The sequence below is a fragment of the Salarias fasciatus genome, chromosome 8, assembly GCF_902148845.1.
Source record: "Salarias fasciatus chromosome 8, fSalaFa1.1, whole genome shotgun sequence".
In the NCBI taxonomy this organism is placed as follows: Eukaryota; Metazoa; Chordata; class Actinopteri; order Blenniiformes; family Blenniidae; genus Salarias; species Salarias fasciatus.
In genome coordinates this window covers 4,253,708-4,325,796 of record NC_043752.1, presented here as the reverse complement: position 1 = coordinate 4,325,796, position 72,089 = coordinate 4,253,708, and the positions used below count along the sequence as shown (strand labels likewise).

The window sequence follows — 72,089 nt, the reverse complement described above, 5'->3', positions numbered from 1 at the left end:
CCCCGGCCGGAGGGGTGTGGAGGGGACACGTGTGTCGTAGCCTTGCACACAAAGCAGGACGCCGTTCACCCAACTGTCAGTAAACTGAAAATATTTTCCTCTGTGTGACTAACCTGTGCAAAGAACTCTTCACATGTGGATGGACAGCTGGTAAGCGCTGCGAAATGTTCGGTCGTCGTTTAAATATCTCCGCTGTCTCAGCGGAGACATGTTTGTTACGTTCAGGAGCGCCTGGGAAATTCCGGCTTCAAACGCGCATTTTAAGTTTGTTTTTTTCTAAATGGAAGTGCAAGATTTGTGTTGATTATTAGATTTAAGTAAGAATTGATACTTATTTAAAATTTGGATGAAAGTTATGCTAAAATTTCACTGAAAAGGGTTATTGCTGCATTTCGTTGCTGCCTGTGTTTAAACTGTGTTAAATAAGTTAAATATTTAAAGTCTACCCTTTTCAAAAGTACTTGGTTCTTCATGGCCTAATCATCATAAGTTCTCATATTACTTTGAATGCAACCTTTGTAAAAGAAAAAAAAAACTTAAATACTAACGCTATTCCATAGGAGTAACTGAGCTGTATTTTGTGTTGTCCTTTTAACGGTTCACCTAAAGACTAAAGAGGGGCTAAGTAGGGGCTGTATCATGCAAAATTCACTTTTTGTATGTTTTAACCTTGTTATATAGTTATGTACTCACCAAAAACACCCCCAAAGCGTTTTTTTTTCCTTCGTGCCTGCGTGTTTGAGCTTTCCTTGTGTTTCTGCTGCTCAGAGAGGCAGCCCCTCCCGCACCCGTGAAAACGCTCAGCTTCCCACGTTGACGTCACACGGAGAAGATGGCTCCCCTGAGCCCCCCTCCCGCAGGCCCTCGGCAATCAGCGTTGCCACTTTTTATATCTCCGATTACTGAGATAAACTTTAACCATCGTCTGAAAGCAACAATCAAGCAAGAGCAAGAGTCTGAAGGGTCTGAAGGGTCTGCGCTTGGTGAGTTTCTAACAGGAAAAGACGTTTTCGCGTGTCTTTGTGTGTAGAGAAGCTAAAGCTAAAGAGCTAAAGCTAGCCAGCGTATTTGTTTTGAAGCGCTGATTAGTTGAAGTACGCTGTCAGTCAAAGTCCACAGGGGGAGAGGAGGGATTTTCAGTGAAACAGAGCGTTTTCTCTTTTGGGTTTCAGAAAATCTTTTATTTCACACAAAATGGCTTTTCCTTAGCGCCAAAAATAAACTATTACCGTGTTAATGCCATTTCTAGGGTTTGGACTAGCTAAAAAAGCATGATACAGCCCCTTTAAATAAACTGGCTAAGAAGAAATCTGATAAAGAGCCTAAAGAAACCTGGTAAAATCTGCTACAATACCTGAGGAAACCTAATGAATTCTAAAGAAAGCTTAAAGAAAATCAAAGGAACCTCAAGAAACTTAGGATCCAAAGAATTGCTAAATAAAGTAAAGAAACACAAATAAATCCCAGAGAACTAAAGAACTAGAAAGCTAAAGAGTATTATACAGTTCTAAAGGAACTTAAGAGGCTCAAGAAATCTGCAGTAACCTGCATCTGAAATCTGATGTGATGACAATAAAAGTCCTGTGGAACATTCCCAAGAAGAAAACGTTCTGTTCAAATCCGGAGCAGCACAACAATTTATAAGACTTGACAACTGCTGCAAGTAATGAAGCCTGTTAAGCCATTAAGCTGTGGCCGGTCCTTCATGAAATAGGCCGTGGATGGTTACATTGCTTGATTTTATGATTCAGGAGGTATGAGAAAGGACCACCAGCGAGCCCTGGAGAGACTGGAGCGGCATCAGGCTGCTCAGAGAAATTCAGCTTGGAATGTCCGTTCAGTGACCCATCCTGCGTCCAACCTCTCATTTTTAGGACGATGGATTTCCAAAGCTAACGAATAAAATCCTTTCAAACTTTGCACAGTGATTCAATATTACGGTATATGTACTAACAGTCTATTAGGTGGATAAAAAATTCACTGTGACTACAGATAAAACTCATTGCACACATGCTTTTTGATTTTCTGCTGGGTTAAACAGTCAGTCTAGTCTTTTGGTTTGGCCTCCACCACATGAGCAATGATTTGGGCTCCAACAGAGGTTTATTTTGTTTTTCTTCAGTTAATTTTCAGCCCTGTGTCGATCTGTGATTGAGTGTGGGCAACTGTGCTATTCATTTTGACTTTAAAGTTGCTGATTAGTTAAAAACTTTTTCTGAGTTTTAAAATATTAGTAGTGTTTAATTTTAGAGTGGCTAATTAGTAACAAGGGTAGTTAAATTATTAATGAGGTTTCATCAGTACCAGTTATTTAGTGTTACTGTGAATCATATTGTTTCTTCTTCCATTTATATTTATTTATGTGATATTTGTAATAAATTTGTTGTTGCTGTCGGCTCGTTGAGGTGTCTGATTCTTTTGGCATGTTGAGTGACCATAGATAAGAGGAGTTAATCCTAATACCAGTTAACAGAAGAGGTTTGAGCCTCTTTTAAAATCTTAACGGAGGCACCGTCACTGATATTAAAGTCATCCTTCTTTCACCTCAGGTTAAAGTGCCTGACTAAAGTCCTTGACTGTTTTGTATACTGCATGGCTCCCTGTGGCCGGGGTTACATTAGTGCCATCTTTACTCCCACCACTGGAGGGCGACACATGAGTTTCTCCTTTCCACATCTTCTCTTTTATTCACCATGGTTTAATAACTGGAGGAGAAACTGTGACCTGCTGAAATACCATTAGAATAAAATTCTTCATAGTGAGCTGTGGAGATCAAACCTCAGGGATTAAACCATGACTCATTGGGCTACGGGAATCAAACCTGCGACCCCACCGCCGCGAGGCCGCTGCGTTTGATCGGATCGTAAAACCGGAGTCAATTTATTCCACCTGGTACGTTCAGAGGAGCCAGAGGCCACGTTGTGTCAGAGCGAGGAGAAAGAGGAGGCGCAGAGGGAGCGGAGAGGAGCAGTGTTCATAAATCAGGAGGAGGGGGTAATGGAGTGAGGCGCTGGGTGGGCGGAGGGAGGAGGGGATGTTTGCTGCCTTGTTTCTTGTTAACCTCCGCGGTTCGGGCCCCGGGGGGAAGCCGGTCCACATTAAGCGGCCGAGCCGCCTGATCGGCCGCCGCTCCGCCCGCGGGCCGCGGGACGAGCGGCGGCCGGGTCGGGCGGCAGGTGATTAGCCGGCTCAGTGACGGGTGATTAGAGGGTCTGCCGGTGGTCTGCCGGAGCTGCAGGTGAGAGACTGATGAGCTGAGCAGGAAGTGGAATCTCATTCCCTCCGAGAGAAGAAAACTCTATCAGCTGCTCCATGTGGAGCCAGACGGCTGCAAAAAGGAAAAAAAAACTAAAAATAAAGTTTGTGGAGGAAAGACGATACTTTAATACTGTTTTCACATTTCGGTTCTCAACAGGAGTCATCTGTATGTACCGTACTTTCTTTCTCATACACTGATAAAAAGATGTTTCCCTGATTCAAAACGTGTGAAGCAATCAGGGCATTGACTCCTCCTAATCAGGGGTGTTACAGCAGTTTATGGAAAAACACTTTTAACACACCAACGGTATTTGGAAACACTGGAAATGCAACTCTGTCTCTGTGGAAACGGGTGGAAACGCAACTTTTCGGAAATGACCGTTTTCTGCTGAGTCGCTGTGAAGTTTGCTGAGTCACTGTGCCTGAGATCTGAACAAAAACCGGCCGTTTCTTCCCCCTTTTTTTTTGTTTCTCCTCCTTTCAAAGTCGTCTTCTCCGTCTCTCCTCCTTCCACTCGTCTCCAATCAATAGCGATTGAGCGAGAACAAAGCGGCGGTTCTCCGTCAATAGCCCGGTGATTTGAGCCGCTCGCCTGCATCGGCCCACCAAAGCTGTTTGTAAAGATGTCGGAGTGTTTGTGAGAGACGGAGAAAAGAACGGAGCCGCTCCGCGCTGACGGAGACAGAAATCTTTGAGTGTTTTACAAATCGACCTCATTTCAGCGGCTCGCCTTCACTCTGACGGTTGGAGAGACTTTTAACAGACCGCAGGACCAGAGGACTGGAACATCAGCATACGGTGAGCCGGAGTGTGTGAGAGGCAGCAGACAGCCTGTTCTGTGGGAAACGGAAACCAAACACTGCGGCAGAAAAGATTTCACGTATTTCAGCAGGTTTGACAAGTAAAGTTGAGTCATTCACTGCACAATACAATACGAGAGGCACATTCACAACACATTTTCACGTTCTGCCCAACACTGTGGCCATTTCCCAGCGTCCTTGTGCCGATTTGTGTTCATTTCTTTCAGGTCATGTCCTGTCGCTTGTACCTGTTGTCTTCTTCGAGGGCTGATGAAAAGTGAAGCTGAGAATTTAACACATTTTGCTTGAGTTTTCACACATTCTTTTGTTTTGTCTCACTATCAAATGCTCATTTTTGTGTTTTCTGTCTTATTCCGCTTTCCTTCCCTAACTTTTGGGTGTAATCTGAGTTCCCTGAACCGCAGGAACTCGGCTCAGGTCCAGCTCTAGTTCAGGTTTCACCTGTAGCACATTTCTATTTTCATCTTCAGCTCCGTGGTTCTGTTGCTCCGTCTCTAGCCCGACCTCCTCTCAGGGCTGCTGACACACTGTGGCTCCTGCATAAAGCGTCCGTTGACCCTAATACTCCCAGAATTCCTAATTGTGTTAAACATATTCCATCACGTGTGAGTTTTGAGTAAATTTTACTGCTTTGGCCTGAAGGTGCAGTTTGTGGGTTTGGTTTAGTACCAGTTCTGTCCATCAGGTGGCAGCAGTGAGTATGCTACGCTGAACTTTAATTAGTTTTTAGATGTAAAGTACCTGTTTGATCCTGTTGTAAGCTTCGAATGACTCATTGCAACACCATATGTGGCGATGTGATCGACAAGACTGAACTTTCTTTCTTTCAGAAAAGAGAGAAAAACATGGATTGTGCAGGGATAGGAGAGAATTCAGAGCTTATTTGTAGATCATTTCATCGAGTTTGAGCTTGTTTAGACGTCCAGGCTGAAGGTCGCGAACTCTTAATTAAAGTGGCTCGGCAGGAATCCACTCGTGGACGAGGCCGGTCCGGCTGTAATGAGGCCGGCTGGAGCTTCAGATGACGTGAGAGCGCAGCGGCAGAGCTCACGGCCGTTAACGTGTCCGTCACGAAGCCGCTCATTAACACCAGTTCAGATCTGGACCGGGAGACGCCGCGGACGTTTGTCCTCCTCTCCTGCCGTCAGTCACTCCGTCCGCCAGCGGCGAAATAACAACGCGCTCGGCTCTGCTGGACTTTTCACCTGCGGCTCGTTATTCACAGGATCTCAGCAGGAAGTTTTTCCACAAACAAACTGTCAGTGTTCAGCACAGAGGGGATGGAGGGACACGCCAGTCTGAAAGCATCATCCTTAAACCACTAAACCGCCTGCAAACAGTCCAGGAAAACAACCAATTTAAAGATGAGATCCACCCCAAGTGAAATATTCCCATCAAACCAGCTGGAAATGAGGCCAGGAGCAGCGGCTGGTTCAAACCAACCCTCATTTTAATGAAATATTTCATGTACAAACCTAAAAATCGACTGCAAACCAGTGCTAACATGTGCTTTGAAACATAGAAAAAATGTTTTCAACTAGTCCAAAACTGGCTCACAAGTTTATTTTTAGTTTAAAAATCCAGAATAAAGTGTACCTGCTTTCAAAAGGTCAAATAAGAACCACCAGAAAGCCAATCCACAGCCTTTGAAAAAAATTAATCTAACTAAATATGAGCCTGTATCCATTTCAGGAAGCAGCTTTGAACCGTCTGTCAAATGTCTTTCCAGATAAAACATCAGTCCCCAAAAGTCCAACGTCCAAGAGTCCGGTCCAGATCGCCTCAGAATCTGTCCAGATGTCAAGGAGTCAGATTTCAGCATCAGCCTCAAACCGGCTCAAACCAAAACATTTCATAACATCATGAAAGTCACATGTTGCAGCATCAACTCTCCAGAAACACACCATCCTCCCTCTCTCTGTGTGTGTGTGTGTGTGTGTGTGTGTGTGTGAGAGAGAGATATATATAATTACCCGGGTCGAGGTCGTTGGCTTGATCAGTCAGAACAAAGTAACATTGTTATAAATCATGTTAGTAATTTCCAGTCTATTTTAATAAGTGTTCTCTGTGACAGTCCTATTAGTCTCTCTCTGTTTCTCCCTCTCTCCCTCTCTCTCTCTCTGTTCTCCAGATTTTTATTATACTTTTCACCCCCTCCACCAGCACAGATGAAACTGCTTTACATGAGGGAAAAACTCATTTCTCTGGTTTCTCATTGGTCCTAGTCAAACTGTCAGCCAATCATAAATGTCCCCATAAAGAACAAGATGCTGAGAGAGAACCAATCAGCTGCTGGACGCTCTGATGTGACTTCATGCTTCTACTGTGGATCAAACAGGAGGCAGCTTTTAATGGTCTGTGGTTTTACCTAATTAAGGAATCAATTAGGTTTAAGTTAGTTTTAGACTGATTTTCACGCTGGTTTTACATTAAGAATTAAACCCTGCTGGTTCTGATTGAGTTTTAGACTTGATTTTAAATCTGGTTTGAGACTTGATGCCAAACCAGATCTCAGACTTTCTTTCAGGGCCCGTTCACATGTTCCACATTTCATTGGCAACGTTTTGAAAACGATGTCTGTTTACTTAGAAACCCAGAAACGCTGTTATTGATGTAGTTATGTAGTATTTGTTTTGGAAAACCACGCACAATATTAACAGCAATGGCAAGTACACAGACGTTCATATGGACAGACAACAAAGTTGGATGAATATTACGGTCACTGTCAAACCTGATTTCAGACTTTGGTTGGAGTGAGACCCATTAGCAAGCTTGATTTTTTTTTTTTTAATTTAAAACTGGTTTCAAACTTGACTACATTTGCTTTCAATCCTGGTTTCAGACCAAGCTTGAAACGGTGTGAGCAGAAAGCAGGCAGCAGGTAGAGGATGTACAGTTTTCACACCTTTGTGTGACTCTCCATTCAGCTCCATGAGTTATTTTTACAGTCGGTATTGTTTGTGTGAAGGAGCCGCTGTTTTCCGAGCCGTGCAGTGAAGCCGAACATGTCCAGACGAGGAGAAATGAGGCGGAAGATGGATGGAAGAGAGAGGGGGAAAATGAGCTGATGACAAAGATTAAAAGCAGGAGGTGGAGAGGAGGCGGAGAGCGTTTCCATTCAGTCCGGCGGGGATGTGATTAAGGTCGCTCTGAGTGATGCTTGTTGTAACCAAGGTAACGGAGGATGGATGGAGGGGAGAGAGAGGCAAGGTTGTGATTTTCCAAGAGGGGTCTTGTCACTCAGATCCATTGTAACATCACAATTACAAGTTGCTGCTCACAAAGCAGGAGAACTACTTTTAACCCTTCCATGCACGGTGGTCACTGCAGTGGACGCTAGTGTGCCATGCCATACGCTGCAACCTACTGGTCAACTTTTGTAAGTGCAAAACCAAATTCTTTAAAACAAGACAGAAGCTGACAGAAGAGCACATGTGCCGTTCAGGGGAGGAATATCCGTTGATCCCTTCTATTCTAGAACTCCCTTGCAGGTTAAAAAAATGGGAACATCAAGCAACAACTAAGGAGTAATATAAATGTTAAAATTATAATTTGTATATTATTGCTAAATGCAGAGGCAGAGGGCTCTGAGAGTTCTGCTCCATCCTCATCATCGCTGTTTACATCCCACCGCGGGCTAATGCTAAGCTAGTACTAGAGGAGCTCTGCTGTCTGATCAGCACTCGGATGAACTCCAACCCAGAGGCAGCTGCGACTGTGGCTGGAGACTCCAATCATGTGGAAGTAAAGGCAGTGCTTTCATAATTCCACAAGTTCGTACACTTTCCCACCAGAGACAATAAGATGCTGGATGAAGTCTACTGCAACATCGAAGGCGCACACAAGGCTGCAGCAGTTCCTCACCGGGGCATGTCGGATCACATCTCTGAGGAACTGTTTCCAGCTTATAAACCTGTGATCTGCAGGACCAAACCAACATCAAACAGTTAAGGTATGGACCGAGGAGGCGTCTTCAGCACTACAGGACCGTTTTGAACTCACTGACTGTGAGGTGTTTAAAGATGGCTCAGACCTGGAGGCATACACATCATCCATCCTGAGCTACTGCAGTTCTGTACTGATGCTGTTCTACCGAAGTTCATCAAGGTGTTTCCAAACCAGAAACCATGATGTGACGGTACAGTGCAGCCTGTGTTTGACCTGCTGGATGGTCAGGTGACAGACTGGCCTACAGCAGGGCCCGAGAGAGCTGAGGAAGGGCATCCAGCGGGCCAAACCAAGGTACAGGCAGCGCATTGAGGAGCACTTTACTGACAACAACCCATGGGAAATGTGAAGAGGCATCAGAACCATTACCGACTACAAGAACAGCAACCGGCAGATCTGCCACGACCCCACTCTGCCAGACACCTTGAACAGTTTTTTTTGTTTTTTTTTGTACACGTCAAGACACCAAGCAGCAGAGAGACTGTTCATCTTCCACAGCCTGGGGAGCAGCCCCAGCCCATCGTCCTGCAGCAGCACCTGGTGAGCTCCACTCTAAGGAGGATCGACGGCAACAAGGCCGCAGGACCAGATAAAGTGTCAGGTCGGGTCCTGAAGCTGTGTGCACATCACCCCTCTGGTGTTTTTGTGGACATTTTTAACCTGTTCCTGCAGCAAGCTTCAGTTCCTGCATGACTCAAGTCCTCCATCCCTTTGCTTGTGCCTTCAAAGTCTGCTGTCACCTGCTCCAGTGATTTCCACCCTGTAGCGCGGACCCCGGTAATCATGAAGTGTTTTGAGAGGATCGTCTTAAGTTACATCAAGGATGTCATCCCTGCTACTCTGGACAGACATCAGGGAGAACCGGTCGACAGAGGATGCAGTCTCATTAGCCCTGCACACGGCCCTGACTCATCTGGAGCGTCCCAACACTTATGTTAGGATGCTATTTGTGGTCTTCAGTTCGGCTTTTAATGCTGTAATCACAGACAAGCTGATGCTGAAGCTCCCAGCCTTCGACTGCCACCCTCTGGGTCAAAGACTTTCTTACCCTCAGGCCTCAAGTGGTGAGAATTGGGGACCAGACATCGTCCACACTGATCCTGAGCACAGCACACCGCAGGGTGGCGCTCAGCCCGGCCCTGTTCACACTGTTCGCAAATCACTGTTCCTCTGTTCACCCCACAAACATGGTTGTGAAGTCTGCAGACGACACCACCGGAGCGGGTCTCATATCGGACAATGATGAGACTCACTACAGAGAGGAGATCCAGCGCCTGATGGGATGGTGTGCACTTAACAACCTCTTTCTGAACACCAGCAAGACCAAGGTGGTCATTGTGGACTTTAGGAGATCCACGAGGACGGAACACACCCCTCTTTCAGCCGGTCACCTTGAAGATTTAATTTCACTGTGCACTGGTCACTTCTCATTCTATTTTAAACTTATTTATTCAGACCTTTTTTATGTTGTTTTGCCAGAGCTGCTGACCAAAGATTCATTGTGCTCTGCACAACGACAATCAAGATTCTTGATTCTTGAAAATATCTAAGTATTGACTTTGTGATTTGAGGAAACTGACTGATCAAGTGTTCGCTACAGTGGACATCATGCATCACTAACTATATTTTGACTCACAATTATAGTAACACTGCAACTTTATTTTTTGATAGGACTTCATCTGCAGTAACCTTTTGGCTGCAAATCAATGTAGTTTTTATTGCAGCAGTATGTTGTGGATATTAGTCCTATCCTGAGAGTAATGAGCCTTGTTGTTGTGTTTTGTGGAGGTCAGGTGCAGAGCAGGCTCGCAAAGTTATGAGATAGTCAAGCAAATAATATCTGATTGAAGTGAGGATGACGTGAGTGGCAGCGGTGATGAATGGCTGCCAGAAAAAAAGAGAATTAGCCAATGACAGCAGTCGTGAGAGTGAAGCTGAGGATGCAGAGGAAGCTGAAGGAATAAAGAACAAAAAAGAAAAATAGTAATAATAGTAGGCTGACGCGTAGTAATATGTAGGTTCGTTGTTATGGTTGGAATCGTTCAGACTGTATTATCTCGGCTTCAAAAAAGTTTTTCTCCTCAGCTCAATGCTTTTGCATTACATTGAACAGGTATGGAGTATGTTAAAAATGTTAATACAATATTGAAGATCAAACAAAAGACGTTTTTCAAGTATTTACAATATTGCAGTATGACCTGAATGGCGCTGAACTTCTTAATAAACAGAAGTGATGATTCCTTTTGGCATCACTAGGACCCGATCCAGACTATCTGATCCAGTTATCAAAACCGATCATGACTCCTCTCGGGGTTGGAATGGATCTGGACCTACAGATCCACATCAGGGCCGTCGTGAAGTCCAGTTCTCTCCTAAAATAAAGTCTCTGTTCTCAAGGAAACACCTTGTAACGGCGGCCATTGCTTCCATTACCAGTCAGGTTTGGGGTGAGTACGGCTTCAGATGGTTCCGCTCATCTTCTCACCACATCTCTACAGTTTTAGCATCAAGACCGGACTGGTCGACCTGCAAAACCGTGTGTTGTTAGAGGAATAGAGTGTTAATGTCTGGAGTGTGTTGCTGTTTTCGGTTTGTCGGGCTTCTCCTGTGAATTTCCGGCAGGGAGGTGAGACTGTTTGATTTTGCTCTTTGGTTTTCAGGATTCAAGTTGGACTCCCTGAAGAATATTGTGGTTCCGTTTGTTGTTTTTGTGCAGCGCTCCCTCTTGATTTAGGTTAATAATTACCCCTGATTTGTTCACCACCTTTATTGTAAATAAATTATTCATGTCACAGAGGAAAGAGTGTGTGTGTGGCTGCTTGAGGACTGGTTTTTTTGCCTCCTCTCAGATCAGCTGCTCCTCAGAGCAGAAAACCTGCCCGTGTCCATCAGACAGGTCTGTTTTTTTAAAACAAATCAGCTTTTCTCTCCGGCCTTCAACGCCACGTGAGCCACTTTGTTTTTATTATTCTACTTGTTTTCTTTTCTCTTTATCGCCCATGTTTCTTTAACAGTTTGTTTTATTTGTATCGTCCACAATGTGTAAACTGTGCACTTTCAGATCTGATTTGTTCGCAGCACTTTGGTCCACCGTGCTGTTTTTAAAGTGCTTTATAAATAAAGATGCTTTGAACAGTAATGAAGGTCCATTACTGTGTTCTGGTTAACTGGTCATCGCCGTCTTGATGTCTCCATCTTGATCTCAACGTGATTCAAAACATGTTGATGATTCTTTATTCAACCGATTAGGTCTCAATGAGATAAACTCGGTTAAAGTACAAAGGAAAAAAAAAAAAACCCTTCAGACGTGTTTCTCTGGCGTTTGAAGCCTCGTCGCGTCTCGTCCTGCTGTGACGTTCTCGCCTCTCTCTGGGATGAAATCAGTCCCGTCGTGTGTCTGAGGGAGGAAAACTGTGTGAAGACGACACTGAAAACTCCGAAGGACTTCAGACACGTTTCATTTCACAGTTCAGAGACTTCTGCTGTGACTCGGAGCCGAAGCAGCACCGTGTAGATCAGCGGCATTTCTTCACCATTGCATTTGATTTAAGTTTTTTTTTACATTTTCATGTCTTTTAGCTTCAGATAATGAATTGAATTGTTTGCAAAAGAGTTTAGCCACAAGTTAAACTCCAGATAAACAAACATTACCTTGAACTGGCTGTTTTGTTGAGTCTGAATTAAATATTTAAATATGAAGAGCCAACAGCTCATTCCAGCCTTCATCAGACTCTAACCACAGCTACCAAGAGCATTGGGTTTTAAACCTGGCGCTGTTTAAAGGTATAATACAACATTTTCTCGAAAAGACGAAGCCCCACGTCTGTTACTCACTTTTTGAACAACGCGCATGCGCCAGACCATCCGCCCGGCTCTCCTGCTTCTCCCAGAAAACGCGGAAGTGTACGAGCGCGATCTCCTCTTCTCCGGCGTGCACGGCTCTGTACAGTTTCTGCGATCCGCCTCGCTCATAAATAAAGCTTTTTTTTTCTGAAACAGCTACAGTTTCATTATGTCAGACTCGCCATCGGTAAGTACTAGCTCAGAAGCTCACCGGCTACATAAACACTCTGAATGCGCAAAAGGGAGAAGCTGATTGGGCGCAAGCACGGAGAACCGCCTTACGAAAGCAGCTCGTCAGAATGATTGACAAACAGACCCACCAATTATTTAGGTGATCCACCCGGAAATCAAAATGTTGTATTACACCTTTAAATAAAGCTGAACTGAACTGAAACTGATTTGAAAATCTAAAACGGTCACGACAGCTCAGGACATAAACATATATACAACTGGAATTTACATTTTTTCTTTTAGCCGACATCGTGAAAAATCTGCTCTGTGTGCTCACATCTCAGTTTCTGTCTCGTGAGTCATTTATCTTTTCAAAATAAAATCCCTCATAGATGTTCAACACTGACTGGAGCCCCTGCACGAATAATACCTGAACATACGATAAGGCTGTTTAATGGACAATGTTTTCATGTGAAAATGGAAACGCTTCATTGGTTTCTTCAGAGTCCGTTTACATGAAAACGGAATAATGCAACTTCTCTGAAACTCTGCTTCTGCACATGCTCAGTAGATGGACAATAACAGCGACGTTTGTCTCCAGAGCGCCACGTCCAACTTCATCATCTGTTAATGTTTACAGTGCATTGCTCTCTGCACACGTGTGTGTGGTTCCTTTACCAAAACATCTAACAGCGCCAGCTAGTGGCTCTCGGCACTTGGAGGCTCCGAGTGGCTTTGTGCAGCTAAAATCATCTCGGCTGTCGATGATGTGCTGTAATTACTTCTGTAATGTGTTGTAGTCCATGATTATCTGTGACCCTGACGCCTCCTGCTCGGGCAAGGAGGCATCGAAGTGACGCTGCAGAAGCTCCGTCGATGCAGACACGAGCCGTCGGACACAAGAAAGGAGCCAAAAGGGGGATTTTCCGCCCGGCTGACCATCGACTCCCACACACAGACGCGAGAAAATGACTTCTGGACTGAAGTCTAGCGTGAAGAACAAAGGATGGAGGGACGGAGGAACATTTTAAAACATCTTCCTCAGTTTAACCCTTCTGCCCTGTTAGGTAAATGTGTGTTCTGCTGAGCTGCGCTCACTCCCTTAACTTTGTCTGCAGAGGTTTGGGGGTTTTTTTCCTCTCTCTCACTCTTCATGAAAACTTGAGAGAAAGTGTGTTTTGCAGGGAATGTCATCATCCTGACTGTGTGATGTGTTTGTTGTATTAGAACTGTTTCCTACAAGCTTTTCATTCCAGCAACACTGTTTAGGACCAATGTCTCTGCAGCAAACTTCATCGTGTTTCGTGAAAATAGAAAATTGTAGCCATAATGAAGACAAGGGTGCTAAACGAAGCGAGTCCAAATTCCTTTTACTTCTAAAGACTCGAGTCGTGGAGTCACGATTCCTTCTTTCTGGTTTCATGAGAAGTTACAGGAACGACAGGTTGAAGCTATTTGACATATAACTTCTGTCAACTGCTGGTTCATGAATCTACTGGAATCTATTAAAACCGACCAATCCAAACGCCCCTCGATGAGAGCAGGGTCAGCTGGCCCGTCTTTTCCGCGGTCATCTTCGTGTTTCTCTGTCTCTTCTGTCTGTTTCCTCAGTTTGGATGAAAGTGTTTACAGACGGATCGTCGTCAAGCTCCCGGAAAATAACTTGTGTGAAATCGCTGCTCAGCTTGGAAAAACAACGAAACGATTCTCCAGATTGCTCCTGTTGATTTCCTCTGTGGCGGCAAAGTGGAGGCGAGCACGTTGTTTCAGCTGCAGGAGTTTCGGGACACATCGGTATGGACTGTTCATGGTGGCGAAAAAAGGCGGGAAAATGTCTGGCGTGCAGAAAAAGAGATTCATGTTCACCTCCTCGCACGATGGAGGGTTTTCCTCCGTCTGTCTCTCATCTGCTCCGTCAGACACGACTGACCCTTCATTCATGGCTTTTACTGGTGTTAGCATTAGCTTTAGCATTCCATTTAGCTTCGACAAAACCTTGAATTTTCACAGCTTTGTTGAGTTTTTCTCTGTTTAAAAAATGGTTATGTTCTTAGTGCTATATAAAGATGAACTAAACTGAATTTGAGCTAATCTGATTTGATATAAACCTGTTTCAGATAAATTTTCATAATGTTTGGTATTAGTGGCTTTTTTTAGCAGGTTGAAAGGTTTTTTTTTGTTTTGTTTTGTTTTGTTTTTTGAGGCTGTTTGTTCCAAAGCTGCTTTAAGTATCGATTTGTTGTTTTTATAGTCGGATTTTTCAGAAAATTCAGATCGAATACACTGCTGGCTGAATAGATTCAGACGTTTGTCAGGACTGGGTTCAGACTTCTGTTGGTAACCGACTCGAAACTAGTACTACAGCTGGTTTTAGACAGAAAATCTGATTTCAAGTCATTTTATATTGATAGGAGTTGTGTGTGTGTGTCTGGGGCCCTGTTGAGTCCAGGGGCCCCGGGGCCCCGTGCTAAGCTCCTGCACCACTTGATCCAGATGATAAATAAAAGGCGTCTAACATGAACCGTTTCCCCAGTCAGCAGTTAAATGTGAGCAGATGTGTGGACGCAGCAGGATTTTAAACGTTTTGGTAGTTTCATCTTTTCTCTGCTGTAATCTGATTTTTTTATGACTTTTTTAGAGGCAGTTTAAGCCATCTGAAGGAAAGCACTTCTCTCTGTGTCTGTATTCTCTCCATCAAAGCGGAGAGAAATGGGTCTGTTCCTGTGGGATGAAAAAAAACCACTGAGGAGGAAAAAAAAATGACTGAGCCGTCCTGCCTTCTCTCTCTCCCGCTCGGCTCCTTTATTCTCGCTCGGCTCTTTTTCTTTTCTCCCACCTACTTTCCTCTTTTCGCGTCTTATTTTCTCTTTTGGTTGATTTCTCCGCTGACAGAGGCTCCTCCGAGGTCTCCGCTGCTTCTCCTCTGCAGAAATGACAAAAGACTCCTTTTACACTTTACTTTCATCTGCTTTTAATCTTTTCCACAGTCACTTTTAGAGCACGTCTGCTGCTGATTTTGGACCTTTGAACAGATTCAAATACACCTTCAATCTCCAGTTAATGTCACATATCTGTAGTTCTATATATTTTTTCATCTCCTCTTAATATCGCCCCAAAAAACTGAATATTTGTGAGGAAACAGCTGAAACAGTAACTGACCTTTATTGTCGATTGGGGCCTCCAACGGGCCAGTATTGGCCCATGGGCCTTATGTTTGACTCCAACAGGCGACAGGCGATAAACTGTTACAAACCCGTTTCCTAAAAGGTCTGGATGAGGCGTGAATTGGTTTTTAAAAAGGATTTATCAGCATACAATTGAAGAACTTAACAGACTGTTGATCTTGTGCAGAAATAATGAGCCATGCTGCTGCATTCATTATGACTATCGAAAAAAAAAAACAGAAAAAAGTTGAATTTCCTAATAAAAATGACAAAACGGAATGAAATTAACAAAAAAAAAAAATAACAATGGATGAGATATAAAGGACAATTAGTCAGAGAAACTCTGGGAATGAACCAGAGGCTGCAGGATCGGAGGCTTCGTTTAACAAAACAGTGAAAAGGAGTTAATCCTGTTACCCTATGAATCACTTAATTATGGCTTCAGATCAGGCGGCATGGGGAGAAATTATTATTCCAAAAGAACATTAAATACAAAGAAGACATTAACAGTCCTATAGGCCTGTGAAATGTGGATTACAAACTATAAATTCCATTATAACGAAGAGATCAGACACATTTACTCTGATTGATGAGGCCCAGGCTGGTTTTATTAAAGAAACACTGATACCAAAAAACAAAGAGCTCACAATTCAGAAAGTATCTTATACAGACAAATTACACAAAAATAAACCAAGAAACGAGGAGAGGCTTAGAAAGATGATCTGGAATTGGTTTGGATTTGAGGAAACATTCGACTGAGGCTTTTCTATTTCTTCTAATATTTGCCAGCGACAGTCCCACAAAAACAACTGACAGAATGAGATATATGGATATGAAGGTTTGGATATAAACCCAGGATCAGATAAAAGACTCTGCTTCTTCCTGAAGGCAAAACTCCTAAAGAATATTCAATGTCAAGGAGGATATGGGAAAGTATCGTGATGTTAGCAAATTTTTCACTGGATTTAATATCAAATAAAAGAGCTGACATGGAAGCGGAGCTGGATTCGATGATCACAGGTGCTCTTTATAGTTATTATGGGATGCTCATAAATCTGTCACTGAAAATGATAAATTCACCAAAGGCATTATGCATTGTTCTTCTTATTGGTTTTGATGTAAGTGACAACAGTAAGTATTTGAAAAACTGATTTTGTTAAGTGACTGAGGATTTTGGATTGGGATGAAAGATTGGGATTATATTATTGGATTTAGATCCATGCAGTTCTTTTTGTTATACATGCATTGGCTATTTGCTCAAAATAGAATTAAGTTGATGAATAAAATGGATGAAAGGAAGTTGAAGAAACAAATGATCTTAACTGGACCAAAGCAAATGACTGAAACTGGAGTTAATTCAATATTCATAAAACACTTAGTCCAAAACTTGCTGAAGATCCCAGAGAAACGCAGTTTTAAGACCAAACACACAAAACAGAAAATGTTTTGAAGTTAGTGGGACGTATCTCTGAGCACTTTGTTAAAGTACCGTTGATATAAATTGGAGGAGTGGAGGAGGTAATTATGACGGAGAAACTGAGACGGTGGGAAACAGAAGAAGCCGTCCGGGTGAATTTTGGTCATGACGCAGCGAAGCCGAGGGTCAAAACCGTCGATATCCGATTACTTTTTTTTTCCCTGACAAAATGTGTGAGGGTTGTGTCGTCGTCGTCGTCTGCACGTCAGTGATGAAAATGCTGAGTGAAATCCATTCATGTGGACAGGTGGGGTCAGACTGAGCGAGCGAACAGAGAGTAATAAAGACAGACCGATGAGGAGAATGTGATAAAAACGTCTGGAGGCCGTTACGAGCTCTCGGGTAATTTCACAGGAAATGGAAGTGGAGGGGAGGTGGCGAGGAGCGGTTTGAGGACACTTAGAGAGGAATAAATTACTCTGCCCTCAGAGCCTGAAATGATACGTCTGAAATCTTTTTCAGCGCCCGGAGCGGAAAACATGGCGATTAGCATCAAAGTCACACAGCAAGATGATCTGCCGCCGGCCGGACAGGAAGTCATCTGAGGGGAGGCGATCGCTACGAGTTAAAACACAGGAGGACACTTTAGAAAACAACCTGCTGTCAACCAATCGGGAAGCAGCCAGAGGCGGAACAGACCAACGGAGCGAACTGTCAGAAATTATTCAAACTGGATCAAACCAACTGACTGAAACTGGACTCAAGTGACTCAATGAACCTGCATGCATCCGTGACTGGTTTTATTACACAGAAACAGCACCCGCTAGTGGCCCGGCGGGAAAACTACACCACTTTCACAATTTCTGCCATTATCCTTGTAAATGGACGTCATTTTCAAAAAGTTAAAATGTGAAACTTTTGTGATACAAAAGCCAAGAAAACAGTGTGATTTCAGTTTACATTTTCCGACCTTGTTGGAGCTGCAGGAGAAAAACTTGGATAGTCTGCGAGGAAACTTTGAGGATTTATGTTGTGGGGATCATGAACCTCACATCATGTTCCTTTAAACTGCTCCTGCTTGAGACTGATGCCTGCATGAAGCTGTCAGCTCAGTCCTTCTCCTCATATTCTTTACTTTCACTTCTCTTGATTGATTTTATTCCACAGGCTGATGAAGCCGACTTCTCCCGACAAAGGCAGAAAATATACGCTGCATGCAGGTGTGTATATAAACACCGCTGACACGGTGTCGGGATGTTGCTTTGTTTCCCCTCCGTGGCGAGTTTCATCGATCCGACCCTGAGCTGCAAGGCGAGAGCAAGACATGCAGGAGGAAGCGAGGAAGAGGAGGACGAAGAGGGGGGAAGTAAATATTTCCCTTCGTTCTCGCCTCGTTTGTATTCAGCAGCGGCTTCGTTAAAAAACACAGACGTGTCTGAAGAGTTTCGGCCGACGAGCTGATTTCTGTCTCCATAAAGTTTGTTTTTATTTATGTTTATCTTGATTCCTCCGTTCAGTCCACCGTGAAGTCAGTCTGGACTCTGATTTATTTACCTGCTGTCACGACGAGGTGGTGTTCGCAGTTTAAAAAAAAAACTTTGTTCACAGACAATGGCTTTCAGATGTTCTGTAAAGAGTTCGTGGGCCGTGATTTATGGACAATGATTTGCAAACAATGGTTTTCAGGAATGTTCCCAAATGATAGTTTTCAGCACTATTAATGTACGATGGTTGTTCAGGACATATGGTTTTCGGGACTGTTCATAGAAGATGGTTTTTGGGAGTGTTTTTAGACAATGGTTTTCAGAAGTGTCCACTTTAAGTTTTGATTTGTCTCGTTCTCTTTTTTGAGTTGAACATTCCTGTTAGCGTGTTGTATTGCCCCCACTCCCCCATCTTCCAGCTGCTGATATCAATTTTCAAAATCGACAAAAACTTTTCAAATGCAGCAATATTTCTCATTTTCCTCATGTTATGTGACATCTTTGTATCTCCAGATCTATTTAATCTGATATCACCTTTTTAGAATTAGCATCTCATTGCTCTTTATCGGACATTAACTCTGTGTTTAGCTTGAGTTGTTTTTTTTGTTTTTTTTTCTCAGATTGCTCTTTGAATATAAACATGTAAATGTAAGTGCACTTTCAGTAAAACAGACGGCCTTAAAGACGAGGCCGGGCGTCTCGGTGAGGAGCTTATTGCTCCAAATACAAACAGTTCTGTTCACTTTAACGACGAACGAGGCTGAAGGCTGAAGGCTGAATCTGACTGTTGGAGCTGAGCTGAACCTGTGAGCAGCCGGTTCAGTCAGTCAATGTGAAGAAATTGTCTCGTCGATTCTGACACTGGGGCAGACTCGTGTCTGCGTTTAGAGAAGTTTGCGTGGTTATTTAAGGTCATTTTTAAGCGAAGTCTCATCTCTGCTGCTGAATTTCACAAAACCGGACGAAGCCTTGAGAAGACTGGTTTCTATACGTCGCCTCTGGATTTGATCTACAGCTCGCCACGTGCGGGGAAGAAAAGGCCTAAACACTGTCAGGCAGTCGTTTCCAGGTTTATTTTCTATTGTGATCTGACCTGCTCTTAAATCTGCTCTCCCTGCAGCTGTGAATGAATAACGGAGGCGAAGAGCAGCAGCGTCTCTGTTATATGAGCCGGCCCCCGGTTACAGCTTTCTTTATCACCCCACCACTGTACTTTTATTGCACTTTTATATCACAATCTCCAGGGGGAAAAAAAAAATAAAACAAAAACACAAAATAACCTCCTTCACCCCATCAGAGCCTCCAGCTGCTTCGCTTTCTATTTGGATTTTTTTTTTTTTTTTTTTTTTGGGATGAATGTGGATCAAACCCACGAGAAACTTTACAGCATGAAGCGAAAATAACATTTCAGATTCGATGAGAGAATAACAGAAATGTGAAAACATTAAGGACGTTTTTGACTGAATTCACTGTTTTCAAATTGTGGCTCTTCGAATTAAAATCAAAGGTCATGCTGGGATCGGCCTCTGCGGTCGTCTGAAGTGTTTTCTCTCACCCATCTGCTGATAAAATACAACTCGGCTCATCAAAAGTTTGACTTTAAAACTCCCAGAAAATAACGTGGCGTTCATGTTCCAGAACTGGAAAATCCCCCAAGTGGCCTAAAAATGAGAAACTGTTCGGAAGCAAACGCCTGGAGAGTCACAGAAGAGTTTCCAGCCTTTTGTTTTAATGTCATTTCATCTCATTTACAGATAAGAGGCGACAGCGGCGCTTCGTTAGAAAGCCTCCTCCTCCACGACGCCGTCGAAGTCGTGTCGCTCCTCCGTCCCCCCGGCGGCCGGCTGCGGATCGTCCTCACCTCTCGGGTCTCAGGTGGCGCCGGGGTTTTAATAGTCGGATCTTTTCACGTCTGCGTGGGAGGAAGCTCGTCTTTTAATGAGCTCCGAGCAGTTAACGGGACGGAGTTACGTCTCCCAGGAAAATGACTCATCACATTTTCTGGATTTGTCTCATTTTGTCTGCTCGACGAGACTTTCAGCAGCAAACATCCTCCGAATGTCACATTTTCTCTTTCTGCCTTTGCTCTTTTAAATCATTCGAGCATAAAGCCGAAACACAAAGAGCGCCGACATTAACGACTTAATCTTCGCTTTGAATTGGCATATTTGATGAAATTTCGTCTTTTCATACATAATCTATTGAAACAGGAAATATTTTAATGGCTGTTGAGGACGAGTGTTTAGATCGTCGTGGTTAGACGATAGTTGGTAGCCTGGATGGTAAAGTGGCTCCACATAGCATCAGTTACAGCGAGCGGATATTCAGAGCTGGTGGCAGCTTCCAGCCGTTCCTTCAGTCCTTCAGGATAATCGACCTTTTTGGCGTCCGTGTCAGACTTTTCAAACATCGGTTTGCTCCTCTGGTGAACCTTCGACACAAACAGGACTGCTGTTTGTTTGCGCCTCGTTTGAAAGTCGGAGGTCACGCGGAGCCGCGTCTGCGAGGCCAGCGGGGTCGGCGAGGCGCCGACGGGCTGCTTGATAGCGGAGAAGAGAGGGGAGTCACGTCTGGGTTGTTGGAACGGCGTCGCGGGAGTCAGACGGAGAGCTGGAGCAGAAAACAAGGTCTTTATCCCGCATTCCAGCAGATTCCTGCTCTGTGACGGCGGAAAAACATTCTTCGACAAATCAAAAATGTGACGACGATGAAACAGGAAGTGTCCATCGTTTCTGAAGAGGATTGGGAGTTTGCAGCTGATTCTGATGGATTGTTTTACTTTCATCATTTACGGGTAAAAGACAACATGAATAGATTTTCTGTAGAGGTGCAGCATAAAATAAAGTCTATGATCTATCACAGTGATTCGGTCCGACGCGCCGACGATGTGACACCGAGGCGACTCCAGGAACTCCTCTGCTCAGTTGGCATTGAGCTTTTAACTTGGAGGGAAGAAATGAGGCGAGCTGATTAATTTAGCTTCAGCAAACCTCACCGAGAGCTTTTTGTTTGAGGAGAGAGAACAAACATTTGAGGTTCGTTCCAATAAACCCCGAGAAGGATTTCCTTCCACTCCTAACAGACGCTTTGAAGGTCTCCGGGCTGAAAGGAAAACACGACTCCTTCATAAATGGCTTTTCTTATCAGGGTGGCAGAAAGGGATTAATGTCCGCCGCTCGCTCGCCGCCCCGTGATGAATGAACTTTAAATACGAGGAGCGAACATCTGTCTGCGTCGTAAAGTTACAGGAGGAAGGGAACGCAGACATCGATCAGCCCGGCGGTGACGGCGACGCCGGCGAACAAGACACCTGCCGTGACTTGTGGCGGCGGCTCAAAGTGGCGAGACGCCGTTTCAGGGACGATGAAGGTTTGTTTCTGTTCCCCGATGAGACGGAGAGAAGCTTCTTTCTGCGAGGCGTTCACTGACCGAAGGTGGCACGTGTGCGTGCGTGTGTGCCAATACGTTTCTAGATTTCTTTCTACTAAGAAAATGAGCTTTTCTTTGTTTATGCTGCAGTTTTTTTCTCCATCTGTTTCGACTTCCTGGAGTTCTTCTGTGAGCTTTTTTTTTTTTTTTTTTAAATGAACACTCCATCGTTACAGGTCTTAAGAACAGAGTGTTTGTCTGTACTCGTGACTGAATGTCAGCTCTGTGTGTGTTAGAAACAAAGCTCTCCAAGTGTAAAATTAAATGTTGTGTTTGTAAAAGAAAACACAACCAACAAATAAAGACAAATGAGTTCCTTGTTTGAGATTCATCACTGGAAATTCCACAAAGCCCCGGCGGCTCCTCAGAGAGCTGGATCCTCATCACGTCGCTCTGCTGCTTTCCTCACGTGCCTCATCTGCCTGGATTACAGAGGGATGTACGTTTGGTTTCATGAAGGTGAAACACCGACAGGCCGACTGTGGGGATATTCTGATCTGCTGCTGAGTGTTTTCCTGCTGTTACACACTTTAATCACCAAAAATACCAACACTGAGGAGCGTCAGATACTGAAGGGGTTTTTTTTCCCGCTGCATGTAGAAAAGCAAAGGGTGCTAACTGAGAAAGAGAAAGAGAAAGAGAGAGTATTGTGTTTACTTGACCTAGTCTTTCAGAGGGGCTTTAGTGGGTGAGCAGCTTGTTTGATGAGTCCCACGTCTCTTAACTGGATCGAACACAACATGATGCAACATTCATGATGCAGGCAGCAGAAATCCTGCCGTGAAAACACAGCAGACCGTTCACGGCTTCAGTCTGCAGGAAAACACAGAGACGGAAATACTGTTGATGAGAGCTTAACATTATTTATACTATTTAACAAAAAAACAGCTACTTTGATGCACTGATAAAGAATCCCTGTTGGTGTACTGATATATTTTGATTTAAAAAAAAAAAATCTTTTTTTTTTAGAAAATATTTCCCCGAGAGGGATTAATAAAGTACACAAGATCATCTAAAAATCTAAATAATTAAGCAAAAAAGAAAAGAATAAATAATGTTAGAACGATTACAAACAGCAATTTAATCACAATGTTTTTTTTTTAATCAGCCCTGTTGGTTTTAGTCATGAATGAATGAATGAATGAATGAATGAATGAATAAGCACAATCATTTAAAAAGGAGTTGTGGTGAAATATCTCATATTTTCCCAAAAGCTTCTTCAAATGTTGTTATAAATAAATAGACACTACACTTGGTATTATTTTTCAGTAAAACATGTAACAAAAACACAGAGATTCCTGTTTCTGTCTCAGCAATGAAGCTGTCATCACTACTGCCACCACTGCAGGGAGGCAAACAGGTACTTTTTTAACTCACCGTGCCACAGTTTTACAGATGAAATTAAGAAAGAAATGTCTTTTGCTGTTTAACTGATAAATGGTCTTACTCTAGCCTTCCCACTTTTTTCAAGTCAAAATTAAGATTTTTTTCCAAATTGTCACTCATCAATGGTCTTCCTACAGCTTTACCTCCACAATGAAGTGAAAATTATCAAAAAATGTATTTTTAATTTTTAACCATCGATGGGAGCAGACTGACAGACCATGTGGCAGCCCTCAGTGGAACTGCCAGCAGGTGTGTGGGTCCTTGCTGTCCTGTGGGAATCACACCTGTGAGCTCATTTGTCACGATGGACTTTGTCCTCCGTGTCCATGTTCAGTCAGGAGATCATGTCCCTGCGGCAAGACGAAGTCGTCTCTGCCCTGTGCAGAAGACGTGTCTCCGTGTGGGGACACGTGACAAAAAACTGTCCTGCGACGTTCACACCTGTTCAGTGAGATGCCTTACCTCCACAATGAAGTGAAAATTATCACAAAAAATAAATAAATTTCTGTCCAATTTTCACCCATCTATGGTCTTACTATAGCCTTACCTCCAAAATAAAGTTAATTTATCAAAAAAATATTATTTTAATCATCACCCATCGATGGTCTTACCTCCAAAATAAAGTGAAAATTATAAAAAAAATAAAAAATTAATTGTCAGCCATAGGTGGTCTTACCTCTTTCTTTAAAGTCAAAATTAAGAAAAAAACAAATTTTTCCCTTAAAGGTGCCTTAAGGAGTTTGCACGTTTTATGCGAAACAGCGCCCCCTGCAGGCCTTGGGTGTAATGCAGCTTAGTGAAAAACTCGTGCCTGTGGCTCGCGTGCACGGAAGAGGGAAACTCCTTTCTCGCTCTTTTAGTAGCACTCGAGTAAAATTTAGGTTTCTTTTAGCTGGTGGAGTCTGTGCTGGAGCTGTGGCAGTGCTAGAAGCCAGTCTTTTCTTACTTTCTGGAAGATCCTGCTCACTTGCTGCTCACTAAGCATCTGGCGGAGTAATGGCGGACAAAACGAAACTTAAGGATATCAGGTCAGTGGGAGCGCTCATTACATCACATTCTCTCAAATTCTCCCCCAAAAAACTCTGGTGCCGGACCGGCACTGCAACTTTCAAGTGACAATTTAGCGCTGTTAGAGGTACTTGCAACGAATATGTCAGGGTACATTGTACACATCATTAAAAATGTGTAACATATTTATGGTGGAAAATAAGTATTTCTAAAGTTGGAAAAACTCCTTAATGCACCTTTAATTGGTCGTACATCAGCCTGACGGCTTTGTTGATGTTGAAATCAAGAAAACATTTTCTCCAGTTGCCAATGTTCAGTAAGGTTTGGTCTTTTAATGCTTTTGCTGTGGCTCTGTTGGTAGAGGACATCACTCTGACTCAAGAGGTTGCTGGTTCAATCCCCATCTTATTCTTCCAATTTTAACTTATGGACAGTCTGACTTTCACCTTGCCACAGTTTTAAGGATGATATTTAAAAAATATATACTGTATATATTTTGCTGTTTAACTGATAAATGGTCTTACTCTGGCCTTCCCACTTTATTCAAGTCTAAATTGTAAAATAAAATTTTTGTCAATTTTTTCTAATAAATGCTCCCAGTTTTTCCTTATCAGTTTTTTAAGTCCAAATTGAGATTATTTTTTCCAATTTCCACTCATTCAAAAGTCTTACTATAGGTTTACCACTTTTTTAATTTGAAATTTAGATTTTTCTTTTCAAACTTTCACCCATCGATGGTCTTACCTCCAAAATAAAGTGAAAATTAAAAAAAAAAAATTTCAATTATCAGCCATCAATGGTCTTACAATAGGGTGACGTCTAAAATAAAGTGAAAATTTTCAAAAATTAACGAAAGCTTTTTTTCCTTTCTAATTTTCACTCATCAATGGTCTTACCTCTATGTTTAAAGTCAAAATTAAGACAAAAACAAATCTTTCCCTTAATTAATTGGTCGTACATCAACCTGACGGCTTTGTTGATGTTGAAATAAAAAAAACATTTACTCCAGTGCTTCCCCATTTTCAGTAATGTTTGGTCTTTTAATGCTTTTGCCATTAAGACTGTTGTTTTAGCTATGGCTCTGTTGGTAGAGGATGGCACTCTGACTCAAGAAGTTACTGGTTCAAATCCCATCTTTTTCTTCTAATTTTAACTTATGGACAGTCTGACTTTCACCTTGCCACAATTTTAATGATGACATTAAACAAATTCTTTTGCTGTTTGTCTTACTCTAGCCTTCCCACATTTTTCAAGTCCAAATTGAGATTTTTTTTTTCCAACTTTCACTCGTCAAAGGTCTTACTATAGGTTTACCACTTTTTTTAGGTTGAAATTTAGATTTTTCTTTTCAAACTTTCACCCATCGATGGTCTTCCTATAGCCTTACCTCCAAAATAAAGTGAAAATTTTCAGAATTTTTTTTTTTTTCAATTTTCATCCATCGATGGTCTTATTATAGCCTTATCTCCCAAGTAAATTGAAAATTCCAAAAAAAAATTTTTTTTGTTCAAGTTTCACCCATTGATGGCCTTACCTCCAAAATAAAGTGAACATTTTCCAAATTTTTTTTTTTTTCAATTTTCACCCATCGATGGTCTTACTATGGCCTTACCTCCAAAATAAAGTGAAAATTTTCAGAATTTATTTTTCAATTTTCATCCATCGATGGTTTTACTACAGCCTTGACTCCAAAATAAAGTGAAAGTTTTTCCAAAAAAAAGTTTTTGAAAATTTTCACCAATCAATGATCTTACTATAGCCTTACCTCCAAAAAAAGATGAAAATTATCTAAAATATTTTTTGCTCAATTTTCACCCATCGATGTTGTTACGATAGCCTTACCTCCAAAATAAAGTGAAAATTTTCCAAATTTTTTTTTCCAATTTTTACCCATCGATGGTGTTACGATAGCCTTACCTCCAAAATAAGTGAAAAATTTCCAAACTTTTTTTTTTCAATTTTCACCCATCGATGGTCTTCCTATAGCCTTACCTCCAAAATAAAGTGAACATTTTCCAGATTTTTTTTTTTCAATTTTCACCCATCGATGGTCTTACTTTGGCCTTACCTCCAAAAAAAGATGAAAATTATCAAAAATATTTTTTGCTCAATTTTCACCCAACGATGTTGTTACGATAGCCTTACCTCCAAAATAAAGTGAAAATTTTCCAATTTTTTTCTTCCAATTTTCACCCATCGATGGTGTTACTATGGCCTTACCTCCAAATAAAGTGAAAATTTTCCCAAATTTTTTTCCAATTTTCTCCCATCGGTGGCCTTACTAATAGCCTTAACTCCCAAATAAAGTGAAAATTATCAAAAAAGTTTTTTGTTCAATTTTCACCCATCAATGGTGTTACGATAGCCTTACCTCCAAAATAAAGTGAACATTTTCCAGATTTTTTTTTTTCAATTTTCAACCATCGATGGTCTTCCTATAGCCTTACCTCCAAAATAAAGTGAAAATTTTCCAAATATTTTTTTTTTCTTCAATTTTCACCCATCGATGGTCTTACTATGGCCTTACCTCCAAAATAAAGTGAAAATTTTCAGAATTGTTTTTTCAATTTTCATCCATCGATGGTTTTACTACAGCCTTGACTCCAAAATAAAGTGAAAATTATCAAAAAGAAATGTCTTCAATTTTCATCCATTGATGGCCTTATCTCCAAAATGAAGTGAAAATTTTCCCAAAAAATATTTCTTTTAATTTTCACCCATCGATGGTGTCACTGTAGCTTTACCTCTAAAATAAAGTAAAAAATTTTCCCCAAATTTTTTTTTTTCAATTTTCACCCATCGATGGCCTTACTAATAACCTTACCTCCCAAATAAAGTGAAAATTATCAAAAAAGTTTTTTGTTCAATTTTCACCCATTTTGGAGCCTTACCTCCAAAATAAAGTGAACATTTTCCTCCAAAATTTTTTTCAATTTAACCCATCAATGGTCTTACTATAGCCTTACCTTCAAAATACAATGAAAATTCTCAAAAAAAAATGTTTTTCAGTTTTCACCCATCGATAGTCTTACAATAGCCTGATTTCCAAAATAAAATGAAAATTTTCAAATAGTAACAAAACCTTTTTCCTTTCTAATTTTCACTCATCAATGGTCTTACCTCTTTCTTGAAAGCGACACTAAGAAACTTTTAGTTTTCACTGATTTTGACGGCGCCAGTGGACAGAAGCCGTAGTGTTTTGCCTGAACGAATACCACAGTTCCCATGAGGACTAGCGCGTGGCGTCGTAAAATGCTGCTCCTGGCGGCATGCTGTCGGACTGAACTCACCTACATTTGTTTCCAGTGGCTGTGTGAAGGATGGATAGCGACAAGGTAATGAATCTAATGGTGGCTAAACAATGTTATATCATGATGCTGAAAATAAACATTTAACTTTGGTAAACGTAACTTTGTTTTTGTACCGTTTTTCCCCCCTCAGAGACCATGCCGTAAAGCAGTCCGTACATTTGGACTTTTTTAGTGTGCAGGGTTCCTACCACCCTCCTCACAGTTGCTTAGTCCAAGTGAAAGCAATACTGACGCCCTCAGCCCGTGACAGAGGGGTCATTCAACTAGTTGTAAGTCGATGTATCATCACAAAAGATATTAAAATGTTTTATTAAGGTTGAAAAGTTATCAAGTGTCGCTTTAAAGTCAAAATTAAGAAAAAAACAAATTTTTCCCTGAACTACATCAACCTGACGGCTTTGTTGATGTTGAAATCAAGAAAATATTTTCTCCAGTGTTTCCCAATTCTCAGCAAGGTTTGGTCTTTTAATGCTTTTGCCATCAAGACTGCTGTTTGTTGTGGCTCTGTGGTAGAGGATGTCCCTCTGACTCAAGAGGTTACTGGTTCAATCCCCATCTTTTTCTTCCAATCAGTCTGACATTTGCTTTGCCAGTTTTACAGATGACATTAAAAAAATATATTTTGCTGTTTAACTGATAAATGGTCTTATTCTAGCATTCCCTCTTTTCAAGTCGAAATGGTAAAATAAAAAAATTTGTCAATTGTTACTAATAAATGGTCCCCGTATATCCTTGTCAGTTTTTCAAGTCCAAATTGAGATTATTTTTTCCAATTTTCACTCATTAATGGTCTTACTATAGGCTTACCACTTCTTTAGGTTGAAATTAAGATTTTTTTTTCAAACTTTCACCCATCGATAGTCTTACGAGAGCCTTACCCTCCAAAACAAAGTGAAAATGATAAAAAAAAAAATTGTGTTCAATTTTCACCCATCGATGGTCTTACTGTTGCCTTACCTCCAAAATAAAGTGAAAATTATCAAAAAACTTTTTTATTTTTCAATTTTCACACATAGTCCAGCAGATCTGTGAAATATTCTGGTAGTTTTGTGCCTGTGATGATACAAGCATGAAATTTGGCATTCCAGATCACCCCTAGGGTCAAAATGGTAGCCATTTTACAAAATGGCTGCCACGAATAACACAGATGCTCATTACATGTATGTTAATATGTACACATGCATCTATGATATGGTAAATTTTCTTACCTGGATCTAGAGGTTCCACTGTATAATTTTGACTATGTAAGTTGATGTTAGGTTATTTGCTGTCTCTTATTTGATACAATAAATATTTCGTTAAATAAAAACACTGGTATGCTTCTTCAATAAGTACATATGGTTGTATTCACATGAATCCTAAGTCGCGTACAACACAAAATTGGCTATTTTGTAAAATGGCTGCCATTTTGGCCCTGGAAAGAATCTGGAATGTCCCTATATCCAATAATCTTTGTAAGATACTCCCCCAGTGTGCCAAATTTCATGCTTGTATCACCAAAGTCACATTTTTTTCACATATCTACCCAACTAACATCCATGGTCTTAATATATAGCCTTACCTCCAAAATTAAGTAAAAATTAAAAGATTAATTAAAGATTAATTAAAAGACAACATTTCCTCCAGTGCTTCCCAATTTTCAGTAAGGTTTGGTCTTTTAATGCTGTATTGCTGTGGCTCTGTTGGTAAAGTAAGGCTCACTGGTTCAGTTCTCATTTTATTCTTCCAATTTTAACTTTTAAAGAAATACTTTATTTGTGATTTTTCTGTCTCTGTTTTAAACCTGCGCCTCTGTATTGTTTTCCGTTATGTCCATCTTTCCTCTTTTCTGCTTCATTGACATGTTGCACAAAAAAAATGAAATGTAAATAAAACAAACTTTATAACAATTATTGTTCATGTTAGTATGATTTCTAATAGATGGCATGTTGATGAGCATTAATCAATGGCTGTTTTTTTTTTCAGTATGGAGGCAAATATTGCCAAATTCCTTTGAAAAATACCAGTAAAAAAAAAACAAAAAAACAAAAAAACCTTCCAAACACACACTGAGATGTGGTGCAGGTCTCATTTTAAACGAAACTGTGCTCCCTTGCAGATGTGATGTGTTTGACAGATGTTTCCCAGCAGGGGTCTTCAGAGTGGGCGACGAGGACCCGGCTGTGGCTTTAATTTCCCCTCAGTCAGGACTGGCAGGCTCACTTTTCTCAGCAAACATCCACACACTCCAGCTTCTGCCTTTTCTGTTTTGTATTTGGTGGGAGCGCGAGAGGCCCGCTGTGACTCTCATTGAGAAATCGCGGCGTGCGTAAGCCGTTGCCGTGGCAACACCGGCGGGAAATCGCCGCAGCCGAGCGTGGGGGTGGGGGTTCGAATCCAAACGCACAGCACGAGTGTTGTGTTAAGAGCAGGAGCAGGTCTGCCCTGCAGAAACACCTGCACTGAAATGTTGACAGAGCATGATGGGAAGCGCTCCGCCCCGCCCTCCTCCTCCCGGATCTCCCGGCTTGGTGTTCCCGCCGCTCGCTCCTCCTTAATGACGAGCTGAGTCACCTCGGCACGACCAGACTAAACTCCACAAACACTCACAGCCAAACGACTCAACAACTACAGTCACAGCCCAGAAACATGGAGGGGGGTCAGCGAGTGGATGATATGAGGCTGGAGTAGACTCAACCACAGTCTCAGGCCCAAGATTGGTGACTTTTCAAAGAAGTCACAGTGCAACTCTGAGCCGTTCGCAGCTTTTCTGCAGGTAGCAGGAGCAGAACCAGGGAACCCGAGCTCCTGTTCAGCATCTGTTTAAAATATTCTAAGCTTTTTTTTTTCCTTCTACTTTGCACTCATCAATAAAACGACCTGTGAAATCCAAACATAATTCACACATGAGAGGCTCCAGCTATTAACGACTCTGAAAGAGGGGAAGCGTGGATCTTCTGTCACTGAACAGACCTCAGAACCAGAACAGCTGCGAGCGGAAACCTCGATGAGCTCAGTCAGCCGAGCAAACCGCGAGACGCAATAAGCGATTCACCAGTTCATCCAGGGACGCCTGAGAGATAAAAACTTTTCGCAGTGACACACAGCAGGGTGATTCTGGATCAATGGATCTATTTTGTATTAATAGATCATTTCGGGATACTTCCTTCTGAATTGAATTAGCTTCATATTGTTTCCTTGACTCATAAATCTACTACACACAAAATGAAAGGGCTATTTTTGGAATTATTTGATTAGGGGTTGAATTGATGAGGTTTTGGATGAGAATTGATCTTTGTGGAACAATGACATGTTGGATGATTGGATCAATTTTAGTTCAAGAGGTGCTCTTCTGGATGAGTGACTAGATTATTTTGCTGTTTGATGTTTACTTCCTGGAATTGCCCATCTTTTTCCAGATAAATGAATGAATGATGTCCATGATGAGGCAGTTGGATTTGGGATGAGCAGATTATTATTATTATTTTTTTTTTTATGACGAAACTTCTTCGAGAGGAGATGAAATGTTTTAGATGAATTGATACAAAGTGGGTTATTTGTTAAAGGACTGACTTTTTGCTTGAAAAAAATAAGAAAACCTTTATGATTTAAAGAGGTTTTGAAAGGATCCTGAAAGGCTTTGTGTGGAAGAACCGTCAGAATTTATTATCTTGGAGGACAAAAAGAACCTGAAGAGAAGTTTGTCATTTTAGAAATAAAATTATCATCATGAACAGCTGGAAAATAACTTTCTGCTGATGCTTCCTTTCTGTTGATGCGGGTTGATTCCAGGTCGAACCCTGTAAGCACGCCGTGTTTCACTGTTAAGCGCTAATGCGAAAACACTCAGTCTATCATGACCAGGCGCTCAGCGGATTCATCCAGACTCCATTAAAACTCAGTTAATACCCGAAGCTTCCCTGACCTCATCACGGCCAATCACAGCTCAACCGGATTCATTAAAAACACATTTAGCAGCACCTGCCGCGGCCGCACCGCACCGCCATCGTCGTGACGTCCGCTGCTTTGCCGCCGTTGACAGATAATTGTAAAAGAACAACTCACCCGTTTGAGAATAACCGACCCCGCTCAGGATGTATTATGGAAAAGCTACATAAGCTGTTTTCTGACTTTTTATCGAAGAAGAAACAAAACAAGGATTCAGAAGTCCAGAACACAGAGATCAAGGTGCAATGACCCACTGGAAGAAGTGAATACAGGCGCATGGGAACTGTAGCAAAACTTTAATCAGATACCAGGAAAAACAACATGATTGTTACCGAGTTGCAAAGACAAAAAAATCAGCAACTTGACCCAAGTGACAAGAACAGGAAATTCACCAAGGTAAAAGCGACCATGTGAGGAATTTCCCCAAAGTACCAAGGTTCAAAGAACCATCAGGAACTTTCCCCAGACGCCAGGAACCATCAACATTTATGACCCCTCAAGGAGAAGTACCTGAAACTCAAGGTTCTAGGTATTTTTGGTCAGCATGCACACATACAGTGATGTGTCACACATTTGAACGTATTTTACGCGTGCGCGTGAGTCTCAATGTATTCGAAGCATATACATTTATCTGATGCATGCAATACAAACCTACTGTCTCCAGCGTGTCTTCCTCATATCCGACTGTCTGCTTGGCAATCCCCGTTTTATTATTTCTGCTTGAATCTTTCCTTTAACACCCTTTGTTTGTGTGTGTGTGTGTGTGTGTGTGTGTGTGTGTGTGTGTGTGTGTGTGTGTGTGTGTGTGTGTGTGTGTGTGTGTGTGTGTGTTCTTGTATTTCTATCCTTGTCGGGGCCAAATGTCCCCACAAGGATAGCAAAACGTGGAACAACGTGCCTTGTGGGGACCTTTTTCCGGTCCTAAGTAGGAGAAACAGTGTTTTCTTGACCATGTTGTTGTTACTGAAAAAAGTAAAAGTGCAAAAACATTTCTTTAGGGTTAGGCTTTGTTGTGGTGTGGGTTAGGGTTAGGGTAAGGGTCAGGGTTAGGGGCTAGACATGAATGGGAGTCAATGGACGGTCCCCACAAGGATAGAAATACAAGACTGTGTGTGTGTGTGTGTGTGTGTGTGTGTGTGTGTGGTGCAGCTGTGCTGCGGCCAATCATGAAGCCAATCTCTGTCGTCCGTTTCTCCATAAAAGTGGCGGCGGCTGTAAAACGAAGCATCCGATTTAAGAGCTGCCATTGATGATTTTTATTGCTGCCATCTTTGTTTTGGGATGTCATTCTGCCATGCACACACACACACACACACACACACACACACACACACACACACACACACACACACACACACACACACACACACAGATCATCTCACAGGCAGTTGAAGGCCCTGTTGATGTGGCTCTTCAGTGGCTCTGAACACTGTTATCGTGTGAACAGACGCCCAAAACACTCTGAAAGTTTCACACTTTGACTTGAGAATGTTGCGTCAACAGGATCTGACTCTGAGTGAGAAGCATTTCATGGACTCCTGAAGCAGAGAGACAATAAAACACTGTTAGTGTTGTACCTTCCACAGTCCATCACAGTAGTTAAGCAAAGCATTTGTAGTGGATTACTTCCCTGCTGTGCCTGCAGGGGGCGCCGACATCCAATTGGACTTTGATGAAAGTGAAAATGAACACAGCTTTGGTTTATTAATCCTCAGACCTCAGCAGACGCTGCAGGATTCCTCTGATCACCTTCATCCCCCGTTAAGCCCCCTTCCCCTTTTTTCATCATCCCCCCCACCAAACAACACGGAGGGAGGCGGAGCTTCCCGCCTGAGAAAAGAAGCCCCGACTCGGAGGCCTGGGTGTGTTCGGATTATGTGCCGACGAGAGGCGCTTCCCTCAGATCCTCGCCGTTTGAAAGTGGACTGAGCGGCGCTGCAGTTAAGCCCGGCTGGAAGCTGCGGCGCTCGCCGAGATCCGGGTTAAACTCTGGGAAAATGCTCGCATCAATCTCCCTGCGAGAAGATCATCTGGCTGCCGGAGCATCTGAGAGGCTGAATCACCTGAAAGGCTTTAAACCGCAGCGACCTGCTCCGCCGGCTGAGGCTGGACGTCAGAGACCTGCGCTCACCTCGCTTCACTCCGACACGCAACCGAGGATTCTGGGTAACGGCAGCAAGCCACTTTAGATTCAATCAACACAATAAAGTCAACAAATACAGAAAGTACATCTATTCAAAGGCAGCCGGTCCTTTCATAAACACTCGTGTGTTCAGTCCATGTGACTGGATGATGTCCTGCTGCTAAAAGCACCATTTGACTCTGGTTTGCTTTTATTTTAGTTTACAACATACCTTTGATATGTTTCGACGGTGTTCTTCTTCCTTCATGATGATGGATAAATGCTTTCTTATTAACAAACTACAGGCATAAAAGACAGAATTGAACTGTTACCTGGTTTTCACTGGTTTTCAGTCAGAAGGAAACAAGCTCAGAAATTTAAATGTTCGCAGCTGTTCTAGAGATATCTGCAGGAGAACATGTTTTAAATCAAACTGAATTTCATGCTTTAGTTTCGTGGAGATATTTTAACAGGTTCCAGTGTTGCATGTCTTCCCGGACCCGGACCCGGCTGCGCCTCGCAGCGCGGTGGTGGGCCCGGGGTGAACCGACCCCCACCCCCACCCCACCCCCCGGGGACGAGGGAAACCCGCGAGGCGGGCCACTGTGGCACGTAGGGAAGATGCACGAGCGACGTGGAGGTGACATGCCTGGTTAGCTGACTGGTTGACTGGTTAGCTAGCTGCAAACTGTGGGTCGAGATGCTACCCGAGACTCGAAAGCTAGCGGGAAAACCACCGATGCTAATGCGCTAGATGTATTTATATCGCTTCAGCATCCAGGGCGGGTTTATGCCAATGAGTGACACGCCCATTAAATCCTGAACACAGAAGCGCTGCAAAAAGTCTGTGAAGTCTACCTCCAAAATAAATCATAAATGGAGGAAAGGCTTTTATATGTTGTAAAGAAACAAATTTATGACCTATTTAAGGTGTTTAGAAGAAAATGGCTGATTTTGCTTTGACGGACTTTAAGAGAGACAAAGTTACCAAAGCAAAAATATACTTAGTCCTGAAATTAGCATTAGCTTCACACCTATAATGAAAGACAAAAGTCTCTTGAAAACAAGAAAATTGGAGTGAAATTGTTGGTCTGATGGCAATGTTAGCTGAGAGGCTAAACCTTTATCTTGCCGTTTTGGTAGCCGAGAAGCTAAAAACGGATTAATTTTTGATGCACCTCCACCGATAAACACTACAGGGCCTCAAGTCGAAAACAAACTCCTGAGTTTGATATAATATTTTCATAGTCATGAAGCTTAACTGAATTGAAAAAAAACTTCAGTTTGTCCTCAATAGTCTGATACACCACTGCAAAACAATCCGAAAAACTTTTTGTTTGTAATTTTCACAATTCAAAGGTCTGTTATCTTTTTCTATACATTCAGTTTTAAAAAAGGACATATTGAAAATTTCAATTTACACAAAGGGTTTCTTTGTGATTTTCACAAATCGAAAGACTTACAATAGCCTTCTCCTGTTTTAAATATAAATTAGAAAAAAAAAGAAAAAAATATCAATTTGAAAAAGGATGTAAGGCTATTTAGACCAAAAAATGGTTATTTTGTATAAAATTGTTTTTAATAATTTGAATATTAACAAGGAGGTGAGGAGGAAAGGTAAAGTTAAACTGAAATGATTAAAAACAAAATTTTTAATTTTCAATAATCACAGCTCTTACTACGTACGTCTGTTTTTAGAAAATGAATTTTTTATTTTATTTTTTTTTTTTTTAAAAGGAAAACAGGAGACAGACAACATACTGGAAGGGGAAGGACTGGATATACTGAGAGGGTATATGTAGCCTGGAAGTCACATTTAATTCTTGTGATGGTTCTGGGCAGTGACCCATCAGAAGTCTAGATCAGTTCGGGGAGTGGAGAAGCAGGAGGCTGAACACGACTGACTTGAGCGGTACCGTTTTATAAAAGTGGAACAAACAAACAAATAAACTTAAGTGGAAAACAAAAAAATAAACAAATAGTCTTAACAAATAAAGTGATCTATGTACAAATGAGACAGTGTCAACAGTGGACACTAACGCGACCCAGCCGGGGTTCAATAAAGGTCCCGTCAGAGACGGACATTGCAGATCTTGGGTCCACTTTTAAACGTCCAGAGGAAAGTCCAAGGGTTAGGAGGGGAATGTGATGATGGATAAGTGGCCCATAGATGGGTTGCAAAGGGGGACAGAGGAAACAACTGCAGAGGAGAAGCCGTCCTACCGGCCCAACCTGAGTAGGTTGGGTTCCACTTCACACCAGCTTCACAGGTGCAGCTTTCCGTTCAGGGCCTAGCGGCTCGCCATCAATCTGGCCTGCATTATACATTGTGCACATCGATCGAGACTAGTCATAAATAGAGAAATATAATCTATGCTGTACAACACATCCTCTCATTAAAACTCCATTTGAATAAATACAGAATAAGATATTCAGCATCACAGACTCCAATAAAGTGCGAACAGCCTCAGTGATCAGCTGGGCTGCAGTAATAAACACCAGCATCTTACAAACTGGCATTAAAGTGCATAATCTTGCTCATGATTACCAGACAAGTCATCAACTGTCAGATAAATAAATAACAGTGCCTCACATCTCAATTGACATTGACATATTCGGGACACGAACATGAAAAGGAATGAATGGAGGCTAAGCTAATGTCCGTGTGAATGAATGGGCGGCTAAGCTAATGCTAACGTGACTCACCAACTCCTCAGATTGATCGTGACTCCGGTAAACTGCTCCTACAGCCCAACATTTAGTGTGGAGATGGTTGGAATTAGTCTGTGTCAGTACGTTTCAACCTACCAGCAGCGTCTTCTTCTTCTTCTTCTTCTTCTTCTTCTTCTTCCTCTTCCTCTTCCTTCTTCTTCTTCGTTGTTTAACGAACTGTTTCAACAGGCGCATTACCGCCTCCTATCGCTAGAGTGGGAGAACAATCTCAACTCTACTTATTAAGCCCATTAGTATAAGGTATGAGATTAATGCATTCCGACTATATACAACACTATTTATGGAGAACTGATGAATTCCTTCTCTACTTAATTCCTCTTTTAAAATTAACCTTTCATTATCGTAATAACAGCAATCAAGCAAAACATGCAAAACAGTTTCTGGAGAATTATTATTACATTTCTCACAAACCCAGTTATATGCTTCCCTATTAGATGCAGAGTACTATTTAAATAGGTGTGACCCAGTATTATTCGATTGACTACTGTTTGCTCCTTTCTTGTTCTTCCTATGCTCGGAACTGATTTTAACACCCTGTTGATAATAGTGAATAGAAGTCTTCCCCGAGTTTCTGGCCTCCATCTACATCAATGTGGTTCTTAAAAAGAGCGCCCTTTGCCACCCTATCTGCTGATTCATTTCCCATGAAGCCCAAATGACCTGGAACCCACATGAACATCACAGACATCGCTGAACAAGAAAAGTATATAACTGTAAAGCTTTAAACAAAATATCTTGCCTTGCAGATTTATAAGAACTCGGGCTTTTTAGGACTGACACCGAGTCTGAACATATTAAAAAGGCAGTTTGTCTGGCTTTGCTAGCCCATTTTAAAGCTTTCACAATGCGGCTAATAACTCTACTGTATATAGAGACAAATAGTCTGTGGCTCTGGAACCCTCTGAATATTTATACTCTGGAACAACTACAGCGAAACTAGACCTCTGCTCATCAGGGTCTTTGGATCCATCAGTAAAGACTTGCACGCAGTCGGAATACAGTAACTCAACCCTTGAAGACAAAGCAGTTTAAAAAAAGCATGTTTTTTTTTCTGAGAGCAGATCGTGTTTCTTTGGATTTTCAATAATCTGTAAATGTTCCCTCAGAGGTGATCACAGATCCTCCCTGCTCTTCATCTTCCTCTCTGTGGGGGAGGTGAGGGGGCGGAGCTAATTAGAGCTAATTAGCGTCATCAGATGGGCTTTCTTCGTGTCATTAACACAACGGTAAATTAGCCAGAGCAGCACAGTGAATGTGAATTAAATCTTTTTCTCTTTTTCAGATGATTTTATGGCCTCGAGCTCTGAAAGGAACAAGACTTTAAATGTGCGGCAGGTAACTTTTTTATGAGCATTTAGACTGAGACGAATAAAAACCAGAGGAACGACGGATCAGGAGATTCTGGACAGCAGAAGAAAAAGGACATTTCTCTCTTTGTGCTTGAAATGTGATGATTTTTCCTGAAGTTGTACATAAATGTACTTTAAACACTTATTTTAAGTTTGGTGCTGCTCAACTCCTAGTAATGAAAACTTGTGCTGTTTGACCTCTATTGCAACTCTATCTTTCAATATTAAATCTATACGTCAAGTTTTAATGAACTATCATTTTTATCTCATTATCAATTCTCTGATTTTCACTTGTTTCATTAAAAAGTTGGACTTTGTGACTTCTTGTGGAGGGCGTGGCCTGTGTTTAGGCTCCACCCACATCAAATGATGAAGAAAAACCAAACAGGCGTGTGTTGGAGATTAGTTTTATTTCAGCAGCATATTTCAGCCAATGACAGAAGAGGACCGTGAGTATCGACCAATGAGCATCAGGAAGCCTCGTTAACCAATCACCACGTTACAGTCCTGCAGCAATTTTTTACTACTTTTTTTTTTTAAGGCTCATCCATAAATGTTGAAAGCCAGATCAGAGCCCAGCTTTCAGACGCTCACCGACATTAACGTACAGTTTAATGAAAACGAATGAAGAGTGGAGGCAAACAGTTTCAACGCTGCGTTCAGGTCACAACAAAGAAAATGCGAAAATTCTGTCAAAGTCAGTGATGAATGAAGAATGTAAAAAATTAAAATTTTGAGGTTATTAAATCATGTGTTTTTGCTGTTAGAGGATTCTGAAAAGTTCATAAATGTGAACTTTAATTCTATTTCATATATACTCAAAATGTGCCATCAATCTGTAACAGATGAAAAGTACAGTAAATGAAATATCTGGATCACTTTTCATACAAAAACATCAACATTTGTGTCAATTTATATTTTTTTTCAGTTATATTTCTTCAAACTTTTTTCGATAATCAATCTTTGAACTCAACATCAGACATTTGATCATACAGGCTGTTTACATATTTATTAGATAATGATTTGTAATCTTATAAGACAGATTTTTTAATAGATTTTTTTAAAAATTGATGGACTAATTTGAGGTTTTAACATTACATCAACATACATCCTTATATTTCTGATTTTGGTGTGATTTTTCATGAAACTTCAGAGCACTTTTTTGCTGTAAACATGATAAAGTTTGAATTTACTAAAAGACATAACTTTCAAAATGTCATATAAATGCAAAACTTTTGTGTTACAAAAAAAAAAAGTTGATTTTCATTTTCATTTGGAACATCATTTAAAGGGGGCCTGATTTTCAGAGTCGCACCTGAACGCAGCATTAAAAAAATAAAACCAAACACAGAAATCAAGAAAAGGATCAAATTTATAAGAAACAAAGAAAATAAATTAAATCAAATCAGCAGTGAAGACGTTTCATGTTTCAGGTAAAGTGCATTTTCTCCCCTCACAGTCCAAAGTAAACTACAATTTCTTACTTAAATAAAAAGTTAAGAGCCGGTTATTGCACCCCAAAAAAAATCAAATAAAATAAAATGGTAAAAATAAAAAATTAACACCAGCAGTTGAGACAGGAAATGGCAGCGAGCTTGTCAACATAAAATACTTCAAGTTTTCAGAATCAAAGCAGACACAGCGGAAACGAGTTAAATAAGGCAGTGGATATGACGGCGAATAAATACAGTCAGTGAAATACGATCGAGTCACATCAGCAAATCCTCCTGAGGGACGAGACAACTTATTTTTTTTTACTCTGAATACTTTTATATTGAAGTTATAATCCACATTTCCTGTCACGTCAAATTTCAACTTTAACTGTTATGACAACTTTATTGAAAGCAAATGAAACTTAAAACCTTTGAAATAACACACACCTGATTTGTCACAGTGATTCAAAACATGATCATTTCAAAATAAAAGCCTTTTCACAGGTTGGCTTTTATTGTGGAAATTAATCCAAAAATGCTGCATTTATTTTCTAACATAAAATCTGCTCATGGCTACTGAGTTGCTAATAAGCGGCTGTCAATAACTGCACAGTATTTTTCTACATTACTCTACATGGTATTAAAACGCAGAACGAAACCAGTCTGTTACATTTACTGTGGGATTTTGATAATGTGTGATTGAAAACCTAATTTCAGAACTACCTCTGCTCATTTTTCACAATGAAAGAGTTGAAGTCCTGCAAGAAATTAGGCTTTTAATGTGAAATGTTGAGCTGTATTGACAGGATGTTGATCTTTATCACATAAATCACAACACGGAGTAAATAGGAGATTCATAAATGGGTGAAATCTGTATTTCTGTTAAGAAATGCTTCCTGTCCTGTGGAGATAAAACATAAATTCAGATTTCTAAAATCCGAAATAAAATAAAACAAAATAAAACAAAAGAAGAATTACTTTCACAGAGGTTTTCAGTTGAAGAACTTTAAAGAAATGATTGAATCCAACCCCTGAAAGTGGAAATAATACCAGAGGAAACGCTCGAGACGCGCGAGTAAAGAAGAATCAGTCGTCACACAGCTGCAGTGTGACGTGAAGCCAGCAGGGGGAGGGCGTGTGGGGTCAAGGGGGCGAGCAGCTCTGACCAGAGGACGAATCCTTACTATTATCATGTGAGCAAAACTCAGTCTGGACGTTCCAGTTTGTCCCGACTGACGCTTCGATTGCAAAACAACAACAGCAGCTTGAGATCAGAGAGGCGAGAAAAACAAAGAAAACAATCTGAGGATGAAGATTTTGAAAGATCTTTTAAACATTTTGAAAATTTGTTCCATATTCAAGAGTCCTGAATGTCTAAAGTATTTGCTTAAGTTACAGTAAACTTTATGCAGATGACTCAGCTGTGTTTGGGTTAATTTAGCATGAAAACTAAAATGTATCCTGTAAAAACCTCAAATACTTAAAGCGATACTTCAACATTTTGGCAAATTGGCCCATTTAGCGCAATTCCTTAGTCATTTGGAACAGCATACTTACTTTTTTTGTGAGGGCGAGCTGTTTATTCAGAGGCGAGTCGGGGAAGGTTTTCGGGACGGACACAATGGAAGTGGATGGTATTTTTGTTCCCCCTCATCAAACTCATCAAATACAAAATCCAACAACCCCAAAACACTTTGGTGGACACGTTATAATCCGCACATTCACTACGCTGTGGAAGGCCAACAAATAATATTGTAGCGTTACGACACTGAAGCAAATACTGGGAACTACTTTCTCTTTTGAAATCACTACGCCCAGACGCCATGTTTAGTAAGTAGTTCCGTCTTAGCAATCTTCGCATAAACAACTCAATCTGGTGATTTTGCATTAATATTCCACAGCGTAGTGAATGTGTGGATTATAACGTGTCCACCAAAGTGTTTTGGGGTTGTTGGATTTTGTATTTGATGAGTTTGACGAGGGGGACCAAAAATACCATTCATTTCCATTGTGTCCGTCCCGACAAACCTTCCCTGACTCACTTCTGAATAAACAACAGCTCGCCCTCACAAAAAAAGTAAGTATGCTGTTCCAAACGACTAAGGAATTGCGCTAAATGGGCCAATTTGCCAAAATGTTGAAGTATCCCTTTAGGATCATATCTTATGTTTCTGATCTACAGAAGCTTATAATGCCTGTATCATCTGCAATAATGCAAATATAAATAAAACACAAATGTAGAAGAATGAACTGTTGATATTAAAAATTTCTGAGATCTTTAAGCTGTTGAAAACATTGGCTGCTTTTGGGAGCAGTCGTGAGGCGTCGTTTTACGTGTTACTCTCCACTCCAGAATGAAACATTTGCTCACAAGTGTGATTTAAATGATAGAATAAAGTGGAAAGAAATGAGCTGTTTTCGAGACTCCACCGAAGAGTGGCAGCATGAGAACAGTTGTGCCAATAAAAAAAACAGCAGGAGGAGAGGTTCAGTGAGAGCGAGCCAGATCTGAAAAACCAACATGCTGCTACTGCGTTTGTTTATGTAACAGTTTGTTCCAGGTTAAATATAACTTGTTTTTGGGAAGTTTCCTCTTAAATAATCGCCCTGCGTTGCGTCTGGAGGTCCGGGTCTGTTTGGACGCCCGCTCGCTGTTTTGACGGTCCGGACGGCTGCTGGGAGGCAGATTAAACGTGGCTTTTCTCCATAAACGAGTCTCTTGGTGGAGATGAAACGACCTTCGGGCCTAATCTGGCTTTGAGCCGCTGGCTTCGTCCTCACGGTTTGTTTTCGGGGTGAGAATCTTCACCTGGTAAAGCCGACATAAGCTTCCAGTAAGATGCCGTTAATCAGCTCGGAAAACAACCCCGCTCACCGTTTCCCCTCTGCGGAGGAATCTGCTCATTAGACTCATTAAAAGGGCAGAAACTTCAGGTTTCTACACATTGATGGCAGATAAAGCGTCATTAGTCTGAGCACAGATGTTTCTTCACATCAGTCTGACAGAAACTCCACAAGAAATAATCCTTCAAAATTCTGTGAGATTAACCAGCAACAAACTATTTCACTGCAGTAAAATTGCCATTTTTAATCAAACATTGAGTCATTTATTCTGGAGGAAATTAATTAACACCACAGAAAAGGAAAAACTTTTGGAAAAAATATTATAGCATTTTGACAAGATGTCAAAAAAGCCTTAAATTAAAATCTCAATCAGCCAAATGTAATTTGATCCACTCACAGGAAGGAAATTTAAACTTCTAATCATGGTGAGAATGTTTCAATAAGTATAAAAAACAAGTACTAAATTAAACATGAGTGCTATTTTTGGAAAGAGTAAATTCAAAGCGGAAAGCTACTTTTAAAAAGGTAGAAATTATGGATAAGACGCTAATTTTCTGTATGGAGACTCGTCTGTAAAGTGGCTGCGGCTCTCAGATGAGAAAAGTGACTGAAAAATGGGGGACTAATAAATTCAGATTTTGCAGAGGAAACAGTGCAGATGATGCTCTCAGAGCTCCTCTTCCCTGTAAATCCCCGCCATGCTGTTGCCATGGCTGCCGGGCTGTATCGTCATGGCAACCAGCTTTCTCGGTAACACCTGAGCAGTACCTGCTGTTGCTCTGAGGAGTCCACTGTTTCAGGGAAAAAAAAGATGCAGTTTAGAGACAAGAGAAGGAGAGCAGGAGGAGGTCCGAACCCCCTCAATTAAAGCTGAGAGCCTCCGATCTTCCTCACCTCCTCCTCCTCCTCCTGATGCCTCCATGTTGCAGTACCTTGAAAAAACACCAATCGGCAGATTGGTGAAAAATGCCAGAGAACTTGAAATTTTTTTTAAATTAATTCCGAACCCCAGCATTTTAAAAGAATCTGCACATTTCCCTTCAGGGGCTGGAACCTGAAAGCATTTGACTGCTGCTGTTGTTTTGCTTTATGCGGACGACGTTGTGTTTTATCTCCACGTCTGCGCCTTCCCTGGCGATTCGTTAACGTCCCTCTGCTGAGCTGCTTTTTTGCATATATTTTCACCTGCAGCGTTTGCTCAAAAAGCACGTGGGCAGCCTCATCGGACTGGAACCTGCCTCATGTGTTGCATACCTTATTGCATATATTACTGGTACTAGTGTCAAAGCAAGCGGGCCGTCGGGGACAGCAGGTCGACTCGGGGTCAAATGTGGCGTCCAGAGTTCAGAGGAGATGAAATGTCGGTTTGTTTCCACAGAAAAAGTCTCAGAGCCGCCATGTTTCAGTCCACTGGGGCCTGAGCGAAGCTGCTGGACGTCAGGAAGGTACGCTTCAGACGAGGCGTTCAGGTGCCTGACCGGTCCAGTAAAGGTGCATTAGAAGACCAGATGACCTGCCGCTGTATTCAGAACACTCTGATCCTGTCTGAACGCCCCGGAGTCCACAGAGGAGCCAAAGCTTCAGTGTTCCTGCTTTATGGATCTTGAGGAATCCAGTCTTTTTAATATTCTAGATTGAATGGACTGTAAGGTCAGCGTGGTCAGGTTTTTGTCGTGTAAATTTTCCAGATTGTTTAGTCATTTTTCATCTGTTTTATAGTCAGTTCTCTACCTTCATGGCTAGTTTGTCATCAATTTTTGGATTTTTGTGTATCACTGAAGACTTTCGGGTAATTTATGACTCTTTGTTGTTTTTTTGTCTCCGGTTTTTCAAGGAAATGTGAATTTTTTTCATTAATTGCTGTCAATGCTTCTTATTTTTTTAAATTAATCTTTATGTTCAAAGAGTGTAATGTTTTCCAAGTTTTCACAACTTGTGAACCCTTTTTCCATGTTTGCTTTTTCTCTTTTAAGTGCTTTATTTGCCATGTTGGCGATCGTTTTTCCAGCCTCTGTGATTCATATTGACAGCGTCTGTGTCTCTGCAGTCGTCGTCCGTGTCTTTGTGTTTCTTGCGTCTATTCTGTGGTCATGTTTGAGAACATCGTTCCACATCTTTGTCGTGTCGGAACTGTAAAAACGCCACTTCAGTCCAAACTTGCAGCAACCTGGGAGGCATCTGAGGAAGAAGTCCTAAAAGCTCCAATCTGACGTCCGGGCAGCAGGAAAAACCGAACTCAGACGAGTCAACGGAAGAGGCCACGATCTTCTCCTCAGTCACATCAAAAACAGAAACAAACTTAAGACGAGACAGTGAGATGAGGAGGAGGAGGAGGTGAAGAAGACTCACCGGAGTGGCGGGAAGGAGACGTCACTTCCTGACACACAGCGAGAGTTTCAGTCAGCTGGACGCGAGTTTACGAGCACAAATCCACGTTTCCCTCCGTTTAAAGTGCAGCCGGTGCGAATAAAACATTAAAAACTGCACAGGAAGTTTTCATTTTTTTAATCTCCTCTTCAGGTAAACTGAAGAAAAAAATCAGAGCTGCTCAGAGTTGTGGTCTTTAATACATTTTTTTCCCCCCTCATTTTCTACCTCTGCTTTCTTTAGGATAAACAGTTTAGCGATGATGGAAACTGATCAAATTTTACGATTTTACCATCAACATAAAAACTCTGTATTCTGCTTTACTAGTTTTCATGTGGTTGGGATGATTTTATTCTCTCTTCCTTCCGGTTATTGTTGTATTTTTTTTGTTGTCCTTTTGTCATTTTATTTCTTAATAATTAGAAATATTCAATATATCCAACAACGTATTAGCTTCTTCAGGCTAATGTGTCGTTATAAGGAGCTTCTCTATAAATATGGTCATTCTCAGGTAAATTTTCAGATAAACCAAACTTGAACGGTCGTGCTGAAATGATCCCCGCTGATGAAGATAAATTATTTTAAATCATAAAACACTGATTATCATTCTTGCTCCACAACACCTCACAGCTCTGAGAAAACAAGCGCTTTAACATTTCGTACCTGTTGCACCAATGACTGAATATTTAAATAAATAAGACACAGTGCTCAAACTCACATCAATAAATAAGTTAACTGTGCACATTTCAGCTTCAGTAGTTTAAAGTTTAAGAGACGACGGGCACGTTAGCGTTACGGGGAAGTTCGCGGCAGAGTCGCTGTGTGTTAGGAAGGCGGAGTCAGACGGCTGTCGTCTTATTGGCTCTTTGGTTTGGGGAGGCGGGACATGAAGGAGGCGGAGCTGGGGGCTTTGAGCCGGCTGTCCGGCTGCCTGGACGTCCTCTGAGGAGGAGGAGACGAGGAGGCGGGGCCAGACGTGTGAGATGAGAAGAGGCGGAGCTTGGAGGGCAGCAGGGACCTGGGCCGTTTCCCAGCATCCTCTCTTGAGACGCGGTGAAGAAGGCCCTCAGCTGAAGGCGGGGCCTGGGATGGCGGTGGGGGCGGGGCTTGATGTGTCAGTGGTTCCGGATGAGGGGAGTGAAGTACCTGTGACTGGAATGAGAGAAACAGGAAGTTTAACCAGAACGTTCCTACCTAAAGACCTCAGACTGAGGAGGAGGAACCTCTGACACCATAAACATCAACACAGGAGGCGTCACAGGACTTCATCCTGAGTCCAGACCTGTTCCCCCTCTTTACTCCACCAATACCCGAGTGAATTCCTCAGATCCTCTTCCACAGAGGATCTGGTGCCATGGCTGCAGTATGGTGCCGACAGAAATCAACTCTTTCAGAAATCAATCGAATTTGTTGCAATAATTTATCCAATTCCAAAACATCAATTATTAAACTTGCAATTCCATAAATAGCTTATTTAGTTAAAGACAAAAATGTATTTCGGTCTGACAGTAACTCCTACCAACAGGCACAAAAGAATAACAAAATAAAGAAAATTTGACTGTCAGACTGTAGAAAACTGTGTGCATCCAGCAGGAGGCGACACTGAGTCAGAAACATGAAGGTGAAGCATGAACACAGGAGAAACATTGACAGGTAAACAGTGACACCTGGTGGCAGGCGACGGTACTGCAGCCTGATCTGATTCCTGCACCTCAGCCAGCAATGAAAGAAGACAGGAAGAAGAGAGGAGGAGGAGGAGGAGGAGGAAGCCAGGAGGAAGATGAAGAGAGGAGGATGAAAGTGACAAGAGGATAAAGAGAGGAGGAGGAGGAGGAGGATAAAGAGAAGCAGAGGATGATGAAGAGAGAAGGACAAAGAAGAGGAGGAGAGGGACAAGGGGAAGACATGGTGCCAAGAGAAAAAGAACAGATGGAGTGAGTGTGTCTATCTCACACACACACACACACAAAGACACACACACGCACGCACGTCCCTGGAGGCTCGTCAGAGGAGGTGAACGGCTCCTTTATTAAAAGCTTCATCATGAATAAACAGGAAGTCACTGATGACATTATCACCATCGTTCTATCGCAGGTTTTCCGTCGGCTTCACGCTTACAGTGAAAACAAACTGAGCTGAACCGTCTTCCCCTTGCAGGTCTTCTCATTTGAATTTATGCTCCAAACTGAAACTTCCAAAAACTCGACAGGAACACCAAAACACTACACTATAAAATAAGTAGCTCTGTAATCCCTGCGAGTGTTGAGAGGATAAAATGGTACCGTACCACGCCGTGTCACTGAAGTAAAGAACGAGTGTCTCCACTCCTGGAGCAGCGTGAAAGTAGAAACACAGAGGAGAGTTAGAGGAGAAAAGACACACAGAGGAGCTGGTTAACAGGAGTGTTTGTTTGGTTTTTTTTTTTTGGGGGGGGGGGGGGTGAAAGTTGAAGGGAAACTAAATCATCTGGTTTATTAAATCAATTTCCCCAAAAACTGTGATTTCAGTGGCTCCGCAAAAGTTTTCCGTTTTTACTTGAAACCGTGTGAACGAGGCCTGAAACATAAAGCCTCATATAGAAAATAACACTGAAATTTAATTGGTGGAGACACTAAAACCCAAAAAGCACTATTAAAAAAATCAGGGGAGGATGATGATGATGATGACGATGAAGGGTGGGGGGGCTACTGGCTCTGGTGGTCACTGGACTCACTTCTCCTAGCCAGGTGGGAGGGGATGCTGGGCCGCGGCCTCCCCCTGAAGGGCGTGGAGCGCTGATACTGCCAGGGAGGAGAGAGGAAAGGAGGAGCAGGAGGGAAGGCCTGAGGAGGGGAGAGGAGGAGAGGAGGAGGCTGACTGACCACACAACCAACACCGGCTCGATTCAACCTCCCCAGTGAAGCTTTGAGCAGCTGCGGCTCCAACGAGAAATATAAATACTCCAAATAACAGCAGCAAACACCTCAAAATAGAGTGAACGTTTTCTCCCATGTTCTTCAAACCAATTCATTAAAATTTCTTAAGATTTTTTGTTATACTTTCAGAAGGTAACATGATCAAAATGACCAAGTTTCCACTTTTGACCAAAAGAGCATCACTATTTAATATTGATTGATTCGTTATTCATTTTTAAAATTCTCTTCTGCTCATACCGAAACAGCTTTTAATTTTCTTTTGATTGTCTGATTAATGGGCATAATTATGTATAAGAGTACATTTGGTGGAGGTATACTGTATGTGTCTGCTACATTTTTCTGTTGGTTTTTTTTTTTGATACATTAGGTGAAAATTTAAAAAAGATCAAAGTAATGAGGGCCCAGTATACATCCATGAGGAACACGACAGCTACTCTTCTTGACCATCAATAAAGTAATTTGAGTGTACCGTTTTTTAACAATCAGGTTGCAGTAAATTATTAACCAGAATTGATCTCAGAGAACAACAAACAAACAAGAAAACTCCCCGTTTAGGTTACTGCGGCTAAAGATCAATCTGATCTTTAATGCTTCACAATGGAAAATCGGATGAAGCTGTTGCTGTAATTCAAGGAGGAACCCAGGAAGGATCCCTGAGGAACACCAAACCACAACACAATTTGTAACACAGCTACAGAAACAGAAAGCATCTGAAAGGTTTCTCTGAATCATAATTAGAATTTCTCCACATGCAGCTTTGAGTGTGAGTGTGTGTGTGTGTGTGTGTGTGTGTGTGTGTGTGGTCTCACCGTGTGCTCCTTCCACGGTGTCTGTGAGGCCACGCTCTCTCTCTGCCTCACATTCGTCTGTGTGCACTGGTCCGTCCGTCCTGCTGTCGCCTGGCAACAGCATCTGGTGGTCACCGTGGGAACAGTCTGTGCGCGGGCATCACGTTAGCGGTGTTAGTAACAGACGAGGAGAATAAGTGTTCGTTTAATATTCTCAATACTGTCACTGCTGGAGTGACGGCGAACAGACACGCACCAGCTGCACGGTGAGCTGAGCGATGGTTCGATCTCGACTCCTCAGCTCCTCTCTGAGCTGCTGCACCTCCTGCAGGAGAGCCTCCACCTGTACACACACACACACACACACACACACACAGTCAGACAGGCATTGTGGGAAATGTATGCTAACACTGCTGGAGGAGGAGCAGGCTGAGGCAGACCTGTGAGGTGGAGCTGTGAGACGAGTCGTTGGTGTCGGGACTCAGAGTGTCTGTGGTCAGAGTGTCATCGTCTGCATCCTCCTCCTGGAAACACACACACACACACACGTATACATATATAAATCCACACTAAATATCTTTACCTAGACAGATAATCTCACTTCCCGCTGTGATCAGGCTCCGTGACCCCTGACCTCACCTGCAGCAGTAACCTCTGCAGGTACTCCAGCTGTGACCTGACAGCCGAACAGTCCTCAGCCAGCTCCTCCACGTCCACACCCAGACCCGGAGCAGCAGGAGTCAGACCCACGGACCTGCAGGGGAGGAGGAGGAGCATTCTGCTGTTTGTCTTCGAATCTTTACTTTTTCTGAAAAAGATTCTGATATTTCTGTACATTTGGGCGGGCGTTGTGTCTGATAAACGCTGATAAATAACCCTGAGAACTTTATCAGAAGAGCCCCAGATATCAGTGAGAAGTTCTGCCCCGCCTGTGGACCCTGCTCAAGGGTCTCCTTTGTTAGAACAGGTAAGAGCAGCAGAAGCCTGTCAGAACAGGAACGTCAACCACAAGGCCTTTAGATCATGGTTAGTCTGTAGTTAATGTGGTTTTGTGGCGGTTGACACGCCTCCTGCAGTGTCTCCTGGACCTCAGGTACCTTCAGACTGATGGAGAAGGAGGAAAGGAGTTTTTCCTGCAGGATTGTGGTCCTCACTCTTTGTTTTTTTATCAGCCATTGGTAAAATTCAACCGGATTTCTGAGTTCATGAAAGCGTAATAATCTCAAGATTCACCTGAGTTCCAGGATGAGGTCGGTTTCTTCACTCCTCTTATTTCCGGGGTCAGAGGTCAGACTGTGGAAATCACTGAGGGTGACAAAAAAATCAAGACTTCATCAATTTCTACTTAAAATAAACAAATCATTTTTATTGAGCAGCTCATAGCTTCAGTAATGGACTGATTTCTACCTTTATTACATCAGTGAATAAAAACATGATGCTAATGGAGTGAAAAATGATTCGAAAAGGAAGTGATTGAAGCACTGACTCGTTGTCGTGGACGTCCTGCGTCCCCCAGCAGAGCTGCCGCTTCCTCCACTGCGCCATATGGGACAGCCCCTCAACTTCTGCAGGAATCGAGCACAAGAAATCCTCCGTGAGCTCAAACTGGAAACTAACTTCAAATTCATTATTTTAGTCATTAATAACTGCAGATGAAGTTGCCGAGAGTTTGTACCGCTGTGCAGAGACGCGTCTTCGGGGAAATCCACATCCAGCATGAGGTCGTCATCGGCCAGATCGCACGAGTCCAGATGATTGAGGAGGTCCTGAAAGCAAGCAGAGGAAGCTCCTTCACAGCTGGAAGCCAAACAGATGGACGACTTTCTGTAGGAAACAGTGGCTTTATTATCTCTGCATTTAATCTGACGCAGTTTGTTCTCAAGATGAAATCACACTTCATAAAACTGTCTGTATCGCATAAAAACAGATAGGGATCATACTTTCATACTTTTATGGCTCCAATCTTGTTCAAACAAGTCTGCACCTGATTTTTATAGTATCAATGCAGATAAAAAACTGACTGCAACACTCACACTGACCAGCAGGAGGAGGCAGAGACTGATAACAGGGAGGGAAGAGGAAGCGAGATGAGGAAAGGAAGAGGGGAGAAGAAGGGAGAGAGGAAGAGAGGAGGCAGAAAGAGGAGAGAGGAGCATGTTGCTGCATGTTAAATCTTCACTCCTCTGTTTCAGACGACTTCTTTTCACAGAATGTTAATGTTTCTCTTGTTTCAGGAGTTTTCCCACAGACCCTGAATACCCCCCCCCCCCCCCCCGAACAAAACCACACAGTCTGCCCTCATCCTTCATTCAGGGGTAAAACCCATCCACAGGAGGGCTGCAGGGGGCAAATTCACACTCAATGCCTTTCATTATTTATTCGATTACTGAAATTTTGAAACTTATAACCTAAAATCTAACTTCCAGTTTTAATTGAACCGCTGATCTGACTAAACTAAACTACAGTCTGTGTGTGTGTGTGTGTGTGTGTGTGTGTCTCTCACTATGCTGTTGAGGTCTGAGTCGAAGCTCCCGATGTGGTGGGTGGTGTCGTTGTTGGTGTGGATGGAGGCGGTGGTGGCGGTGGTGTTGGTGGCGCCCCCCAGAGGCTCCAGGCCCTCCTCGTCCCACAGGTAGGTCCCCGCAGAGCCACAGCTGTCAGAGGGGGAGAGGTCGAGGGAGGAGCCGCCCTGAAGAGGAGAACAGGAAGGGTCAGAGTCAGTGTTAACTTGACAAATTCACTTTTCTAAGAAACTGTGGAAGCAGCTGTACGAGGGTGTACCCAAAAAAAACCGGAATTTGATTATAACTTTTTATTTATGACATTTCAAAATAAAACACCACCGTCGCCTTCAAAATAATCCCCAACTGCATTAATGCAGCGCTCCAGCCGTGTCTCCCACTTCACCAATGCGTCGTCAGACCCGTGCGTAATTGTGTCATTCAGGGCCGGCTGCGATTTGTCTGTCCCCTCCTCCACATCTGCAAACCGCTGTCCCTTCAGCTGCTTCTTCAACATGGGGAACGAGAAAAAGTCACTGGAGGCTTCATCTGGCGAATAAGGCGGATGGGAGAAGAGATTCATCTCATTCTTCTCCAGAAACTGCGTGAGGCGCAGCGCCGTGTCCGCTGGCGCTCTGTGGTGGTGGATCAACCGGCTCCACTCCGCCACTACGCTCTGCTTCCTCCTCACATCCTCACGGAGCGTCTGAGGACTTCCTGTAGTAGTCCTGGTTTACAGTCTGACCTGGAGGGACAAACTTGCTGTGGACGAGACCCTGGACAGCGGAAAAGCAGCTCAGCATTGTTTTCACGGCTGAGCGCACCTGATGCGCCGACATCTGGCCCTTTTTAAACCACCCGAACCACTCATGGACCTGATTCTTTGCCAGAGCATCATCCTTGTAGGCTTGCTGCAACAAGGTGAGTGTTTATGCTGCTGTTTTTTCCCAGCAAAAAGCAGAATTGAATGTTTACGCGCTGCTCTGGCTTCACAGTCAATGTCGCCATTTTGGAAAAAATCGCAGACCGCCGCTGCACTCTGTTGCTATAAATAGCGCCTGACAGGCGTCAGTGTAACTCTCGGAGCTCAGATTTCTCACAGATGTGCATGAGGCTTACCTGCAGCACATCTGACGGCCAGAAGTCGGAACTCATTATTATTATTGTTTTCTGACCAAATTCCGTTTTTTTTTGGGTACCCCCTCGTATGAAGCTTCGATGGCCTGTTGTTTGTTTGTTTTTATGCTTGTTTGGTGTGTCTGTTTGTCTGTTTACCCATTTATTTCTGTTTGTTCTCTGTTTGCTTTTACCTGGTCGTGGTATTCAGGTTGGCTGCTCCTCCTGCGGCGGCTCAATGTTCGATGTTCGACACGCTCCCCTGCTCACAGACGAGGGTTTGGATGTTTTTAACATTTCCAGTCTTTCAGGACTCTGACTGGTCTCTCTGTTGGAGCTGAACTCACCGGGGAGCGTCCGGCTCGTCCAGTCGGCACCGTCGTCCAGGAAACACAGCCTGGTTGTCTTGGTAACGCCGTTGACGGACACTCTGTCGTCGTCGAACCTGGTACACGACTGGTCGAGTCCCGAGTCGTCCTCGTCGTTTTTGTCCGAGAGCAGCAGGAGGCCAACTCCCCCGCTTCCTGAAGACCAGCACACACCTCACGGTGAGGGGACTCTGGTTCGAGTCCACACATTTTATCTGTGCAATTATCAAAAAACGGTTTTCCCTCATGCTCACCAAAGTTGTCGAAGTCGTCCATGTACTCCTGGCTGGTGTCGTTTCGGTCCAGAGAGGACGTAGAGGACAGGGACATGTCCTCTAGCGTCTCCCCAACAATCGACACCTGTCCCTGCGATACGAGCTCTGGCGACGGCTCCTCTGACTCCGGAGAGGTTTCTACTGAAGGAAGGCAGGAAGTTAAAAACGCCTAAAAACAAATCCCAACATTCAAACTTGAAGACGGCAGAAGAAGTTGAACCTGGGCTGTTCTCCGCGGTCGACGGCGTCTCGATGGAGTCCCTTCGCCTCACGCCTCCGCACGCTTCAGTGGGCGCCGCCCTGAGGGGGCGGGGCTGCTTCATGAGTGACGGACGGGACAGTTTGTAGCTGATGCCGCTTGGTTTGGAGGTGGGGCTAAGGCTGGGGAGGAGGGGCTTCTTTAAGGCGGTTGGGGGCAGGATGGCGGGGGCGCCGTACCGGCCGGAGCCAGGCTTGACCCCTCCGCCACCTCGAGCTCCTCCCTCTGGTGGCGAGCCCCGTTCAGCCGCAATGTAGCGGGGGAGGGAGGAGGAGGAGGAGCTGAGGGTGGGGGAGGGCTGGCGGCGGACCTGGGTGAGGCTGCGCGAGCGGAGGCGGTCATTCTCGCTCAGCTGGCTGGAGGGGGCGGAGCCGAGGCTGTCGCTGGAGTAGGAGCGCCCGGCTGGCGGCTTCTTGTTGAGCGGGGAGCCGGACCGAGATCCTGGACCAGAACCGGGCCGCGGGCCACTGACAGTCTGAGGCTGTCTCAGCGAGCTGCAGCGAGGTTTGGACCGGGAGACGCCAGGACTTTGTCTGGCGCCGCCGGGTGGTCCGGGTGAGCCCAGCTTGGACCCACTTTTAGAAAGAGGAAGAGTTCTGGGACTCGCCTGTGGCGACGCAGCCGGAGACATGGCGGGCTGGCCATTGACACGCCCCTTTCCATTGAAGGCAGTCTTTTTGGCGTCTCGCTGTGACATCAGCGGCGAACCCTGCGGCCGCTGCGAGTAATACTGATGGACGCCACTGCGAGTCTGCACGACGTTCCCGCCCTTCCCTCCATCTTCCTTCCACCGACTGGAGAAAGAGCTCGGAGTTCGGATAAATCCGTTCTGTTTCGGGGTGGACGGGGAGGCGCCGTTGCCCCCCGTCGGTCCGGGGTGATGGTAGAACCCGTTGGTGAGGCGTGTGCTGCCGGCGGCGTTGACCGCGGATGCAGCTGGATGCGTCTGAGGTTTGGGCCGCGAGCCGAACTTCGGCAGCCGAGAGACCATGGTGGGCATGGCGGGAGGGTCGATGACGGGAGAAGCTGACATCAGACCCCGCCCACTTCACCATGGAGACACTGAGGAGGAGGAGCTGCAGAGGAGAGACGGCGGGGTCAGAGGTTAGCAGGAAGGAACCAATAGAAACGTTTGTATTTCTTAGCTCCACCCCTTCCACTGTGAAGTCTGTTCCGCAGAAACGGCAACGTTTCCTGACAGCATGAAGACGATACAGGCTTCAAATAACACCATGACTGAACACCAGGTGGCAGCAGTGAGCTACTGTGGTTGAATTTCTGGTGCTAAAATCTACTTTTTGTTCATCTTTTGTTTGTTGACCGAATGCAGGAATACAGGTAGAAGTGACTCCTTGCACCACCTGCTGGTACAAAGAGGCATTACAGCACTGATCAGGTTCTAGCTAGCTGGCGAGCTTTCATACCAAACATTATTTTTTTTGCACTTTTTTGTCAAAAAACGTTGCATATTGTTTCTTTTAAAGAATAACTCACCATGAATACAAACAAAAAGGTCATTTTGATCACTCTAAACTAAAAACGGACAAAAGCCATTTCCAACAGCCACAGTAGAGTAAACACATTTGACTTACAGAAGAAACCGTCCGTAAAATTCTGCAAAGATTTCAATTTGTTCATCAACAGCGAGACTTTAACACAAAATAGACTGAATGGAGAACAAGAATAGGAGTGGTTCTCTCCTCCGGTCGGTGTGGAGGTGACTCAGCAGCTGCTACGCGGGTCTGTGTACGCAGACGGCCTGTTTCAATAAAGGTTTGTTTGAACAAGACTTTAGCTGGTGTGTCATTGACAACGCCCTGACATGTCTGCTCCCAGGTGTGTGTGTGTGAGAGAGACACACCCTACCCTCTTAAAAACCATTAAGTGCTCCAACACAAAGCGACTGATAGTGATCACACTTACACAGACACAAACGCACTCTGTTTTCATGCCTTATGGGTCCAAAACATTCACTGTCTTTTATTTCCTGCAAACTAACTCCGATATAACTCTTGGACTAACTCTGACTTTGAAGTTTTAAAAAAATGTGAGCTATGCCTCCTGAAGGAGGCACGGACACACCATGAGGAGGAATGTGTAAAAACATGCTGAAGGCTGCAGAAATCATGTTTGGTGAGAAGCGTCAGACTTTAGGAGAAGCCCTGCTGCAGAGAGGATTTCACATCTTTCTGCAGAGCTGCACTGATTCTCAAAAGTTAAAGATTAATGCAAATAGCCAACACTGTTTTGGACTTCTATATCATTAAAAATGGGATTATGTTAGAGCTATACCTTTTCTTTAATTGTCATTTAAAATTTTTTTCAAGGGGTTCAACCCAAGTTCAAACATATCCTCACTGAATGACCTCCCGATGAGCCTCACAGGAGCTCGAACTGCATCCTAACAGGTCCCCATAATGTCCTGGTGTGCCGCCACGCAGCCGTAACAGGAGCTTCCATTGATCCAGTTAGATCTGATTCAGCAGTTTGGTTGGTTTCAGAGATCCAAACATCGATCTTATTCACACTGATCTGCACAAGTCAGGAAGCAAAAAAAAACATATTCATGGTTACCTAATATTTTACTTCGACTGTTTGGAATGTGAGAGTTAGTTTTATTCCCTCATTTTTTTGTTTAGTCTTGATCTGAAATGAGTTTTCAGTGTTATTGAGGCATCGTGTTGACTCTGTCGGGTCAGAAAGTCACACCACCAGTCCACTGGAACAAAGCAAAACAACATTAATGCATCAAAGCAGCCGCGCTAAATGTGAACCTCCAGATGTCAACTATAAAGTCTTTTACATTTTTACTGTTTTCTAAACTTTTTGATTACATGGAATTTTCTTTGAGCAAACAGAGAAAGTTGTAAAGTACATCACAGGTTCAAAGTTGCAAAACATGCTGAAGAGCTCACGTTGGTTAATAACCACGAAAGTTAAAGTCCGGCTGAATCCCAAAATAACAGGTCTTTTCTTCTTTTATCAGAAAAAAGAACATCGAAACATGCGCCTCATCAGTTTTACGTGCGCCTGAGGCCTCCACAGACTGAAAACCACAGCGAGGATCACAAGCTCTCCTTGAAAGCGAGACCAGCGTCAGGAGAGAAGAGAAACTTGTGATTCCAGTGTGAACCCGACGGAACGAGATGTTTCTGATCATCTGATCGACCCGGGGCGAACAAACAAGAGCCGAACCCTGATCTCCGCACAGCTTCATCACCGTCCGGCTGCAGACGGAGACATGTGCCCCGCTGAAGGTCACACAGCGGGAGGCAGAAGGTGACGAGCTGAGTCACCGTCGCAGAGCAGGAGAGGCTCGTTACACCTCAAAACGCCTCAAGTCACCCTTCAGGAACGAGGGAGAAAGTTCACCCTCAGGCTCGTCTGACAGGATCAATGTGACGATCTCCAGACCTCGCACACCTCACACCACCCTCACTGATCACCTGACGGTAAATACATTTCACTTATAGCGCTCGAACAGGCCCAAGGCTCTTTAAAATGTTAGTTATATAAAACTCTCACACACAATGACGGAGTTCTGTTCATATATTGTGGAGCAATTCAGGCTTCAAGGACACTAAATGGGGAACAAAACCTGAAATAGTATGACTGAGAGACGACCTGATATCAACTGTTCCACAGGAAGGGGTTTTCAAATTCAAACGCCCTTTCATTTTCTTAAGATTAGTTTTATTTCTATTTAAATGTAATTGTATTTTGTGAGTAACCAGACAGTAACCAGTCCCTACCAGGCACCCAACGCTCAACTCACTGGGAAACACTGACAGTAAATAAGAAGGACTGCTACCACCAGGCAGCTCGCATATTTAATTCATTTTAACAAAGTTTAACTGACAGAACCTCAACCTCAACAGGTTTTCAGTGTGTGTGTGTGTGTGTGCAGCAGAGACACCTGTGATACCAAGGTCAAACAAAGGAGGCGCCGGCGCTGATGGAGGAGGTCGGCACGCCACGGTAACGAGACGCTCTCCTCTTTTATTCATCAGCCCCGACTCTCTGGACTGGGAGACAAAGGTGTGTGTGTGTGTGAGATGGTTTCGTGGCTCGTATGTCTCGCTCGCTGAGATCAGAACCTTTTTTCAGTCCATTTCAAACCTTTTCAGGCTTCATTTTGAATCTTAATGTGATCCGGGCATCGTTAAAGCCTCGTCCAAACTGTTTGTCCTCGTCTATCAGCTGGTGTTCCTCATGCATCGGCCGCATCTTCATTCAGACATCACACAGGAAGTCAACACCTCGACATCCAGTATTTATTGAGAAATAGACGGTTTTCATTATTGTTTGTTCGTCCAGCTTATAAAGCTGAATTTATAAAATGTTTTCAAGTGAAAAGGGAAAACAAGCAGAACGTTTGAGTTAATTTAAACTACAGAAATGCTCAGAGCCATTGAAAACACAAATACTGGGTGCAAAATTCAAATCTTAAAACTATTTTCAGCTGTTTCTGCTCATTTTCACTCCATTTTTTTTAAAATTTAGTTTTCATTTTCGTTTTTCAAAATAGTTTTTGACAACAAATTTAAACAAAAAGCTTCATGGAATGTGAAAAACCGATGTTTTGCTGGTTGCAGATTTTCTGAGAGAGGAATCGGACCGTGGCTCCTCTGAGGAGGACAGGATCACAAAGGTGCACACAGGATCACGCAGCTTCTGATAAGCTTTCAAAGGTCGTTTCGACGCGTGCCACTGAAACGTGACGTTCTGGAACTGAACCTGTGAGCTGGAGAAACCGAGGGGAAAAGTCCAGAACGAAGCGCAGCTTCACACTGATCCACCGCGCCGCCATGCTGAGTTTGAGTTTTCACTCTGAAGGACACAAAGCTGAAGTGTTCACAGCTGTTCTAGAGGTAACAGGAGCAGAAAAGTGAACTGTGAAGCATTTTGTCACTTTTTTATTGGTTTTAGTTTTATATTCTGTCTGGTCTTAGACAATTTTTAATTTTTATTCATTTTATATGATTTGCTTGTATATTCTACATTTAAATTTTATTTGTTAAAGTTGGATGGATTTTTTAATTATTATTATCACTATTATTATTATTTTCATAGTTATAGGTTGTTTTCATTTTTACCACTGAAATGGTTAGATTTTTTTAAAATGTATTTATTTTTTGTGACTCAGGGTTAACTTCTTTTTTCTCATTTATTCGTACATTTTTACCATTTAAATTGTGTTAATTTTTATTTGCCATTACTCATCGTGGATTTTTTTTTTAAATTTATAATTCATTCGTATATTTTGTCCAGTCTTCAATAATTCTAATTTTCAACATTTAAATTGTTCCTGTTTTTTAAATGTATTCATTTGCAACTCAGGGTTGTTGTATTTGTTTTTTTTTTATTATCATTATTATTATTTAAAGAATCGAAGCACACAGATTTCACATTAAAATCCAAACGCATCTCATCCATTGACTTCGCCTTGACCTGTTTTTCCTCCTCTGACCCCGTTTCCTCTTCCTCATGCTCCATTTCTCTGCTCACTCAGCGGAGATGAATCGAGTGTCGGCGGAGAGAAAACTGAATCTGACCTGATTCCATCCGAGACTTCGCAGTTTGCTGCTTTTGTTATTGAATTAATCTCTCGTCTGAGCCTCGACTCCTTTCATCATCTGTCTCCAGACTTCGCCATCAAACACAGATAAGGACTACAAACATGGCCGACTTCAAGGTTTGTACAACAATTTCCATTGGAAAAAAACAATACTGATTTCTTTTCTGTCATTAATTTTTGTAAACACTGAACTCAGAGCTGGGAATTTAACCAACAGAGGAAGAACCATTTTCCAGTTTATAGAGATAATGAGATAATGAACCGAGAACAAGCTGATGCAGCCGACAATGCTAATGCTAACACTACAATAACAACTAAACTTTACCAAGTCACTGGATTAGAAAAATAATTCCACTGCTTGTTAAAGAACTAACAAATAACTATATAATCTTGTACTAATTTTAGTAACTTATAGATTAATTAACAACCTGTGGGCAGGGTCAAAGGTCATCATGAGTCTGATCAAAGGAAAAAAAAATGCCTGTTCACAAAGCGAAAGAAGAAGAAAAAAAAACACCGGCGGCTTCAAATGTCTCATCTTCAGTTATTCTGAGTCACTAGACGACCGAGGAGGTTATTATTATCTCCTCTTCCTCCGCAGAGTCTGAAGCAACAAGAGACTCCTGAATGTTTCATCAGAGCTGCAGCTTACAGAGCAAGAGAGCACGATTAAAAAGAGAAAGAAAACACTGTTAGGAAACCTCAGATCGTTTGAAAAACTCAAATTTAAATACTATAATACTTTCATTGGAAAACTGTCTATTAAAAAAAAGATTTGTTTTTGTTTTGTTCACACTAAAAGGGGCGTTTTTGACTTTTTTTTCCCAGATATTTGTTACAAGCATCGCTCCATTTGCCTCATTTATGAAAGATTTTCAAAATATTCAGCATTATAAAATAACATTGTATGGTTTAGAAAATTGTTTATGCATTTTTATTTTGCGCCAACATTTTGAGCCCATTTGAATTTGTTTGAAAGTATAAAAAGTTAAATTATTACACTTTTCTGTTTATAATAAATGTTAAACTATAACATTTTTATAATAGTAATTTCTGCTGAATATATTTCATTTCTATTCATATTTTTTTAATTGGGACTATTAAAAATATTTCATAATACAGATTAATATTTCATGACTTGTATTAATTGAGGGAAGAATCAATGTTTGACATTTTACGATGTAATCATAAAAAGGGAAGTAAAAAATTCCTCTCAGAAGGGAGAAATACTAAAACGTTATGATTCCATTTTTGAGAAAAAACATTTTAATATTTCACAATTTTTTTCCAGTATTTTATACACATTTACTGACCATTCTATATAAAGATTTGTAATTGCATAAATATTTGTTCATGTCCTCCTCTTTGGCCAAGGGGATCAGAGCAAACTGAAGACGCCCAGATTGAAGATTAACTGAATATTTCCTGAAACACTGACACAGGAAGTTTCCTCTAAACTTCCAGAAAGCATTTTTCTTCCTCTGACTGTCAGAGCGATGCCCTCTCATTTTAGGTTTTTACTTTGAGAAGAAATGAGACCAGACAGATCTGGAAATGACTGAGAAACAGAATCAAACACAGAGAAGGACCAAACGGAACCAGATTCAGACAGAAGAACCTAACGGAACCAAACAGAAAACGCCAAATTCAGAGGAGAAGTGGTTCCGCCGGGCGCTACATGTTGTGTTCTAGCGGCGCTGGGTTTGTGAGGGTCCCTCTGTCACAGACGGAGGAGGACGAGGCCGCGAAGAAGGTGAAGAACGAGAACAATGCAGACAGAGATGTGAGGAATGCGTCTGACGAGTTCTGATTCAGCGACTCCAGCCTCCACTGACACCGGTCCTTAAGCTCGCAAGAAAACACCAACAAAAACAAGAAAAATCACCCAAAAATAACTACTGAGGGAACCATTTCAAACTCAGATAGTTACTGTGACTCTGGCTGTAAACAGTTAATGTGAGCAGGAACAAGAAAAGATTTCACACAGGCCTCATTTAGATGTGGAAATTAATGTGATCTGTTTCAGAGAAGTGACCACCTTGTTTCCAGGCTGATCAGATTTCCTTAGAGTGTCTCTAACGTCACCTAATCTGTGACCATCAAACTGATTTTGGTGCATAAACAGTGAACAGGCGGTAAATAAATGAGAAACCTGGAGGCTATTTGACAGCAGGGAACAATAAGTATTCCTCATCTCTGAAGAAAATCCTTCTCACTTCTCACACACCGACATTAGCATCAAACACCTGCTTTTGACTTTGCAGTGAGCGCCTGGTTCAGACGTAGCCTGACTACAAGCACGCATGCGCAGTGTTTGGCGTTGGAGGTAAGAGTCACTGAGAGAATCAGACAGGGATCGCTTTATAAAATACGTATAACTGCATGGTTAAAAGAATTGATTCAGGTGGAAAATCTGATCAGAGCGTCAAGACTTGACAATGTTTCCAACTGAATAAAGAAAAGTTCCACTAGATCCTAAGAGTCCGTTTACATGACGATGTTACTCGGAGCCAGTGAAAACACTCTGACCCTGTCTTCATCTGAACGGGAGAAAACACCACTCCTCTCAAACTGCAGCTGCTCATGCACAAGTTCTGCACATTCTCACGAGATGGACTGACAACAATGGCCGCTTGCAGAGAGTCAAGGCTCCCAACGCAAAGCGATGTTTGTGTCCTCGCTATTGTTCCTGTTTATAGCATTTTGCTCTCTGTGCAGTGTGTTTGGTTCCCCTTCCCAAAACAGCAACAGTCCCAACTCCTGGCTCAATATAACCACAATCATTTTCAAAATGTTTTTTGTGTAAACTCAGAACTTTTAGTCAACGTAAAAGACATAAAACAACAACAAATGAGCAGAAAGTGAGTAAATCAACACACGATGCAAATTATCATAGCATCACACATCTCACATGTAATAAGTTAAACAATTAATTACTAATAAATAATTTGAGTAATTCTGAAGATTTTAATGCTGTGGGATATTTTTCTGTTTTATGTGGAAATGTGTACGGTTACTGAGTGAACCGTGGGTTCAGCAGCAGGATTACAGAGTACTTAGTTATTATTGGTATTTGTACTTTCACCTCCAGGAGCACAGTAATGCACGCTGTGCACCACAGAGCCCGTTATGTAATGTACAGTGTGTGTGTGTGTGTGTGTGTGTGTGTGTGTGTGTGTGTGTGTGTGTGTGTGTGTGTGTGTGTGTGTCGACATTATGGAACAGAAAGCTAATTGAAAAGCACTCCTTTTTCTTTTTTCCGTTTCCGCGGCGCGGACTCACCTGCCGCTCTGCTCTCACCGAGCATCAGACGCGTCCCGATGCGGAAATGTGTGCGCAGAGGAGGCAGAGACGGAGACCCGGCCGGGGAGGCGTCTATCGGCCGCGGTCCCCGAACCCCACGGCAGCCGGAGGCGGAGGGAGGACGCCGAACCCCGCAGGAGAGCCGCAGAGCAGGACGCGGCGGTGCCGCTCCCGCGCCGCTCCGCCGCACCGCACCGGCCTGGTGAAACTCCAGCACGCGGCCTCCGGGTCACGGAACACCGCCCGCGCGGGCCGTCGCGTTTCCCCGCGAGCCCGCCTCAACCGTGAGAACCGCGAGGAGAGAAGCCCGCGTCCGTCTGAGGCCGCACGCGTCCGGAGCACCGAGCACGACCGACCGACAGCCGCTCCTGATGCCGCCGCCGCCGCCGCGCGAGCTGCTGAATCACTGGAGCCACGGGCACGTGCACGCGGACTGCGCTTGCACGAGGCACAGCTGACCGTGACGTCATCTGCGTGCTGTAAACATAACCCTTTAATGACCAGAGAGCAGAGAGCCAGAGGGTTAGGGTTAGCCTGAACCCGAGGAAACACAACAACCAGGACAAAATAATCTCAATAAAAATCATTCAATTCAACCAAACAAGTTAAAATGAAATATGGAAATATCGAGAAAGATACAATATTTCTATGATGAAAAATTAAGAACACAGAGAGAATAACATCGTGTGTGTGTGTGTGTGTGTGTGTGTGTGTGTGTGTGTGTGTGTGTGTGTGTGTGTGTGTGTGTGTGTGTGTGTGTGTGTGTGTGTGCGTGTGTGTGCGCGTGTTTTTCTATACTTGTGGGTACCAAATGTCCCTACAAGGATAGGAAAACCTGGCACGATGTGCCTTGAGGGGAAACAGTGTTTTCTTGACCATGTTGTTGTTACTGAAAAAAGTAAAAGTGCAAAAACATTTCTTTAGGGTTAGGCATCGCTGTGGTTCGGGTTAGGGTGAGGATAAGGGTCAGGGTTAGGGGCTAGTAAATGCATTATGTCAGTGAGTGTCCTCACAAGGATAGAAATACAAACCTCTGTGTGTGTGTGTGCGTGCGTGCGTGCGTGCGTGCGTGCGTGTGTGTGTGTGTGTGTGTGTGTGTGTGTGTGTGTGTGTGTGTGTGTGTGTGTGTGTGTGTGTGTGTGTGTGCCCTGCTGGAGCAGCTGCACCTGATACTAAAGGCTCCACCAGCAGGGGGCAGCATTATAAAGAGGCAGAGTTTCAGTCTCCACCAGCCTCCAGGCCACTGCTGCTGCTGCTGCTCCTGACCTTCTGGAGCTGACCTGAGCTGCTCTGTCCAACATGGCGCTGGACCTGGTTCTCAGGTGAGTCTGCCTCTCTGCAGCTTCACTCTTCAGCTGATTGAGCTTCTCTTGACAGGAACAGCTTCTCTCTGCAGACCTTCCTGGGTTTCCCTGTTGCTCTTGCAGCTCTGCATTTAGTTTCCCCTCTCAGACAAAAGTTAAAAAAAAAACATCAATGTTTCAGACTGAGAAGCGTAACTTGAAGCTCCACTTCTGGCTGCAGCTCGACCATCTTTGGTCCAGAGATGTATTTGTCTCCCGCAGGTCAAGCAGATCCTCACATTCAACATGCACTAAGAGCTCTATTCCCCTGGAAATATTTCATAAAACAGTCAGAGCCCTGCTTCTTCTATTGATGCCAGATGTCAATGGTGACTATTGAATCCATTTAATAAGATTAATTACAGAATTATATAAAGTCACAGAACATGTGTGCTAATGGAGCTGCAGAGCCTAACAAGGATCCCACCAGCAGGGGGCAGCAGAGGCAGCATAACAGTCGGTACTGGGACCTCGAGAGTTGATGTTGGCCTCCTTTTACCAGAACATATCACCATGAGTAATAAGGATGATTCACCAGTGCCAATAATTCATCATTAAATGACTGAATTTCCCACCAGGCAGACGCTCGGCCCAGTCTCATTCTGTGTTGATGGTAAAAACAGTTCTCCATCAGTGTTTCACGATGTCACTCACATTCACTCACATTCACCCATTAATGCACACATTCACACACCAGTATAGCTGCGATGCAAAGCAATTAATTTAGGGTTCAGTATCTGGCTCAGGGACACTTCGACACATGGGGGATCAAACCGGCAGCATCCCGACTGAGACACAACCCACGCTACCAAACCACCTGACGGCATGCAGAAGAAGCCGTTCATACACTGAAACATGTGAAACGGCTAACAATTTAGCCGCAGGTGTGTGTGCGTGTGTGTGTGTGTTTTTTTTATTGTGTCTGATTGAGCAAAACTGTGGAAACATGAAGGTTTTCTCTCGTTAACCTAAAAACACTGATACAACCTCCTGCATGCAACTGTCCTTTGTTGGGAGACTTTGTACAGACCCACAATCTGAGCTCACACACACACACACACACACACACACACACACACACACACACACACACACACACACACACACACACACACACACACACACACACACACACACACACACACACACACAGTGAGGTCAGCTCAGAGAGACACAACAGTGAGGAGAAGCAGCAGTGGAGCCAGTTGTGTCTACACACCATTTATTTATTTTCAGAAGGAGGATCAATGTGTCGAGGAGGGAGACGATACATGAGTCATTCACGTCTCTGCACCGACTGCAGCAACACACAAACAACGTCACCCAAAATGAAGATGGAAAACCGAGTCTGCTTTCAAAATTCCATCTAATTTTGATTAGTAAACCATTAAAAACTGCTTTTTTTGGTGACTTTATTGAAGATGTCTTGAAGCTAAAATGCTTCAGACCATTTGAGTGAGAAAAAATGCAAAAAAAAAAAAAAAAACAATCATGACAGAGGTAGAAATGTAGATTCAAGAATGATGAATAAAAACTAAAACTCTCACAATTCAGTCTGTTTCTAATAATGAATTCAAGTAAACTAAAAAAAAAACAGTTTGAATCTGATCTCTTTCCAGCTCTGTGTAAGTTACAAAAACAGGCTCTAACTTCATAACCTCGATATGAGAGTGTGCGTCCTTCAGAGGTCAACATGATTCTCAGCACACGCACACTCAGGCAGAAAACACACACACATACACACACCAGCTCCAATATCACATCTGGACTGCTGCTGTTTTTATTTCTCCCTCAGCTCAAAGACCGACCATTGATACTCAGATTTCTCTTTTTCCTGCCTAAAATTGTCTGAGGACGTCCAGAAAGAGTCAAATCCATGTGAAGGCTGAAGGGCGACAAAGTCTCCAGGACTCTGAAGCTTTGAACCAGAAAACTTGGATCACGGTGAAACCACAAAGTTCAATTCATTATTTCCACTAATGATCGATCGATCCTTCAGAGGTTTTGGGTTTTAAGCAAGTCTTGTGGCGGCCGTAGCGACGTTCGTTTTTTGATCCTTCGATGTCGGCTCTTCCTATCATTGTGAAATGGAATTCTCAAAGCGCTGGATTGTTCGCCCACTAATATGGAACGTGATCTGGTGTAGACCGTCATGAGACAGGTTAGTTTGAGCCGACTGATGATGGGTTTTTCCAATAGTAATTCTGGTGTATTTAATGAATAATTGCGGTAACTGTTTCTGTTGCATCACCACCAATTATTTCCACCACACGAGGCCACGGAGGAGGCAGACGGGGACCACATGTGGCCCGCGGGCCAACAGTTGCTCCGGTCTGGTCTTTATCCTGTTTTGTCTTCTTTATCTTCAATCGCTTTGTCCCTCTTTTGCTTTGACCTGCTGCTTGAAAACAAACGTTTTAGTGTCCTTGTGCAGACGTGTGCGAGAAAGAAACGTGTCATCTTGTGTCTGTGTGACTTGAAATGACTGTCGACTTCAAATCAAATCAAAGTGACTGTAAAAAGACCAGAATACAGAACATTTACAAAGAATGCAGATTTTTTAAGGATCTGGGTTTAAGTTTACAAAAATCTAAGAGTTCTGGTCTGATGTGAACAATTCAAATGATTTTAAAGACTCCTGGTTCAAATGAAACACATCCGCGTTCATGTTTGTTTTAAATGGTTCAGGGTTTTAGAAGTCTGAATCTTCTCTAAATAAAGAAACCAATGTCTTTTTTTTTTTTTTTTTTTTTTTAATAACCGGTTCCTTTTGAAAGAGTTCTGGTCAGATAAAAGTTTGGGATTAAAGAGTTTGTGTCCAGCAACGAGAGACAGGTCAGATGAGGAACCAGCGTCTGGCTGTGAAGAGGCGTGCTTAAAGAGTCCTGCTCACATGTCAAACCCAGAGGAATTTAAAGACAGCTTCTCTTTTAAAGATCCCCGGTCATGAGTTAGGGGTGCAGGTGAACCTGACCTTCTCCATGCGCTTATCCTGGAGCTGAACAGCAGATGGCAGCAAACCTCGGAGACATGCAGCAGTGAGGGGACAACTCCCCCACCAGGGGGCGGCAGCAGCAGCATTATAAAGGGGCAGATCTGGAGTCTCCAGCCTTCAACCAACTGCTGCTCCTGACCTGCTGTGTTCTGCTGTGTCCCTGTGAAAGAGTCCATCATGGTGCTGGACCTGGTTCCCAGGTGGGTCTGCCTCGCTGCAGCTTCACTCTTCAGCTGGATGAGCTGCTCTTGACGGGAACTGTTTCTCTCTGCAGACTTTCCTGGATCTGCCTGCTGCTCTGCAGCTCTGCATTTAGTTTCCCCTTCAAGAAAGGTAAAAGATCATCAGCTGTCCAGCCGAAACTCCAGTCTCCACATGTGATCTGACCCTGTGTCTGGTTTTAGTTCAAACAGGAGGTTACGGCCCTAATTACAACTTCTACGGTTTTCCTCAATCTTCTGGTGGAGGTTCAGGATCTGGCTCTGGTTCTGGTTCTGGTTCAGGGTCTGGCTCTGGCTCTGGTTCAGGTTCAGGCTCCGGGTCTGGCTCTGGATTCGGATTCGGATCCAGATTTGGATCTGGATTTGGACTTGGAGCTGGATTTGGTGTGGGACCTGGATTTGGTGGTGCAGGAGGTGCGGGCTCTGGATCAGGCGGTGATGGAGCCGGTGGTGCAGGTAACGGCTTCCCCCTCTTTGGGAGCTTCCCACTGAACAGCAACTTCGTGGTGGTCCCTCAATTCTTCGACCCGGACCAGGTCAGACTGCCTCAGTTCTTCTTCGGTAACGCCTTCGACTTCACTGGCACACCCGTGGCAGTGCGCCCCTCGCCACCCGCATCCCACCTCACCCAGACCAGCAATGGCTACCAGCGAGCCAGATCCGTCCTGGCCCACACCAAATTCTCCCCTAACGATTTTGTCGTGGTTCCTTACCCTGACCAGGATGGAAGTCAAGTCAAAGACTGGCCCCTCCAAAAGCCGAAATACTGAGGTGAGGAGCAGCTGTGACTCTGGGGGGTTTGAGAGGGGAGCAGCTCTCTGAATGACCCGAGTCTTTGTCCCCTGCAGGTCGAGCTGATGATCCTCAGACCTCCAACAACAACAGAAGTCTTCAAACTTTGAATAAATCGACGTTAAACTTTTGCTAGTGTTGTGTCTTGTGTCAGAGGATATTCTGGAGCACACTGCTGGTGCTTGGACATCAGGGGCCCGACTTCAGATTCCTCCATGAAACACTGCTGTCACTCTCCCATTTCATTCTGACAAATGAAATCATTTATAACCTCCTTCTCTTCCTAGAACATGGCAGTGACCTTAATGGACAATGTTAACCCCATTCTGTGTTCACAAAGCATTGGGCTGACTTGTATTTCGTATCAGAGAACAGCTTCCATCTGCTTTAGTTTTGTTTTGATCAAGACCAAAGTTTTTCAGAGGGTTTCTGTCCTGATATAACCTGATCGGATGATGCATTGCTCAGGAACACACAGTGGTGAGTGCTGGGAATCAAACCAGCAGTCTTCCAGCTTCAAACTTGCATCCCTGTCATCTAATAGTCTCTCTGCACTGGCGGTGTTAAAAGTGCTCCAGGGAGCATTTAAGAGTCTGTAAAATAATGTTATGAATGTTGCAATCAGGCTCATATTGAATTCTACTTCAAAAATAACTTACCCCATTTCAGAATGGTTTGTCCCAGCTTGGCACAAGACCACCGGTCAATCACTGCACCCAACAACTCAATGGAAGTTAACATGCCCTCGCTGCAGGCCACCCAACTCCGACAGCCTCACTGAAATTTCAACACTGAGGTTTTCATCCTGAACAGCTCAGCTTTTTCCAGCCTTAAAGGTGCATTAAGGAGTTTTTCAACTTTAAAAATACTTATTTTCCACCATAAATATGTTGTAAATATTCAATGATGTGTTCAATGTGCCCTGATATATTCGTTGTAAGTACCGCTAACAGCACTAAATTGTCACTTGGAAGTTGCAGTGCCAGTCCGGCACCAGAATTTTTTTGCTGAGAATTTGAGATGATGTGACGTAATGCGAGCTCTGGATGGCCTGATATCCTTAAGTTTCGTTTTGTCCGCCATTACTCCGCCAGATGCTTAGCGAGCAACAACGGGGCAGTATTGAGGATGGAGCCTCCAGAAAGTAAGAAAAGGCCGGCTTCTAGCACGGCCACAACTCCAGAACAGACCCCACGCAGGCAAAAGAAACTGAAATTTTACTCGAGCGCTACTGAAAGCGCAAGGAAGGAGTTCCCCTCCTCCGTGCAAGTACATGGACGCAAGTCACAGGCACGAGTGTTTCACTAAGCTGCAGTTATGTCCAAGGCCTGCAGGGGCCATTTCGCATGAAATGCGTAAACTCCTTAATGCACCTTTAAACTTTCCTATGAACGATTTCTTTGACCAATGTCAAGTTGTTTTTAACAGATGTTTACTTCATTTCATGAGGCTATCCTGAAAATTTGAAGTGCATACTTCCTGTACTGTTGATACATCAGTTTAATACATAAGGCACTTTCTCAGGCTTGCCCCCTTTCATTTGCATTTTTGTTCAGCTAGGAATAGAAACAATGCTAACGCAATATGGAATTCAGTTAAAAATATGACTAGCCACCTTGATTTGAATAGGGACAGAGACAGGATGTAGATCGTCTACCTTCCATCTGGGGGTCCAGGTCATGTTGCCCTTATGGGATTTAGTGCATCTGTGAAAACTCCCTTTTAGAGGTCCGGATGGGTACAATCTCTCCCTCTCCCCCCTGCAGTCTTAACCTGACGGGGTATGGAGCTGTTCAGTACATGGTTTTTCCCCACTGGGGCCTCCTCTGAACCCCCCACCCCCGGACCAGAATGAGGCATAGTGAAATGGCAAAACTCTGCCATAAAGGCATACATGGCCATTCATTAAAGAAAATATATTCTACTTATCAATCTGCTCCTGTAAATGAAGACCAGGAGGACTATGATTGAACATCTTGTGAAAGTTGATGTGCTGACGAAGTGCAGAGAGGCCTCACACCATAGGTTTGACAGGTTTTATTGAGCGCTTGGATTCAAAGACCTGCAGACCAGCTCCACCTGTAGGAGACAAAGACACAGGTCACTCAGTGAGACTTTTCCACCTCCTCCCTCCATCATCATGGCTGTTCTCACCTCATAACTTCCTGTTCTGGCCTTTGACTGAACCTCCATCCTGGCTCTGTCCAGATCGGAGAGCTAACACCTGCCACTCGTTAGGGGAGTATTTGGAATGGGACAGAACCGATCTGGCGCGCTGGTAGCCGCTGCTGGACTGGACGAGGCGGGCTGAAGGTGGTGGCGGGGGTACCTGCACTGATCCCAGGGGGACACCCTTCGTATCAAAGGCTTGACCAAAGCTGAACCGAGGCAGTCTGACCTGGTTCAGGTTGAAAAATGAAGGGACCACCAGAAAGTTGTGGCGCAAGGGGAAGTTCCCAAAGATTGGGAATCCAAAGCCGACAGGTCTCGTACGAGAACCCACACCAGCACCACGAGATCCAGCACCAGAACTACCCCCACGAGATCCAGCACCACCTGAGCCAGAACCTGCAGTACCCGAGCCAGAACTAGATCCTGTACCACCTGAGGCAGACCCTGAACCTGAGCCGCCAGCGCCAGAGCCAGAGCCTCCAGTACCACCTCCTCCAGAACTGCCAGCACCAGAGTCCGAGCCAGCACTTGGTCCAGTATAATGACTAAAACCATAGAAGGAACCTGGGCCTGGGCCATAGTAGTAACCAGAGGCAGGACCCCCGTAGTAGGTCCCCATTCCAGACACCCCACCTTCAGTGGAGCCTCCAATAGGACCTGTTTGAACTAAAACCAGATACAGGGTCAGATCACATGTGGAGAGTTAAGTTCTTGGTTGGACGGCTGGTAGATGCTCTGACCTCCAGCCAGAAGTGGAGCATCATGTGATGCATCCCAGTCTGAAACATGTTTTTACCTTTTGTCTGGAAGGGGAAGCTAAATGCAGAGCTGCAGAGCAGCAGACAGATCCAGGAAAGTCTGCAGAGAGAAACCGTTCCTGTCAGGGCAGCTCGTCCAGCTGAGGCGTGAAGCTGCAGAGAAGCAGACTCACCTGAGAACCAGGTCCAGCACCATGTTGGACTCTCTCTCACAAAGCAGTTCAGCTACAGCAGGTCAGGAACAGCAGCGGGCCAGAAGGTGGAAGGAGAATCCCCTGCATTTTATAGTGCTGCTGCTGCTGCTCCCTGCTGGTGGAGCCCTTGTTAGACTCATTGAGCTCAGCTGGTGACCATCCAGCTTTCTTTTTTCAACCTCCAGGAGTTTTCACTTCTGTTGGCTTGTTAGCTGATTATTCACAGGATAACACAACAAAAAAAAAATTGCGGACGCTGACATGAGTGGTCAGTGTTGGCCTAGAGGTTAGTGGAGTGGAGGTGGTTTCAAGAAATCAAATAAAACAGCTGATGTGTTTCTCCGATGAGGCCCTGAGTGCCGTGATGTTGCTGCACCATAGAGAAAATAGAATTGCTCCAAAAGAACTAACAAAATGTATTTAACTTGTAGGACTATTGACCCCTACAACTAAGAATCCTTAAATTCTATGCAGCACAATGGAACAAGATTAGAATATGTATTTAACGTTGCCTTTGTCTCTTTATTCATACTAAGACACACACACACACACACACACACACACACACACACACACACACACACACACACACACACACACACGCAAAACCAACCAATTGTCTGGTTTGAAGCATGAAACTAACATATCTGTTCACAATGTAGGCTGAGATGGGCAAATCAGTGTTTCACACCATGAAAAACAGATTCAGTATCAAGAAAATGGCCGTGAAAGGACTTGGGGGGGAAAAAACAAAACCCAGAATTTCGGTTCACCAAATAAAAAAGTTTGTCTTAGTTTGGTTTATTGTCATGTCAATCTCTTTCGAGATCCCAAGAAAAACAGTTTCATCTGTTGGTTTCAAGATCTTTATTTTCCAAACGGTTCATGAACTCTGCAGATCGCACGCTCTCCTCCCTCAGAACAGTCTCCAGAGACATGAAGTAGTAAGGACAAAGTTCTTGCTGCAATATAAACTCAGTGCTGAATCCCCAGCAACTCGCCTCACATCTCTGAGCCATGGTGCAGAATGTATTGAGTTTTAATAAATCTTGGGTGTGTATAACAAGGCCAACAGTTATGTAAAGAATCACAGCTTTTAACCTGTTGATGCGTTGAATAGCTTCACTACCTTCCTTTTTGGTGTCTCATCTATGTTGTCAATACTGAGAACACACAACAGAAATTCAAGGACTGAAAGAAAAAAACAACAGAACATCAAAAACTGGACATAAGTTTTATTTGATTGTTTGAAGACCCATGATCTTAGAGGTCTGAGGATCATCAGCTCCACCTGCAGGGGACAAAGACTCAGGTCATTCAGAGAGCTGCTCCCCCCCTTAGCCCCCCCCCCCCCCCCCCCCCCCCCCCCCCCAAGTCACAGCTGCTCCTCACCTCAGTATTTCGGCTTTTGATTCTTTGGGTACTGGTCTTTGACTTGACTTCCATCTTGGTCAGGGAGGGGAACCACGACAAAATCGTTAGGGGAGAATTTGGTGTGGGCCAGGACGGATCTGGCTCGCTGGTAGCCATTGCTGGTCTGGGTGATATGGGATGCGGGTGGCGAGGGGCGCACCGCCACTGCCCCCACGGGTACGCCGGTGAAGTCGAAGGCGTTACCGAAGAAGAACTGAGGCAGTCTGACCTGGTCCGGGTCGAAGAATTGAGGGACCACCACAAAGTTGCTGTCCAGTGGGAAGCTCCCAAAGAGGGGGAAGCCGTTACCTGCACCACCGGCTCCATCACCGCCTGATCCAGAGCCCGCACCTCCTGCACCTCCTGCACCTCCTGCACCTCCTGCACCTCCAGCACCGCCTGATCCAGTTCCAAATACGAATCCAGATCCAAATCCAGATCCGGATCCAGAAGCAGAGCCGGAACCGGAACCAGAGCCTGAACCTGAACCCGAACCTGAACCTGAACCTGAACCAGAGCCAGACCCTGAACCTGAACTTCCACCAGAAGATTGAGGAAAACCGTAGAAGAAGTAGTCAGAGCCGGGACCACCGTAGAGGCTCCCCGTCCCTCCACCAGAACCTGTTTGAACTAAAACCAGACACAGGGTCAGATCACATGTGGAGACTGGAGTTTCGGCTGGACAGCTGATGATCTTTTACCTTTCTTGAAGGGGAAACTAAATGCAGAGCTGCAGAGCAGCAGGCAGATCCAGGAAAGTCTGCAGAGAGAAACAGTTCCCGTCAAGAGCAGCTCATCCAGCTGAAGAGTGAAGCTGCAGCGAGGCAGACCCACCTGGGAACCAGGTCCAGCACCATGATGGACTCTCTCACAGGGACACAGCAGAACACAGCAGGTCAGGAGCGGCAGCGGGCTGAAGGCTGCAGACTCCAGATCTGCCCCTTTATAGTGCTGCTGCTGCCGCCCCCTGCTGGTGGAGTTGTTATTGGGCTCTTATTGACCTCGATAACTTGAGCGCCAGCAGGACACACAGACAAATGGCTTCTTTCAAGACGTTCATTAGTCCTCTAATGACAGCACACC

The 72,089-nt window shown here is 43.4% G+C and overlaps 2 protein-coding genes across 2 annotated transcripts; both read right to left on the bottom strand.

Annotated features, from left to right (window-relative positions):
* Positions 1-40,840: 40,840 nt before the first annotated feature.
* LOC115393280 (serine-rich coiled-coil domain-containing protein 2-like) lies at positions 40,841-61,556 on the bottom strand. The gene is given in 15 exon segments (XM_030098177.1): positions 40,841-44,906; positions 44,909-45,167; positions 47,740-47,865; positions 47,975-48,061; positions 48,159-48,242; positions 48,358-48,472; positions 48,952-49,023; positions 49,205-49,283; positions 49,394-49,484; positions 50,222-50,407; positions 51,530-51,597; positions 51,683-51,859; positions 51,958-52,119; positions 52,199-53,313; positions 61,098-61,556. Coding segments are annotated over 14 exon segments (2,709 nt in total). The 5' UTR covers positions 53,271-53,313; positions 61,098-61,556; the 3' UTR covers positions 40,841-44,775.
* A 9,430-nt stretch (positions 61,557-70,986) lies between these two features.
* LOC115393722 (cell wall protein IFF6-like) lies at positions 70,987-71,863 on the bottom strand. Its single transcript, XM_030098833.1, has 3 exons — positions 71,841-71,863; positions 71,708-71,766; positions 70,987-71,636 (listed from the first exon to the last, which is right to left on the bottom strand). Exons 1-3 carry the CDS (start codon positions 71,861-71,863, stop codon positions 70,987-70,989), a joined length of 732 nt encoding a protein of 243 aa, XP_029954693.1.
* Between the last annotated feature and the right edge of the window lie 226 nt (positions 71,864-72,089).

Excerpts from the sequence above, each read along its gene's own strand:
- LOC115393722 (XM_030098833.1), bottom strand. The coding sequence starts at position 71,863 with ATGGTGCTGGACCTGGTTCCCAG. Across the intron at positions 71,767-71,840 it reads GTGCTGGACCTGGTTCCCAG|ACTTTCCTGGATCTGCCTGC; the intron begins GTGGGTCTGCCT and ends TTCTCTCTGCAG. Across the intron at positions 71,637-71,707 it reads TAGTTTCCCCTTCAAGAAAG|TTCAAACAGGTTCTGGTGGA; the intron begins GTAAAAGATCAT and ends GTCTGGTTTTAG.